The sequence below is a fragment of the Phalangium opilio genome, unplaced genomic scaffold (genome assembly GCF_054372755.1).
Source record: "Phalangium opilio isolate 3A_F unplaced genomic scaffold, DU_Popi_V2 ptg000523l_1, whole genome shotgun sequence".
In the NCBI taxonomy this organism is placed as follows: domain Eukaryota; kingdom Metazoa; phylum Arthropoda; class Arachnida; order Opiliones; family Phalangiidae; genus Phalangium; species Phalangium opilio.
The window spans coordinates 449054-521142 of NW_028324241.1; the positions used below are offsets into that span (position 1 = coordinate 449054).

The window sequence follows — 72089 nt, forward strand, 5'->3', positions numbered from 1 at the left end:
AGTAATTAGCGATGCCCAAAACCCCGGAATATCACCTCGAGAATCGATTAAACGAAATGTCAAACAATCTATAAATTCCCTACTACATAAAGGCGTGGACCGGTTTGTCAACACTCAGAGCGGGACGGGTCGAAAACGAAAGAGGACTGCTAAAACAAGCCGGAGCAAACGTGTTAAGCGACGCACTAAACGCGATTTTCTAGACTAAACATGTCGACCTACGAAAGTGTTCTATCCGATTTTGAAGTATATGAAAAGCCAGTGGTGAATAATAATATTGTTGGGACTAAAACGACTGCTCATTATCCAATTGCTCCACTAACTAATGCTAAATATGTAGAATTTATCATTCCTCTCTCTAACAATTATCATGATTTGACTAAAACTGTTTTGAGATTAAAATTTCGCGTTTTACACGAGGACGGCACGGCCGTTCCAGATGCGGAAAAGAAAGTCTCGGTAACAAATTTAATAATTGCCTCGCTATTTTGTCAAGTAGAATTATTTCTTAATGGCGTCGCCGTCCAGCAACCTAATAATATGTACCCATATATGGCCTACTTTAAAATACTTTTAAATTATGGACAAACGGCGGCCAATTCCTGGTTAAATTCTATGTTATATTATTTGGATACCATTATCGATCCGGCGACGGCTTTAGAAGATGCCAATATTAACAAGGAAGATAATGGTATTGGTCGTCGCGCTAAACGCGTGGCAAAATCAAAGACGTGCGATGTAATTGGCGAATTATTTTTGGATATGTTCAAAACGCCCAAATTCTTACTAGATAATATCGAGGTGCGAATTAGACTTCATCGAAGCTCCACGGATTTCGCTATTATTCACAATGAAGCGGGCAAAAAGTATAAGATTGATTTAACGGAATGCACCTTGTTTACGCGCGAAATTGAGGTCAATCCCGAACTGCAACTAGCTCACGCTCAGATGTTAAATTCGGGAATAAACGCTCGCTACGAAGTAAACTCTATTGTTATGAAAAATTTCTTAATAACCACCGGAACGCAAGATTTTATTAGGGACAGCTTGTTTACAGGGCAATTACCCTCGCGAACTGTCGTGGCTTTCGTTACTAATAAAACATTTGTAGGGGAAGCAACTTCTAACCCCCTGGATCTCCAACACTTCAAACTCGATTTCATGCAATTCTCTTTAAATTCGCAAAATTATCCCGATATCCCCTTTACGCCTAATTTTGACGATGATCAATACGTTAGATGTTACAATTCTTTATTCGAGGGTCTCGAGATATTAGGTCTTGATCGGGGAAATATAATTTCTTACGATTTATAAAAAAAAGGCTTTTTTGTCGTTGTTTTTGAGTTGAGTAGAGAACATCTCGCTTCGTTAGGTCTAAATTCCATGCCCCAGACTGGTAACTTGCGATTATCGTTAAGATTTAGCTCTCCGCTAACCGAAAACGTCACGTGCATTGTCATGGCCGAATTTCCAAACAACCAATTAATAATATCTAAAAACAGAGAAATTATTTATAATCACCCCAACGTATAAAAGACTAAAACTTTATAAATACAATATCAGTCGCGCGCCAATATGCACCAAGTACACACCGTCACGCCAAAGCTCGACATTTGCGTCATTGAATCGATTGAACCTAAAATTTTAATTCAAAGATCGGATACGCGTACAAAAACTATATTAAAACCTAACGCCTGGTACAATTTGTTTCGGTTTCAAAATGAACTCACGTCCATTTTTGACGGAAAAATACCTCGCTATCATATTTGGTTGCCCGTCAAAGAGCGCATCAAGCTGGAATGCTTCGTCAACTCGAAAGATGAACGTCTAATCGATCTTCGGTACTATGAACGAGGCAGCGGCAGTCGTTATTTCCTCAACTTTAGCACCAGCGAAGGATTCAGCCTGAACAAAACAGGATGGCAGACATTGATCGATTTAAAGCCGTTGATTGACGAGGCTCTCAAGGCTAAAGGGATAGCTGTCTGTTGCATGCGCGAATTAATTTTAAACGAGCTCACTACCACCTTGTTTGACGTCACTTCCACTTGGGCCAACGTCGAGTGTCGAAAACAAATATGCCACTCTCAAAGCTGCTTGGATTTTGACACAAATTTCAGTGATCGAGTCGAACGTAATTTGCACGAAGCGCTGCCTCAACTGGATCGTGAGAAAATTTTGCATCAATTTGAGACCGACCATGGTTGGATCGAGGATCAAGAGGATATTTACGCTTATTTTGTCAACAGTTTTGCCGATTTAAAGAATGCCTAGATTTATGGCTATTAAAATAAATGTACTGATATAGCGTATTTGTTTAACTGATATTGTTTTTATAAAATACCTTTGTGTGTATTAAATAAAGTTGTTTATTGGGAAACTATTTAGTCGTTATTTATACTTGTTAAGACATGGACGCTAAAATTAGAAAAATTTATTACGACGTGGCAAATCCAGCCGCTTATGGGTCGCTAGCCAGGTTACAAAAGGCTTTACCGGGTGTGTCAATAGCCCAATTAGTCACCTTTCTCGAGAAACAACCCGCCTACACAAAGCATAGGTTTCGGCGCTTCCGATTCAAGACCAATCAAGTGTACGCTTCGAGCATGGACGACGTTTTTCAAGCTGATCTGATGGATCTACCAAAATTGAAACGCGTTAATAAAAATGTTCGGTACGTCCTGTGCGTCATTGATGTCCTAAGCCGCTACGGCTGGACAATTCCTCTTAAAAACAAAACATCTGGCGAGGTCATTGAAGCTTTTAAAACCATATTTCGAGAGAGGATTCCGTTGAAAATATACGCCGACTTTGGTGGCGAGTTTAGTTCCCGCAACTTTGATTCCTTTTTGAAACGTCACAATGTGCAAATACATTTTGCCCGGAGTCAGCATAAGGCCAGTCTAGCGGAACGCTTTATTAGAACAATTAAGGAACAAATTGCCCGGGTTATTACGGCCACAGGGAATAAAAATTACGTTAAATATTTACCTTTAATTACTCAAGCCTATAATGAACGGGTTCATTCAACTACTGGAATTGCACCGGCTCATGTTAATATAGATAACGAATCAATCATTTGGAATAAATTGTACGGGAAATCAAACGGAATTAATCGATACGCACCGAGGCTTAAAGTTGGCGATCACGTGCGTCTCTCTATAGCTAGTCGAGTCTTTAGAAAAACTAGCTCGGGAGGCACGTTTACTGACGAAATATTCCGCGTTGTTGACGTCATACCCAGGTCACCACCCGTCTATCGCGTAGCGGATTTAAAGGGGGAGCAAATTTTGGGTGTTTTTTCTACGGCGCTGAACTACAAAAAGTCTCGTTACCCGAGACTAAATTATGAACACTTCTTAAATAAACGCTCTTTTAACTTGCGACAAAAGAACGCGACCCTACTATTTAGGATGCTTCCCCGTAGATAGACTCCCAGCACATCCAAAAAGGCCCAAATTTTGCTTTATATTCAATAACGAAGCAGCTGGAGAGGCTGGAGAACATTGGATAGCGTGCTTTTCTAACAATGACACGGTAGAAATGTTTTGCACTTACGGAAAGTCGCCGCGATACTATAAAGTTAATTTAAAACGATACGGGAAACGAGTTGTTTACAATAAACAACAAATTCAACATCCATTCTTTCAACTGTGTGGTCTGCATGCCGCCATGTTTTTAACACTCCGTTGCCAGGGCGTGGCTAGAAAGACGATATTAGACGCCATCTATGACCAGAATCTTAAACTTAACGACTATGTCGCTTTATTATATTTATCTTTACATTTATAAAAACATGTACACAGATATTGTTCACAATAATACAATTTTTTATTTGTCTTAATATTACATTTTTTTTATTAATCAATATCACGCCATTTATTGTGTCGAGGCCTTCGTTCGTTAGATGGAACTACTGGGCCGAGATTTTGAAGTTCGTCTTTCTTTTTTCGAGGATTTTTCTGTTTTTTCTTGTTCTTCTGTTTAGCGGAGGCCGTCTCAAACAGGTTTTCCAAGTCCGATAAATTGTCCGCTTCCGCCTCCTCTAGATTCTCTTGTTCATCGGCGATTTCTTCTTGAAAAGCGTCGTCCGGATTTGTATAACCGACAGCCCCTTCTTCTAGCTCCCTCTTTGGCGTAAAAAATGTTTTTTGCAAACGATTTGCCAAAACTTCGGCTTGCCGTTTCACCAGGTCGCCATCATAGGTCGGTCCAAATTGTTGGTAAAAATCTTCTTGTGTTGGTGTCCCCGCAGCCGTTTCACTTTTAAAAACCTTTTGCCGAGGCTCGGTTCGTTTAGGCGTAGTGAAAGAACTGCCCGACGTGCTTGTTGTCGGTGATGACGTGGCATAGCTCGGCCATGACAATTGTTTTTTTCGCGGGGGCGTTTTAGGGGTGACCGGTAATTGCGGCGTGGGGACATTTGCCATTGTAGGACTGACGACCTCAAATTTAGGTAAAGGAATTTGTTTCTCGATACTTAAATATTTCTTAAAAGCGTCTAAATATTTATATAATTTATCGTAAGCATTCAATGGCGATTTTAAAATATCCTCAATCTCTCGGTCCAAGGCCGAATGTTCTTGGGCAGCTGTTGAAGTTACGGCGGTGGCCGGTACAAGCACCATTTGTTTCATAGTTTAGCAACTATGGCTTGGACAACTGAAGGCAAGATTGCGCCAAGTAGCGTCGTAAGAAAGCCACCTGATTGCTGCAACAACAGCTTTTTTTTGCTTTTCTGCGACAAGGTACTTGATCCGAGTTGTCTAATAATTTTCTTGTACTTTGCTTACCTCTTCTTACGGTCTTTACTCAAATAAATGCCCCCGCCCTTTAAATTTTTACAAATTGTCTGAATGCTCTTTAATTGAGGCGCGCTACTATTGTTTAAGAGGGTTCGCCGTTGTTTACAGCTAGTTTGACGCAAACTCTGTAAATAAGGGACAAATTTGGCAAACTTGGCTGAGGGACGGGCTACGACGAGTCGGGAGCGTTTTCCTGATCGACGTTTAACGCGTGGGGCCATTATTCAAATGACAATTAAATTTAATCGACATAGACATACATAGGCGTCTCGTGAGGTAGAACACGCGACCTTAACCGTAAATTTTCCGGAGTTTCTTGTTTTAAAACAATTAACAAATAGCTATAGGGTTCTTTAGTGGCTAGTCTGTACGCCTCTGTAATACGCTTCGGGTTATCTGGACTTATTTGTTGCGCTAAATAGCTAATAGAGGCAACATCTCGAGGATTTTTCATTATTATAAAATAGGAAGAGTTTTGAGAAATTATCCGCGATTGGTTGCCTTTGGGAAACAGTTGTTGAGTAATAATAATGACGGTATACCCTAAATGATGCGACGTCACGCACACTAAATCGGCAATATGAGCTTGTTTAAATAATTGGCTAGCTAAGTCGTCTAGTATCAAGTAAGAATCGCGATTCATTTCCCAAAAATCCGGATCGGCCGTTGGCAAGCCTTGAATAAATTGAATTCCCGGAATCAATTGTTTCAATTTTTCGTAGTTTGGCTGCCAGGCGGCGTAGCAATAAATAACCTTTTTATGCGGTGGGTCAAACATAAGCTGATGATTTTGCAATAAGTTACTTAAAAGAAAACTCTTCCCCGCTTGCGTTGGCCCCACGATTAGAAACTGGGCGGGTGTTTGGAACTTTAAAGAATGCGAGACTGACTCGGTTGGATTCATCTTGATTAATAAACATTTTTATTTTAATTAACAGTTTATATATATATAATATATATAAACAAAAATACAATTAACCCAAAACCCAAAGACCCTTAATAAACACAAATTAGAAAATATTTAAACAATATAAACGAAACCCTTTTACCCAAAAAAAAATTCCCCTATTAAGTAATTGTTTTTTTTAAAAAGTTTCTCTTCTAATTCCAGACAACGCTGGCGGAAGCGTTGGGCGTTGAGGAGGTTAAAGTTGACGCACGACTCGGAGGGTGGTAGGATGTAAACACGCACTACAGTAGCAAACACGACGGATGGATGCGCACGCGCACTTTTTCGGTTCCCGACCGCTCTTCGTTGGTGGTTGGGCATGTCTGAACCAGATGGTCGCAAACATCCGTGCCCTCGCTGGTCGGGAAGTCAGGAAACCCCTGACGCAGTGGTTTATTGTTGCACGGTTTTTTAGAAACCGAGAGGGATCAACTTTAACTTCATTGCATTGTTATATGTGTCCACACAACTGACTATTGCAATGAAGGAGAAGTTCTGGCGCCAACAACCAGACCTGGACGAGAAGACCAAGTCCCACAGTGGCTCGAATGTAACTTCCTTTGGGAGGTAAAGGGTCAACGAAGAATTTTACGAGACATGGCCCGTAAAAGCTGACAAGTCCAGCCCCACCGCATAAGGTTCTACGTACCCTGCACCAGTTAGAACACGTTCTCTTCAGTGGGGCTCTAATTGCAATCTTGACTTCGATGTCCTTCTTAAACTTAACAATTTCACGACATCAGCGTGGTCCTCCTCAGCGTTGGATACATTTTGGACAAAAGAAGCGTCGAAAACAACCCAACCTTGTCGAGATGCCGAAGATCTTCGAGAACCGATGGAGAGTTTCACCTAAAAGGTCGTTTTCTAACAATCCTAAACCACCCGGCCTGTCTTTCATCAAAATTCATCCGGCATTGCGGCGTGAAAAGAGACCAAATTCGATTGTTCTGACCACACAGCGTGTAAAGCCTACATTTTGAGATCAAGAAGTGCCAAAAACAACCTGTTTTGGATCTAGAAACCTTGTTGTTGTCCGGTAGAAGCGGCGGTAAATAACTTTAGTTTTAATTTAGGATTCAGCGTGTAACGCGTTTTTTTATGGGGATGCCGAACAAAGCATTCCCAACTCAAAGAAAAGAAGTATTGACCTTCTTGATGACGCTGACAAACAATGTTGATATTTTTGTTATATCTATATTCTTGTTAATCTGTATTGTCTGATACTGTTTTCTTGTTATTAAAAATACCTTACAAATACAAAAATGTTCTAAAAATATTGAAACTAGACACAATTAAGGACACCTTTATTAAGTTAGACCTTATATTTATTCAAAAAATCATTTCTAACCAAATTGACTGTAAAGAACTGCTGGAAAAAATTAACTTGATATTCCCTTTGCTAAAACCAGAATAAGAGGAAACCAAACCTTTAAACCGGAATTGAGTTCAATACTACCGATGAGTAGAATTATGGAAAACTTCAACATTTATGGACACTGCCTTGACCCATACAACGCGGCTAAATTAAGCGCCAAGATAATAACCTTAGACAAACGAAACTAGACCCATGACTCCTATATTCCCACCCCAATTCTAATTTAATTTACCCTCATCCCTAACGATGTGTATTTACACTGATACCGAAGCAGTTGTGTAAAAATTTGTAGGTCATCTTTTTGTACTGTTTTTTTACACATTAAACACTATTTTATTTTATTATTATTATCTTTATTTATATATTTGGTTTTGTTTCTCAGACATATTTAAAGGTTTTATGGCGGGAAATTCAAACAGAAATCTGGCAAAATAACACAAGTCTGGGTTGGTTTAGACTTGTTTGGGGGCATAGCATGGTGGAAGGCAGGGTATATCAGGTAACATAATCTTTGCAAGTTTGGTTCGAGTTGGTTGGATGGCGGCCATCTTGGATCCATGTCTATCTGTATAGTCATCACTACTACTTACGACGTCGTTTAAAAGACTTACGACGACGTTTAAAAGACATACGACGACGTTTAAAAGGCTTACGCGAACGTTTAAAAGATTTACTTACAATTGCCCAATTCATTTGAATTAGCTGATCATAAATGGAAAACATTCTTCTCTTAAAACCGGCCGTAATAGTGTGGCCCCGTGCGATAAAGACTATTTGGGACGGAAACTTACAAGATAATAAAAACCGGCCAAAATAGCCCTGAGCTAGGAAAGGTCGCCATTTTCGCCCCACGAAGGAAAACCCGGCCAAAATAGTCTCGGCCGCTTATTTCGTTGCGTATAGCGGATTTTTAATGCTTGTTTTAGGACAGCTTCCCTCGTGACCAATAAAACATCACCTTTGATTTAAAAAAATAGAAAGAAAATCTCGGAATATTTTACACAATCGCGGGTGTTACTATAGTTCATTTCAACAACAGTTTCATGAAACTACTTTTATTTCTGCAGCGTTTAAGATTATATATTAATCCTCTGTAGCTTTCTATGTATTGTCAAGTACCTTTGAACTAAAGTATTAACAGCTCTTAAAAATGCTGCGCTTTGCCACTTTTTAATTACACAAACGCGTCATTTTTTTCCTGTACATTAATTAATCCATTCAATTAGATTTTTCCCTGTTAAAAAAAACCTATTTAATATATAGTTTTTGAGGGGCTTGGTTTGTAACAAATTGCAATTGATAAAACTGATTTTACGTTTCGGAGATAAGGTGTAAAAACTGTTTTTTAGATGTATTTATTGCTCTTTTTACATTGGCATTTTCCATGGAGTATTTGTATTATTTTAGAATGAACGTTTCCTCGAAAGTACCTTTCATTGAGGCTAGATCTCCGGCAATATTTCTCCATGGTGACAGATTGTTAGTAGGCAAAGAAAAAAAACGGAATTTGTTTAAAGTTCTTATCCCACAATAAATATCCCTGACTAAAAGGTTATAAATACGATTGTATGCTCGAATTTCTGCGTTACTGCATGAACAGTTGGCGCTTGGCGGGAAGTTACTCTTGTACTGCGTACAGTGTGCTTTTCTGATCGATTGTGTGATGGTTTTAGTTTATTTCGAATGATTCGGGCGTGTGATGTAGTTTGTAATTGAAAGTTTCATATTAGATGGGTAAAATTTCCCGCTACTTGTTGGTTTTAAATTGCGCCGTTTGAATAGAGTCAGGTTTAGTCCGGTGTGTCTAGGTGTCTTAGGCTCTATAGGGTTGTGTTAGTTACTTTTTATTTTTTAATTGTGCAATATTAAGGACATCATGGCGAGCTCTAGCAGTATCACCTCGGAAATGGGAACCAACTCGATTTACGACTTGCTGTTTATCACTGATAGAACGAATGAGACAAATTTTTACCTGGCCTGTGAAAGAATCAATGAACTGAACTTCAACCCTGACATTTACTTCAGTGAAAGTTTTGAGGCGGCTAAAATTGATCAAATTAAAATATACATACTATCAAGTTTCGAGAACGAACTGTTCCAGCTTTTAGAAAGTAACGGGTGTCATATCTTAGGACCAGTTGCCTTACTCATGGCATTAGCTAGTGAAAACCAACACATGGTTCGAAGACCGCATCCCTGTTATAATTTGATCATGAGGGTCTGTATTGTCACGTTTTCAAACATCAGAAATAGTAACCGTAAAGGCGAACTAACCACTAAAATTCATCGCATGGGAGGACAGGTTCAAAACGTAGTGAATATGAAAAGCACGCATCTAATTACTGGTGAGTGAATTTAATTTTGTTTTTAAGATACTTTAGATCGACATAGGAGCAGGGAGACATTGGGAAACCGTCAGGGAGTTTTTAGAATTTTAAGCAAAGTCGTGGAATTTTCCTTTTGTGTACATAATTTATTGAGGTTTTAAGAATGTTGCAATAAGTACCCTTTTAAAGATCAATTCCAAATTAAGAGTTGACTTGATTATAACAAATAATTTTGGTTAACATTCATAACTAGTTTTGAATTGTGTCAAACATAGAAAGGGAAAATAAAATTAAGGAAATAGGGAACACCTAGGTATAGTGATGTACAATGGCTTAGCTAGGAATAGCGCCCATATTTTTCACTGTCGGGGCTACGGAAAACTCCTCCCCAATCTCTCGGCTTAAACCTCAAAGCAGTGTTGTCAATGTCAGGCCCTCTTTGAGTCAAACTGCTCAAGTTCTGAATCAGACTGAACTACTAGCCTTTCTGCAATCTCTTGATTCATAAACGGTCTGGCAATGCTGACGGAACGGCAATAAAAAACCTTTTGTGTAACCCATGTAAATTAAGCTTACTTCCATCAAATAGACCATAGACAGCTTTCATTTGGGGGAGCTGAGTCTCGTGACATAATTTAGCTCTGCCATATTGGTGGGTTTAAAGCAGGAATGAAGCGGTAGGACTTAGGAGGGTGAAAGCTCTCCATTTCGATGTAATTAAGTGGGAAGGACACGGGGGGTAAAACTCCGCCTTCCATCTCGCATTTTGACGCCTACGCTGTAGTCTTCTTATATCATGAGAGTGCGCAGAGACGTTAATGTCTCAACCCCCTTTTATGTCCCGATACTGATGGTTGGCTACGCTCTTCTTTTACGTCGAAAAGGTCCATAGAGCTCAACTGAGCACGAGTGAAGTGCGTAGCGTTATCTAGACTTTGGCTATGACAATCGGCATTTCCGTTACGTGACACTGGCCAATCACTACTCCAGGAAATAGTGACACTACTACCACTTAAAAATATAGTTCATGACACACCCCTACTTAACGCGTTGTACATCCCTTTAAGTCGGCTAGGAATTTGATGATCCGATCATTTTTAATTGCAAACTGTTCGATGTTTCTAATCCTATAAAATTTTACCCCGTTAAGTCCATAATTTTAACTGTAAATCCATCTTAATGTAGAAACCTCCGGAACCGAGAAATATTACGCTGCGATGAAGAACAATATCAAAATTATGCTGCCATCTTGGGTAGACGAAATGTCGCTTGATAATTCGAATCAGCCTAAACCTCACAATGACCCAATCTACGAAAAACATGAATTTCCATTATTTCACGGGATTAAATTATCGGTTTCGAACATAGACTTTCCAAGTCAAAATCGAATTCGGGCTTTAACGGTACAAAATGGCGGCCAGTACTCGGACCAACTCAAAATGGGTGATGTCACGCATTTACTATCACCTACGGCAACTGGTGAAAAGTTCAAAGCCGCTTACCAATGGAAGATTAAATGCCTTAAACCGGAATGGTTCGAAAAATGCCTCGAATCTAAATACGTCGTTGAAGAAGAAGACTTTTTACTTGTTCCTTTGCCGTCGTCACCTGAAACTATTTCGACGAACGTTACACTTGATAAAACTGCTGTGGCGCGTTTCAAGAAACCGTTGACGTCTTCACCAGCAACTGCGTCTAAAAATGTCCCAATATATGTCTTATCAATGACACGTATCCCTGGTAGATCGATGAATGCTAGTGAAGTTAATTAAACGATTGCAAGTGCCATGGAATTGGACCTGATTGGAGACGTAACTAGTGGTTCCAACGAAAAGAAGTCATCGGGGGTAGAAATTACCGCCAGTAAAACTCTCAAAGGAAATGAGGATCAAAGTATTGACGAAACTCGTTTACCTGATCGTGGCCAAGATGATGACGCAACGCGGTTACCTGATCAAGGCCAAGATGATGAGGCGACGCGGTTACCTGATCGAGACCAAGATGGTGACGAAATAAATTTACCTGTCGCGACACTTGCCGATGATTCTCTTCGTCAGAATCTACCACCACCATCAATTAGCGCTGCCATTTTAAAAAATCAACGCTCCAGCGATGACGAGATTACTTTCGCCACCAGTACTTTTCGGACAAGGAAAGCGAAGATGACATTAAACGTTTCACGTCGCGTAAATTGCTTGTCGAAAGTGAAAAAGGCCAAGATGGTTACTTGCAATGTTTGCAAGAGCAAGAACAACAAAGACTTTGGAGATTGCAAAAAATGCAAGATAAATGAGCTGAAGACCCCGAAAAAAACTGCAGCCAAGTCATCCCAACAACAACAACGTCCCGAAGTTTGCGTAGCGTGTGGCGAAATATTCCCGAACAAAGACACTCTTTCCATTCATCAGCTGACCTGCGATGCAGTCATTCTTAAGGATAAAGAAAACCAGGAGAAAGAAAATCTTGAAAGCGAGGATGGTTACGCTTCCCCCGAAGTATGGACAGTTTAAACCGTTTTTCTTTATATAGGCATAGTGTGTTTGAACAAATTTATGTTTTTTTTCCTTCAGAAACTGAATGAAGGCAACGAAGAATGCGCAAGATGCGGAGACAAATTTAACAGCAAAGCGGAACTCCACGAACATGTTGCTACTCATACAGGACCAGCCATGGAGAAAATCCTGACGTGTGGAATTTGCAAGAAAACATTTTCGCGCAAATATCATTTGGATCGTCATATGATGACTTCGTGTTCGGGACAAGCACCTCCGTCTCACGTGTGCCAAGTTTGTGGCAAAGCTTATACTCGAAAGGTAACAAAATTATCTACAGTTATTCTGCAGAGAAAGTGTGATTTAACGAGTAGATTTCACAAAAATATTATACGTGTAACCAAGAAGGAATTTACTATAAGAAGGCCTAAAAAGGCGTCCTGTGCGCGCGTGATAGTCGACAATCCCACCTCATGGCTGGGGCGAGGCCGGAAACCAAGGCGGGACTTAATATTTTATCTTACTCTATGTTTTCCACCATCTATCTCTTTTACCTTCTCGTTAAGCCTTGGTTTGGTTTTTGAAACTCACGAAATCATAAGTATAGTACTCTTGATTCGATTTAGAAACAATTATAGAACGAACGATTTTCACGTAGAAACACGTATTCAAAATCCATTAAGTTAGGTTTAAAACCTTTAACTAACTTCTTAATGGCAAATAAAAACCATTCGCGTACCGTTTTAGCACCGCTGGCAGCCTCCATTTTTTGTTTACTTTGCTCGAGGTTTTTTGTCTAGTCGGAATACGTCATTGGCGTCTGTATGACCTATCCCCACGGGATCCAATAGGAATGCGCAGAGCAATGACGGACATGAAAGGGGTGGGGCTTACTTGTCCATTAACACCGGCGTAAGAGTAGAAGCGAAAAATCGCGCTACTTAGGTCTTCTTATAGTAAATTCCTTCTTGGTGTAACTCTAACTTAATTAACATTGTACTGTTTTCTGCTGCATATTCTTTAAATGATAAAGGATGCGTTTTGGGTAAATGGAATGGTGAATAACGAAACTTGACTTACAATTATCATTATAATTGTACTTGCTGGTAGCTTGCAGTTTTAATTAGTTCAACCAAAACTGTTTAGATGATAATTTTTCGTGCTTTTACTATGGTTTAGTATATTTATGTTGTATACTATAGTTTATGTTTTTATTCAAGTACAATATTTTTTAGCTTTCTTCATTTTTAAATAAAATTAAATATTGTACTTTCTGTTGAAATTTTAGGACAATCTTGACGAACATCTTCGTGCTCATGCTGGGGAAGTCCTGAGACCTAAAAAATACAAGTGCAATTTTTGTACCAAACATTTTTCTGGAACATCTCTTCTTAAAATTCACGAACGCACTCATACTGGCGAGCGTCCATTCAAATGCGATCTTTGTTATAAGGCCTTCCCTTCCACGAGGGCGCTCACTAAGCATAGGAGAATACATACCGGTGAAAAACCATACGCCTGTATCGATTGCGGCGTCAGCTTCTCCCAAAAGGAGACCCTTAACCGTCACATGAGAACTCACACTGGAGTTCGACCGCATAAATGTGAATATTGTGAAAAAGAATTCATTCAAGCGGGTGGATTGAAAGCCCATTTGTTTTCCCACACTGTGAGTCAATTGGCAGCAAAGGAACTCGCTACTCCATGAGTCCTTGATATATTTGATCGGGTATTTCTATAATTTATCTTTCAGGATGAAAATGGATTCAGTTGCGAAGCTTGCGGAAAGGTGTTCAACAGCGAGGCCCGTCTACGAATGCACATTCGTGAAGTGCACGAAAAGATAAAGCCCTTTGAATGCCAGGAATGTGGCAGGGCTTTTACTCGAAGGGAAAATCTCGATCGTCATTCTGTCTTGCATTCCGGCGAAAAGCCTCATCAATGTCCCACGTGTCAGAAGAGATTCGCCATCAAATCTTCGTTGAAGCGTCACATGTTGACGCATACGAAAGAGAACCCTTCAGATACTGTTGATATAAATTGATTCCCACCTAAATCACCATTTTATTCTATTTTATTATATTTTTTGTATCTTTTTCATCATTTTATCGCTGTTTTTATGGGAATTTTAATTTTAGAAATATAACAGGATCTAGGCCTAAATATTGCTTAATTTGTAGGAAGAATACTTTGTTAAACCAAATAAATTAATAAAATAAATAAATAAATCTCGAACTGGGACTTGCACGAAATTCATTGCTGATTAGCCTTTTGGATTTAGATTTAGAACTAGTACCGGTTTATGGCATAGAGGCTATTTGTAAATTAACTAAGTAAGATTAATTCGTGGCTGGAAAATGTCACGCGTCTTAGAAATATGTAAGTTAATGATACAAGAATAAAATTTTATATTAATCTATTGTCCCCAGCAAAAATGCAAGTTTTTTATACATATGAAAATTATCAATATTTAATTTACACGCTGGTAATTATTGAATATTGTGCAATTTAGCCATTGAAAATTCCAAAATTATGTGTCAAGTTCATTTTTTTCCCTGAGCATATTATTTTCTGAAAACTAAAAGAAAGAAAGATGCATTTCTCATCCATTTTAACTCTGAATAATTATGAAATAAAATTGGTAAAAAGAAAATATACTCTAAGATTAACTTAGGAGTTAATTATTTTACTTAGTCAAAAACAAATTTTACAAGAAATTATTTAATAACAAAATGTTACAGTTGACCTTGCTTATCTCAAGTACAGCAAATGAAATGAACCACGCTAATGTAAGTAAAATTAGGGGGGTTTACACAATTACAGCATGGATTAAAAAAGGCAAATAATTCGAGCATTTACTTTTATAATGTGGTTTTTGAAATCCTTTCTCAGGACTTGGGAGCTGCTGCTCATTTTTGCGCGGCTAAAGATGCCTGTAACTTCACTTCCATCGTTTCAATAACGGCTATAATGAGGATTGCATTAATTTTGGGTTTGTTAATAATAAATAATTTTTTTACCATCTCTAAAGATAACTTTTTGTTGGGCAATTTTCCGTGACATATGTTCACTACCATACGTGACAATGTTGCGTCACTATTTAGATTTACAATGATATACATGTCCGGGTACGACAATATTTTATTTGTTAAAATATTAGAGAGACACCTTGCAAGTTGCAACGATCTATATGATCGAACTCTTGATCTTTTTTTCCAACTTTTGAACATAAACTTACAAAAAGCTGCAGCAACGTTCGAAAATGACCATTTTCCTTTACAACCCCGAAATGCGGAACAAAATCCATTTTCAATTTATTATGATTATTATTATACTACTTGCTCGGGTGTTTTTTATCTTTTTATTGACTAAAAACCGGCAAGAGTTTCCTGTGTATGTACAAACAAAATCCCAAATAGTATTGCGGGCAACGCTTTTGCAATATCTGCATTATTTGGTTAAAAAAAATAATATTTTTAAAAACTTTCGATTCATGCTTTAATCATAAAGCTAAAATGTTAGGGGTCTGTTATAGGACGTTTTTAACAGTCTTAATCTCAAAGGACCCAACCTTGAGTATCTCAACCAAAGCATTCTCTAGAATTACTAATATCAACTAAAGTTAATATGTCCGATAAGTTTGTCACTGGTTACTGAGAGTTTGTCACGAAGTGACGAAGGTGAAACTTCATAGATTCTCGTAAAGTGACACCTGGTGAAGCGCTGTCAAAAGCTCAGTGCAGACGAAATATGAAGATATACTGCAAAACCGAGCGTATAGTCAATTCTCGCTTCCCTCGTTCTAGAGCTAGCTCTCAGTTAGTCTCTAGCATTACGAAGTATAGGCAGTGTCTACCATTTCATGATCCCTTTAGTCAAATTCGTATAATTGTATCTTTTTCTTGGAACCTTTCTGCGCGATTCTATTGCTGGTCAAAGATCGTCGGAAAGGAACCGACAACTTTAAATTAGACTCAAAGGCCACGAGAATTTACAAAGCAATTACCAAGCCTTCCCAATCACGCTAAGCACCCCCCAAGTTTTTATCTGGTATTCCTCGAAACTCCTCGATCTTTATCTCTAAGTGCCCAAACTGAATATTTTTACCGAGAGTTACCAAAAATACAGGTCATTGTGTATGGTATTGTATATGTTATAGTGTGTGTATATATTTATATTGCCTATCGTTAAGTTGTAAAAAGTATCTGCAGGGAGAGAAAGGGAGATGCCGCGTGAATAGCGCGAGGTGTCTCTCTTTTGGGTGGGGGAAGTAAATTTCCCAGCCAACGGGGGTAGTATCGCCCGGGCCACCGCGAGCTCTACTGCGCAAAATCCAAATTTTTTATCTCATGTAGGAACTATTCGTGATGTCACTTCGCGCATGCTCAATGATCCACCGAATGACCCAGGGAGAGAGAGAGAGAACATAGTATTTCATACCCCCGTTTTCAACCCCTTCCCGCTAGATACGAGTTCTGTTAGCATTAGGCGGCTTCTCCCTTTCCTCCCTGGTATCTGTCATCCTTTGTGCGCGAATGAAAAGTATTGGCCCGCCGTAATGGTTTCTAGAACGATAAAGATCGGAAGGCACATGTGCGGGAACGATGATATGGTAACGAAACTTAGGCGCCATGTCCATCAAAGGACTTAAAAGCCGAGAGTAGAGCTCTATTCCCTCGTGGGAAAGCCATACCTCGAAGTTCATGGTTAACGAAAAAGAAATTATTTTTTCTGTTGATTCCCATCTATTGCGCACGATGTTTAATTATTTGTTTTGTATTAGTTGTACTTAGTAAAAAGGCCATGACCAGATTTAATTACTTTGCTATCGTTAATTAATTAGTATTTAGTAGTGATTAAACATTCTTCTGGTAACTCTCAATATCGTTCCTTATTATGAATCTATTCAAAATTCCCTTAGATAAAATAGGTTAGGTCAGGATTAGGGATCGTCTTGCTTTTAAAAGCCACAGAGTAGGCTAACTTAGCCTAACACTAGCCTAACATTTGGCTAGACTTGGAAATTTTTTAGAAACTACCAAATGCTATTGCCTATTGGGAGTTAACACGGGATAAATCAATGATACTACTGTATAGTAACATAACAACAATAAGTATGACTGACCAAATGCTTGCGTTTCACCCGTACGAGACATTTGTCTGCGGCGGTGTGTTTTATTTAATTAGATAAATCGGAGTATAGGAAAGAAGAAAAATATTTTTTTTTGGTGTGATGCGAAATTAAGCAAAATGTTGACGGTCTTTGAACAAATCGCGTACGGTTGGATATAAGAGATGGGGAAAGTTTTGTATACGTACAGGGTGATAGAACAAATATGAGGCATAGATTAGGGATATACCCTATGGAATATTACCATAGGTATATACATGTATATACATATTATGTGGATTATAGTATTATTAAGGTACAGTTTTCAAAGAAGATATACAGTAGAGTATGTCTATATAATGAAGCAAAAGAGGAATATCTTTCGAAGAGAAAGGTACAAGGTTCAACAAAAGTTTCGAGGAAAATTTACTATATAAAGCTGAATTTTTACATTTTAAACATCATTCTGAATTACCTTCTGCGAGTCTCTTACACCTCAGAATTTACATAATAATATGATGTAAGTATGGTAGTCTATACCTTGATATTTTACAGTATTTACAAGATATTTTCGAAACTTATAGGAATCCTCTCAAGACTTTCCCTATTTCTACCACCAAAGGGGTAACGGTTACTCCAGATTGTAACATTTTTATCGGAACTTTGGATGGAAGTGTGGGCATCGCTTTAACAGAAAGTCATTTCAAACAACTTCGGGACAAGAACGATCAAATATCTTCATTTTTGGGAAGCGATTCCATTGAAAACACTTCGTTTTTCTTCGAAGGATCAGAAACATGACGAGTCCAGCTAAGCATTTTCCAAAATCGGAGAGTGGTGGACGTGAGAGAAATCATCCTCGGAACTGGGACGAATTATGGAAAGCAGTACCTAACCAAAAGGGGTTTTACCATATCGCAATACCCTTGGAAGACCTTGATGGACAAATACGACGAAGTCATAGCGTATCACAACGAAGTGAAACGGGTCTTCAAATATATCAAACGAGACGTACTGGACCATATTACTGAATACGTGGATAAGCAATGCAATGGTTGCAAAATTGATCATCCTTCACAAAAACAACACGATTGTCTGATGATTGATTGGAACACCCGTTTAGACACGTATTTTGTAGACGCGATGGATACTATTAGTTATTCCGAAATTACCCATAAAATTGACACCTTTTTAAATGAAAATATTCGCGATGCGATTATGTCTTTCATTGTATGTAACGCTAAAAAGATGTTGTATAAAACTGAAGATTTTTAAATTTAACAATAAATATTTAGTATTAAAGTCTCAATTCTCTATATCGTAGCTCATTTAAAATCATGGACCCAGTTATGAAGCATCCATTCTCTGGGCTTGTCTCAGGTCCCACGCAATGTGGCAAGTCACATTTCATTGCGAAATTAATTAAGCATAATGCGTCCTGCATTTCTCCACCTCCCCAAAGAATAGTTTGGTGTTATACTGAGCACCAAGAGAAATTATTTAATTCCGTGTTGGAAAATAATCCTAACGTTGAGTTTCACGAGGGTTTATTAGACCCGAGCAATTTGAATCCCGAGGTTAGAAATTTTATAATCCTCGACGATCTATTATGCGAAATAGCTAATAACAAAGACGTCACTAACTTATTTATTCGAGGTTCCCATCACCGTAACACTTCGGTACTCATTTTAATGCAAAATTTGTTTTATCACGGGAAAGAAGTTAGGACCCCCAATTTAAATTCCCAATACCTCGTAATTTTTCGTTCGGCTTGAGACGTCTCCAGTGTCTTAAATATCGCTAAACAAATTTCCCCTTCAAATACCAAGTTTGTTGTCGATGCATTTCGTCAAGCCGTGGCGAAACCATACGGTTATTTATTCATCGACCTGAAGCCAAACACTGCAGATGAATATCGACTGCGAACGGGAATAATACCAGGGGAAGAAGCCGCTATTTTTGTACCGAAATGACTATATCAACATCAAAACGGGTGTGTAAAAACTTGAATTTTTTAAAATTTTTGAGCACTTGTAACGCGAAACAGAGGAAGGCTATCATCAAACTATCGAATCGTGACGCTATATTAGCCTTAGTCGAATGTTGTATAAATGTACTACGCGGTAACATTCAACTAACAGACGGGCAAAAGATACAATTGAAGAAACACCGTAATGTGTTGCATAAACTTTGTAGAAAAATTCCTCTCGCTAAGAGAAAACAGATTCTAGTTCAGAAAGGGGGTTTTCTCCCACTTTTATTGGCACCGTTACTCTCAATCGTTAGTTCAGTTGCAGGCTCTGCCATAAATTAATGCCTCGGAAAATGATTTTGGTGTCCGAGGACGCTTTACGTCGAATGAAGAATACTACCACCGAAGATGTCGCTCTCGAATCGGACATACCATCCTTGGATAAAGAAATGAAAACTATTCTCGACAACCCTCGTATTTGCGAATCGGAAAAATTAACTTTATATAATCAAACTTTGCAACGACACATTGCATCTAATAGGAAACCAGTTGAAAAACAACAGACATCGGTTAAGAAAACCTGGTACGAAGAAATTGCAACGTCTATCCCACCGAGCATGCTTCCTGACGCGATATCGTTGTATACTTGGACATTGAGGTATATTTCGTGGAACGAAATTGGTGAAATGGAAATTGGGGGAAGGGTCGTTTCCGGATCAAACGAAGTCGATTTAATTTACGATGCGGTTAGAAAAACCACACCAAATACCGACCCAACTGGTTACAAAAGCTTCTACGAAATATTGCAAAATAACAATGTACCGAAAAAATTAATCAAAAACCCTACTAGAGCGCGTGTATTGAAATCATTATTGTTTAACGCGACACCACCCAAACTTAATCAATGGGTGACGATTTGATTTTAATTACAAATAAAACGTTTATCACGAGTTATGAGTGTTTATTTGCCTTTCATATCTCAAAATGGATGGTTGTACAGAAGTTGTAGCGTAAGGTATCGTGTCCAGATTATTTGAATCCTTTTCAAAAAATCCAAAAATATTAACTGGCGTCTTAATAATATTATGTTTCGTAATAATCGAAGTTTTCGATTTCTTAATATTGTACTATGCAACACGGACATCCGGAAATAGTACCATTTATGGATAAGCTAGAAAATATTTATTACGACGTATCTGACTCTGGTGGGTACGCTGGTATTCGCGGATTGTATCGTTCAGCTCAAAGTGACGACAAAAAACGTCAAGGAATTTTTACAAAAGCAGGATACCTATACTCTACATAAAAATACCAGGTGGCGATATAAACGAAATAAGACGATAGCGTACGGTATAGACGATCAATGGCAAGCCGACCTCATTGACCTCCAGAAACTTTCGAAACAAAACAAAGGGCATCGATATATACTTGCTTGTATAGATATTTTTAGTAAATACGCTTTCGTTGAACCGGTGAAAGATAAGAAAGGAGATACTATAGTAAAGGCGTTGAAAAAGATACTGGATGGTGAAAGAAAACCAAGGCGAATACAGAGTGACCATGGGAATGAGTTTGTGTGTAAAGCCGTTCAAGCCGAATTAAAATCACGAGGAATTGAGTTTTTCGCGACAAACTCGGAAGTGAAAGCCAGCATTGTCGAGCGATTTATCAGATCGTTTAAATCAAGGATGTATCGATACTTTACTGCGAAAAATACTTATACGTACGTTGATGTGCTCCCCAGATTAGTTAGTGCTTATAATAACAGTTACCATCGTTCAATTAAATGCAAACCTATAGAAGTAACACCTCAAAATTCCAAAATCATTTGGAAAAATTTATACGGAGATATTGACTTTAGTCCCCCTGTGAAGTACGATTTTGAAATCGGAGACATTGTCAGAATAAGCAAAAACAAAGGGCTTTTTGAGAAAGGATACGTCCCTAATTTTTCGGAAGAATTATTTCGAGTGATTAAGCAAATACCGAGACAGCCACCGGTATATAAACTAGAGGCGCTAAATTCGGAACCCATTTTGGGAGTTTTTTACAAAGAGGAAGTACAAAAGGTCGGAAAAGATCTCGAGACTTGCGCGTTCAAAATTGAAAAAGTGCTGAAAAAGAGAAAAAAAGCTGACAATACCGTAGAATTGCAGGTACGTTGGAGTGGATACGGACCCCTATTTGACAGTTGGGTGCAGGAAATAGACTTACAATGAGTTTCTATATCACTTTACCATCCGATTCATCGACAAAATACTTTCCCAACAATACTACGAGTAAATTTAGGACGTATCTTCCAGAAGTAGTAAAACTTAATGGCCCTTACGAAGTTGGATTGACGGAAATAAGTTATCCAAGAACCTGGAATAATGTGAGGGGAGAAAGATCTATAAGAATTTGGTCCACTGACGCTAAAACTATGGAAACGGTAGTTGTTATTCCAAAAGGGAGTTTTTTATCAATTCGAGATTTACTCGGAATGTTGTTGTTCGATGATAGCACAATCAAATTCACGTATACTGCTAGTTTAAAACGCGTATCCGTTTTCATGGACTATAATTACACGATAAATATACCTGGTGATATCGCGGTTATGATGGGATTTACGCTTGACTCAAATGAAGATTACGTAATTACGGAATCCATGATGGCGCCTTATATCGTGGATTTGGATGCTGGCTTACATTCTCTGTTTGTTTACTCTGACGTAGTTACAAATACGATCGTAGGGGATAGTAAAGTCCCTCTTTTGAGGATAATCAGTGTGAAAGGAAAAGACGGAGAAACTGTCGATGTGGAATTTGCTCGACCTCATTATCTGCCTGTAGCTTCTTCGGACATACAAACTATAGAAATTAACGTTATGGATGAACTGGGAAACCCTATACAATTCGAACGAGGGAAGGTGAACGTTACTCTACACTTCAGACCGCGGAGGACCTGGCTCACCTTATAATAATACGAGCTGGATGGGGTAACTTTCAGTTCAGTGAATAGCGGCGAATGACAAACATCATGGGACGACCCCATTACATTTCCGCCCTAAGCGATTATGAGAACTACTATTTAAACCAGGCTGGTTTCGGATCCATGCCTGTATATCGGGGTGTTCCTGTGCAAAGAGGCTATGGATTAGGGAACATACTGGCTTCGGCCTTTCGGAGCGCCATGCCCCTTTTTATACGTGGTGCTCAGTTTCTTGGAAGAAAATTTCTCGATACCGGAGCGAAAGTCGTGACGGACGTTGCTAGTGGTATTCCAATTAAAAAGTCTCTAGTGACTAGATCGAAGAGCGCCGGTAAAGAAACCTTATTGTCAGCTGCGAATGTAGTTAGGGAGATGACAGGATCCGGAATTAAAAAGAGGCGGAGGGTGCATCGCAAAGTCACTCGGGTTAAAGCTAAGAAGAGGAAAACATCGTGTCGTTCTTATTCCGATATATTTTCCTAAAGCCCAAGAATATGGCGCTGATGCATCCTAACTCTAGTGGCTGTGTCAATGGCGAATTGGATATTTTCCAAGTCCCGTTAACGCAAACGGGAAATATCAGTGGTGAATGGGTCGAATACTTTCCCATTTCCAGCATCAGCAACAATTCAAACTTAGTTTTCTGCATTAGTGGAAATTCTGAATCCTACACGGTTTTGTCCCAAACTCTGCTTCATGTTCAAGTGGATGTGAAAATGGACGATGGATCTTCCCCGAAAGCAGCCGTGATTGCCGCGGATGGTACAGTTACTACGCCGGCGGATAATGTAGCCCCCGTTAATTTGTTTTTGCATAGTCTCTTACCCGAAGTGCATTTATTTTTAAACGAGAAATCGGTTACCCCTTGCGCTCAAAATTACCCGTACAAAAGTATGATTCAAACTATGTTAACGTTTGGAGACTCTGCTAAAAATAGTCATTTAACAAGCTCATTATTTTATCGCGACACGCCGTGGAAGTTCAACGATTTTGCGAATAACAAGGGTTTCTTGAAGAGAGCTAAATTCGCCCAAAAAGGAACTATAGATATGATTGGTGCTCTTCATTTAGACATTTGCCAACAACTTCGCTACCTTTTGAACTTGGTGGATTTAAAATTTGTTTTTGGAAAGTCCAATACCGAATTTTGCTTGCATTCTGACGTAAAATGTAAACTGAACATTACAGCGGCATAGTTATATTTAAGGAAAGTCAAATTGATACCTGAAATCCCGCTTGCACACGCGAAGGTGTTACAAATGTCGAGAGCGAAATATCCAATTACCCGCACGGAAGTTACTTCGTTTTCGATCCCAAATGGCAACATGAGCGTCGTGCAGGATCATTTATTTAATGGGCAGAAACCGAATAGAGTCGTCATAGGGATGGTCGAACAAAGTGCGTTTTTGGGTGATCTAAAATTGTCACCATATAATTTCCAACCCGTTGATGTGAATCACATTGGTTTGTTCGCCGACGGCAGTAGTGTACCACATAAACCGCTGACGCCAAACTTTGCAGAACATAGCTACATCCAAGCGTACGCTAATTTATTTCTTCAAACGGGTCAGTGGAATATTGACGAAGGAAATCAAATAAGCCGCGACGATTACCCTGGGGGAAACTGTCTTTTTGTCTTTGATTTGAATGCCTCCCATTTTCATCTCGTTAAAAATGGAAATTTGAGACTAGAAATGAAATTCGCTTCCGCGTTAAAAGAAACCATCGCCGTTATTGTATACGCCGAATTCCAGAGTTTGATTGAAATTGATAAAAACCGAACCGTAATCTTCGACTAGAATGGATACAATACAACTAACGAGAATTTTGGGGAAAGATAAGTTCACCAGAAATTTATTTCGGGGTGTGTTAGCCGCTGACCAACTACCAAAATTTGTGACGACTTTTCCGTCTCTTTATATCGTGAACACCGATACGTCAAACGGTGCTGGTCAGCACTGGGTAGCCTTGTATTTCTCCAGAAATGCCAATACCGAAATGTTCTACTCGTGCGGAAATCCACCTGATATGTTTCGTTTTAATGACTTTGTAGAAAGAAATAGTAAAACTGTGACTTTTAACTCGTTACAATTACAAGGAAATCTTAGTAGAACGTGTGGAGGATTTTGTGTGTATTTCGCTCTTAATAGATGTAGGGGTGTTAAAATGTTTAATATCGTATCTAGATTTTCGAAAAATAAAAATCTAAATGATGAGATGATCAAAGAATTTATGTATTCAAGATATTCAATAAATTTTCAATAAATTATAGTGTTTTTCAAAGTTTATTTACAGAAAAATACATTCAATATTCATATATTTAAAAAAATCGTTAAATATAAGTTCATATTAACAATATTATTTTATTTATTTAAAATGCTTATCCAGTGGTGACCGTGTGATAGGGTACGAATGCCGTCTCCCAAAATATATCTTTTATTATCACAAGGATTGAGAGACATTTTATTTTGGGAGACAGTAAACAGCTGATGTTTCTGACTGACTATCCGCTTCATAGAATTACTCGTAACTCGAGTACTAAAGAGAAGGTGCCGATAACTCGAGTGTCGGATAATTTTTTTCACTACTCTTTTACAAACACCTTTCGCGGTTTTTTTCTCCCCCTTTTCGGAGAGGATAGAATACATTTTGGGACGAAGTCCAACGAACTCACGTATAGGAATTCCATCCATCTCATCTTTCATTTTTCCTACAACCTATTTGTTTACGTTATTGTAAAGAGGGTGATTCACGGGATATCCCGAGAAATCGAAAAGATGGGATGAATTATGAAAGTCTAAGTAGACGTCGTCCGTTTGTATATTATACGTGAGGCTGTCCGTGTCCCTGAAAAGTAACTGAGCCCTGTCACCATAGGTCTTTCGTATGTACTCGTAATGAAACTCGTACATAGTTAGTTTCGAAAGATCCAAAACGGTGAATCCAGTGTAAATTGGTCTATTCAAAGTAAGCGACTTCTTCTTCATATGGATACCCACGAGTTCGTTGTGAAAAATCGTAAATTTTTCAAATGCCGGAGAGGACGCTTTCTTGATGGCTCGCTCGGGTGTTTGTACGAGATGAAAGTCTATCCGGTTTCTCAAGTTCTCCATCGTTTTACCTTTTATATATTAAATTAAATTGCAACATTTTCTTCAATTTATGTTGCGGTTTACTTACCAAAACACGAGTTGTTCAAAAGCTTGAAGAAATCTTTTTCAAAACTATTGGTGGCAAGTTTCCGCTTTTCAGTATTAAAGTTTATGAAGGGGCGAAGCCAGGGACTTTGGTCGAAAGATAGTAAACGGTGAACTTTCGTGAGTTTAAGTCCTTTCGATACGTAGTATTTCAAATTGCGATAGTGAACTACGTATCGCTCTTTGTTGTAAAGATTGGGAACTAGTTTAGGTAGGGTGTCTTTCTCCGGAAGGTGTTATCGTTGTAGCATCAGTTTATAATAAGAAGAAAATTGTTCCGTTTTTATTCTTTGAGATTCGGGTGCGAGAGGGTAACAGTTATGATCGTGATGAAGTTCAGCGGGATATTCTAAGTCAACCTCCAAAATGAAACCGTAAGGAGACTCGTCCGATAGAGAAAGCACGTGTTTATGAGCGTAGTCGAGGAGGTCTTCGAATGGTACCCAAGCGAATCTACTCGTGGGTAGATAATCGACCATGGCGAAACCATAAAGGTTGTTAACGTCGAGGTACATGATGTAATTACTCTCTTTCTTGGGGTCGTAGGTTTCGGGGATGTTCGGGTTATTCGCTTCCGCGAAGCGATGGCTAATCATAGACACCCCTCCTCGAATACCACGTTCTATAAACAAGTGCATATCAATATCGAGAAGTAACTCCAACTTCACTTTAGTCATGTGAAGCGCGGACTCCCAGGCGAACCCCGGTCCGGTATATGCATGCGCGCAATCCAGACCGTAGTATTCTACGCACATAGCGCGGAAACTTTCGAATACGTCGGCGAGTTGAAGGGTATCCGCCTGCACGTATAAATCGTGGAGTTCCCCTGTTAATAAACCACCATTAATTTCACTTTTGTTTTAAAAATCTTCCATAGATAATACCTAGATTTTGGATTTTAAAAATGTTCCACACTTGACGAACATTCTCGTAACTCTCATCCGATATGTGTTCGTCAGTTAGAGCGTTGAAAAAGGCTTCCTTGGGTGGAAGTTCGACCTCTTGAAACTTCTCGACGTTGCTCATATAGTCGTAGGGATAGGTTAATTTTTTCAGTAAATACGGGACTTGATGAGCAGGATAGAAAGAGTTCAAGATGGGAAATTTTTCTCTACCTCCCATGGCCAAATTAGAAATTAAAGTTTCGAGACTAGCGGGCATAAAACGAATTGAGTCGATGAAACGTAAGCGACCGAAAGTGAAACTGATATACGATTCACTGTTAGATGGAATACACGAAATGTTCTCATCTTTTTGAAGCCCTATCCTTTGAATTATAAGATGGGCATCATAACTGTATATTTTATATAGTTTATTATAGTTAATATTTAATGTTAAAACAGAACTTACTCTGACAAATTATGCATTATGACAGGAGTAAACTTTCCTACTCGCAACTTTAAATTACAAGAATTGTGCGCAACTCCACGAAAATGCCCTAGTAATTAATATTTGTTAATTTTTATCAATATTTACAGTATATTTATGTTCGTATTACCAGAATAATGGCAATGATCTCTGACTCCCGGATCATCCTCTGTTAGGACGTCCTCACACACGTAACAATGAGTCGCTTTACGACATAACTCTTCCTCGGCTGGACTCAGATCCATAGGAATATTTTCCTTTAATAATTCAGTGATATTGTCTCGCTCCATCAAAAATGTCTATGGCATCGGTTCCCCTATATGTTACAGGCGCATTTGGCTTTCCGTCGGGTCCTATTACGACGTAACTGAAACCGCACGCGACGTGCTCAGAAAGTTTGGTTGTTGATGAGATTGAAGAATCTGGGTAACAAGTCTGGATTTTGTCAATTATAGAATCAAAATCCGCATATATGACGTATGGGACCTAAAAATAAATTTATTAAGACTAAGAACTTATGGAAATTCCAAATGACTTCCTACCTTCTGAAGCCAATCAATTTTTTCAAATTTCAAGATGGGTTTTTTGTATGGAATTTTAACGAGTTGTGGACTGTGCACGTTACAGTTTTTTAAGTGTTCTCTATGATTTCGTTCTGAGTTTTTTCCCGCGAAACGATGTAAACAATAACGGCAGACGTAAATTTTTCCGTCATAGTTTGTGAAATGACTTAATAGTCGGCTAATATCAGTAATTAGACAAAAATGTTGCTTTTCTTTGGATTTTAGATAAAGTAGGTCTATTTGTCGATCCTCGGGAGCTTTATTTTCGCTGACGTGGAGAGGAAAAACTTCTTTTTCGTAACCAAAAACATTGATAGATAGATTGTTTTTATTTTCAAACCTTTTTAGTTTGAGTGGATTTAATTCAATTGGAAAACAAATGTCGGTGCAGTCTAACTCCGTTGCAAAAGCTACGTATTTATTTTGATCATCGCGATGAGATTTTGGAGGTTGAGGATGTAATTTCGCGAGAATACACCATAAGAAACACTTTTGATCATTAGTTTTAATATTTAAGAGTCCTTTTCCGGGATTATTCAGTTCAGGGGGAGCTCTATATAGGTACGACCAACCAGTGGCATGTATCTAATAATATCCACTTGAAAAAACAAGATACGATCTATGGTCCATCCACTGCCCATATCTTGAAATTCCTCCATCGCCTGTACCATTTGTTTCACACACGAGTCTATTTGGTTAGATATTAAATGTGATAGTAAGGAAGTTTGAGTTCGGCTTCGGAAATAGGGTAATGCTTCGACTTCCGATCCGTCGTTCAGTTCGCGAACGTATCTCACACGTAAAAAAATGTTCCACTTTATACCCCGCTTCTTACTTAAATGGTTTTCCAAGTATTTAATTAATGATGATTTTATTTTTTTAATTATTAATTCTGGATCCGTTTCACTCGTTTGCGGGGAATATCGCGAACTCACGATGGCGTCTTCGAGAACCGCGACTTCTTCGAGGTTTTGAAGAAAGCCATCCACCTGGTGGTTGGTGGCTAAGTCGAGGTCTATGGGTTTTTGGTGAGATGGTCCAGGCGTGGGGGAAACTGGACGACTCCGATGAATTCGCGAATGCTGAATTAGTCTGTACCTTCTGGCAAAACTATTATTACATACATGGCAGACATATTTTGTTTTTCCATGTTGTTCACGAACGTGGCGATTTAAAAGGAACTTGAAAGAAAATTTTCTCGAGCATGAAGGGCATGAAAACATATTGCCTAGTTGTTCGTCGCGACTGATAATTGGCTAGGTCTGACTTGATCTTATATACTAATGAAATTTCATACCCATTACTCTCCCTAATCCTCTCTATATATGTGAAAGACTCGACACCCTCTGTAGTCGTGAAATATGATCTACGATAAAGTGACGCTTCTTGCTTCTTGCTACGCAAAACTATTCCAGCTTTTAGACAACCGTCTAATAATTTCATTGTAATAAAGAACTTCTTTCATCATGTACGTCATTGTGAAGAATTTTAAATTGATTTTCGCCATATTGAAATTAAGGAATAAGAATCAGATTTAAATTGTTGAGGTACGTTTGTAATAAAACTCCTACTCCCATTACGACAATAGGATTCCGAATAGAAAGTCCATGTTGTGATATAAGAAAAACATATTTGGTTTAAAAAAAATACTTTTATTCGTAAGATAAATATTACGCATTCCATAGTTTCATTTGGTGCGCTTTGAATAATGCGCAGTTTTTATTATCAGAGTGATATTTACACTCAATTGAACAGGGATTACACAAGTCTTTGTACTTGGGGCACCCTAATTCTTCGACGTTTATTATAGTTTTTCCAAAAAGTTCGGAAAGATATACTTGTTTTTCTAACCCCTTAGTGTAAAGGATTGGTGCTTTCTTCGATATGGACGCGACGATTCCAGATAATTCGTCCAATTCGTATTCACCCTCGTCCCATAGCATCCCGCAAATATGTCTGGAGATCCAGGAGTTTATAGCCTTGTCTTTCACGTTTAACTTGTTGTAGGGGAAAGGTGACCTAAATGTGTAAACATCACTTTCACCCGTTTCAATAACGAGAAACGCCAATTCTTTAAGGACGTATTGGTTGTTGGCTCTCATAAAGTTCGCTTCAACTATGCAGGAGTTTCCTTCCAACCTTTATTTTATAACATACATTTGTAACGACTCACTCAGAGAAACTTTAATATGATAATCGCTTACATTTTTAGTTGTTTTCCGAGATGTGTTCGAAACCAGATACGGATTAGGAATGAAATTAAATGGGTAGCATCACCCATTATATAATAATTCGCTATTAAAAATATAGCTTATAGATATACTGTATAAATTCCTTGAAAACTGTAACTTAATAATACTATAATCCATATAATATGTATATACATGCTAAAGGGTGTATATACCTATGGTAATATTCCATAGGGTATATCCCTCATCCATGCCTCATGTTTCTTCTATCACCCTGTACGTATACAAAACTTATATCCCACCGTACGCAGTTTGTTCAAAGACCGTCAAAATTTAGCTTAATTAAAACCTCGAGTTCTGTCATCGTAACGAAACTAGAGCTCGCTCTCTCCTTGCCTTCCAAGAGAGACGATTCAGACAAATCGAGACGAGATTATACACCCAACGTTATTCTAACGCCCTCCTGGTCTGAGTAATATGAGTCGGATATTTAAAGTATGCAATTATGTATTAGTGTAAATGAGACTAACCAATACATATTGAAATATTATTTTTTTTTATTATTATTATTTCAGGCTTTAAACAAGTCTTTATTTATCATTTTAACCAATGCATATTGAAATATTATTATTTTTTATTATTATTATTTCAAGCTTTAAACATGACTTTTATTCATCATTTAATTTAATAAGGCTTCGTCTACTATATTTTGCAAAGCGATGAGATTCTCCAATTCATCATTGAATTCTTCTCTCTTCGGTCTCTTTTTATTTGATTTTTCCGTCGCTGTGCTTCTCTTCCTTTGCTTCTCCGCAAGTTGAGGTGATGAAGGTGTCGAGATAGATAGTGCAGTGGTAGATGATGAAGGTGTCGTGATAGATAGTGCAGAGGTAGATGATGATGTGGATGGAACTGGTTCTGGCGCTGCAATTGGGATAGTAGACGGGAGCTGGGGAGTTGACGACTGTGGGGCGTTAAGGGCAGAGTGTATCAAGTTAACCCACGAGTCTTCTTCATCGGTGATACTTCGGTCCACTTTCTCAACCTTGAATATTAATAAAAATTGATAATTCAATTTTGAAACCTAAAATTAAAGGCCTATATAGAAACGTACCCGTATCAATTGGTTCAATCCACCAAGCTTTCGTCGAATGTTTGCGATGTTTGGATGATAGCAAAGGTGAACATCAATCGTGTTGTTTAATGGGTTTGGGCGGAAATCCACCCAAAACCCATTATGGGTTTTGCGAACCGTCACCTCAAAAAGCCGAAAGTCGAATAGTGGCAAATCCGGACGCCCGGGAATGGGACCTAAAGTCGCCGTGTACCGAATTACGGCAACGGTAACATTTTTATTTAACTGAGAGCTAGAGCTGCCTGTGGTGGACATTATTCACAATGAAGATTAATGAATATAATTTTAGATACCGTAAGGTCGGTATATATACTATCTTAAATAAGGGGTGGGGGTCGCAATTCCTAGACTGTTGACTAAACACAAAGTTCATAATAAGATTCCAAAATTTTCATCAATTCCCACGAAACAAGGTACAAAATTCAATATTGAATTCCTCTCATTATCTTCGGTGTGAAAAACAATAATGTTATTAGAGCTCCTGGGAAAGGTATAAGGGTTAATATGTACTGGAAATCTGCAAAGATTTTCACCCTATTGTGAGAGGATTTTATTTTTCGGAAGCTGCAAATAAACCTTGAAACCGTGAAGTCATATTTCCTAACCTGGGGGGAATATTTTTTTAAATTTGAGTCGAAATAATAGTGAAACCAGATGAGCTTTTTGATTTTTTTCATTTACCAATAAAGAATTTACATAATCTTGATGTTTATAAATCCACGTGGATAATAGGATACATTTTTGAAGACCACAAAAGTATTTCTTATTTTTTAAACAGTTTCTATGCTCGGCTAAACAAGAAATTATTTGAAAACTGTACCTTAAAAATACTATAATCCATATAATATGTATGTACATGTATACACCTATGGTAATATTCCATAGGGTATATCCCTCATCCATGGCTCATGTTTCTTCTATCACCCTGTACGTATACCCAACTTTCCCCATCTCTTATATCCAACCGTACGCGATTTGTTCAAAGACCGTCAAAATTTAGCTTAATTTTCTTCTCTTCTATACTCCGATTTATCTAATTAAAAAAAAACACCACCGCCGCAGACAACTGTCTCGTACGGGTGAAAGGCACGCATAAACAATTTATGAAATTCCAAACCTCGCGTTCTCTCATCGTAACGAAACTAGAGCTATCTCTCTCTCGGATGGGAAATTTGAGAACACTTCGTTCTCTTTCGACCCCAGACTCCCGTAATATACCAGGGAAAGCACCGATGATTAGGCAAATAATTTTCGTACAATTAATTCGGTGTTCCCCGTACTCTGAAACGGTATGAATCCAATCCCCCTCGTCGATTTATGTACGGTCCCTCCGTACTACCTTTGTCAGCCTCTACCGTACTATGAGGCGGCAAAACTTATACCCCCAATGTTACTTCTATGGTCCATACCCGTCCCGCTCTGTTCTCATTTTACCGTAAAACTTACGTACTCTCCATGCCGTCCAAGGTGCACAAAAAAGCCGCTTCGGAAAAATTCGAGACCGTCGAATTTTCATACCCAATGTTAATTTCCCCATAGGGTATCATACCCCATGTTATCTCTATAGCAAATTCATACCCATCCCGTTCTCTTATTTATATACTACTGGTGTTAATTTTCATTTAATTGAAACAATTAAGTTTGTTCATTGATTTTTTATTGTGTGGATTGGCTTTAATACTAAATCAATTAATATTATAAAAATGGTAGACCTCATTCTAGAAACAAGTTATTGAATTTGTAACCCGCAGTATTGTAATTGTCCATGTTTAATTTCAAACGGTGTTTTAAGGGTTAAACACATTTTTAACACTTCTATTTCTTTGGGTGTACGCAGAAAGGTTTGTCCCTAATTTTAACCCGGTGCCCCAAAAGTCCGGAATTGAACCCGGGACCCTCTTTCTGCGAGGCAATGGCGATAATCGCTACGCCACCCCACACAAGGGATAAGGGACGTCCAGTCACGCCCTTACAGTCCCTTGTTTAAAGGTACTGTAAAAGGGTTGGCGTAAAATTGAATTTTTTTTTTGAAAATGTAATCCGACGTCAGCAGCTGATGTAAAATGCGTTAAAGAGGAATTATTTGAATCGGTTCCTCACCTCCGGCTAATATTTTTTGTGATTGGTTGTGAGCCTCCCCTCTCCGGTGTTTCTCCAAACCCCACCCCGAGAGTTCGAGACCCGTTAGCTGCGTTTGCTAGAACCGTCGACCGTAAACTAATAGAAAAGGCGCTGTGATTGGCCCAAGTGTATCACCTGCCGGATAAGACTGAATAATCCTGAAATACAAAAATACCTCAACACTATTTTCGCGGAAAGAAGGAAAGCCTTTCGTTTTGCTTACCCCCAGGGGCTGTGACGTTAATATCGACTTTTTCAAAAAAATAAAAACCAACACCTTATATTCGCCGCAAAGTAATGGGTGTTTTTACGGTGTAAAAAAACTTTCTTGGAATATATATTCTATGCCTGTTCACGAGTCGAGCTGAGCGAGCCTTTAAAAAAAAAATGATCGAGCCGCGAGCCGAGCTGGTTCGGTTAACATATATATGTATAACAAAAATTGCTACTACCAATGTAAGACTTGAGAACGACTAGAAATGCTATTCCATGTTTAGGAATGTGTGGTTCAGAAAAACCCGCTCGATGAAAAGTGAAGAAATCGTTTTATGCCCACGGTTTTTTTAGAGGCGAGAGAAAGCAAATTTTCCAACGCTTTATTTCATGTAAAAATACAACGGAACGCTATTGGTGGAGAGAACCAGAACAAAAAGGAAAGCACTATTTCAGTGACTAAGCTCGCGAGTCGTAGTAGCTCGATGCCTATCGACTCGGCTCGACCTTGAAAAAGCTCGCCCGTTAATTATTCGAGCCGCCAAAGTGTCGGCTCGGCTCGAACTCGGCTCACTCGTCACGAGCTCGTGAACAGTGCTAGATATTCTCACCTTAAGGAAACGGATAATTCTTGAATTACACATTATATTCTGGTACATTCTGACACTGCAAACAATGACTGACATTTCGGGAGCCCCTCAGTTTATTGATTTTTTTTGTGATATTTAATTTTCATCATGGATTGCATTTAGTCAGTCGTCACAACCGATAATTTAGTTATAGATTTAAAGCAGTTCAGGAACACTCATTTTAAGTGTCCAGTGGGCATGTCACTAGCGTTCGCTAATTTAATCTGACGATGACTTAATAAAATTAAATGATCCTTAACTTCAAACTTGTACATCATAACACGTACAGGCATTAAAAACTGTCTCTAAGAAGAAATGTGACGCGTGCCACGGCTAGCGCCACAACTGCTTTATTGTGCCCTGTGAAATGTTAAATTTAAAAACAAATTTAAGACTCAGACAAGTTTAGTTCAAATATAGTTAGGATTAACCATCTGAGTTTCGCCACAATTATATTTATTCCTAAATAAAATGAGCAATGTTTTAGGCATATGATAACAGTACTCACCAATAATACATTTTCTCACTATCCATAATTATAAAATATTAATAAATGTTTCACCAAGAAGAGATATACCTATAAGAAGCTTTAAATTCAGCTCCGGTGCTAGCGTGATAGTCGACAATGCCCCTTCATGGGTGGGGGAGGAGGGTGGAAACGGAGGCGGGACTTATCTATGTTTTCCACCATCTATCTCTTTCACCTCTTCGTTAAGCCTTGATTTGGTTTTTGGAACTCACGATTCACAAAATCATTAGTACACTTGAATAGATTTAGAAATAATTATAGCGCGCTTTGCACGTAGGGACACGAATTTTGAAGTTGGGTTCAAAATTTTTAATAAACTAGTTAATGCCAATAAAAGCAATTCGAGTACCGTTTCAACATCGCGGGCAGCCGCCATTTTCTGTTTACGTTGTTCAAGATTTTTTATCTTGTCGTAATACGTCATTCGCGTCTGTATGCCCTACCTCCACGGAATCAAATGTGAAAGCCCAGAGCAATGACGGACATAAAAGGGGTGGGTCTTACTTGTCCACTGACACCGGCGTGAGAGTAGAAACCTAAAATCTGTCCGTTTTATGTCTTCTTATAGGTATATCTCTTCTTGGTTTAGCCCAAATAAAATTTTTGAAACACCTATAAATTCACCTATAAATATTGACTTAGACACCCGAATTAAGAAATTTTGATATATATTTGTAAATAAAAAGGACATTTGGCTAGCGTTCGTAGTGTTTCACACATATGTTAACAATTAAACTATTAAATGACTATATAGCATTTTTAAACCAATTTGATAAATAATTTTTAAAACGTCTTTAATAAATCTTAAAATTAAAAAAAAAGGTATGCATTAAACAATATTGTTGTATATGAAACTGAATATGTTAAGAAAGGTTAAGATTTTTCTTTAAAGAGGATTGTAGATTATAGATAAAGTTAGTATTCCTCCTGTATATGCTGTAGTATCGATATTTTGAAGTTACGGCAACTTTTGCTGGTGATGTTAAAATGACCTCAAAATTTGTCAGAGAATCAAATACTTGTCATCCTAATAATCTTAACATAGGAGAATTGTTGTATAAGTTTTGCATGAAGTTGAGAGTTAAAGAGTTTATTATGACGATAAGAGTCGACAGTTACTAAAGAGTTTGTTTTGACCATAAGGGAATTGCCAAATGAAAGTTTCTAAACAAAATGTTGTCATAAGCACCTTCCTAAAAGCCCATTTCAAATTTGTTTCTCATTTCCAAAAATTAAAATATTTTATCTAAAAAAGTAAAAATTCTATAAACATTGGAATGGGGTTTAAGTTCATTCATTCGTCTAAACATTTCTGAATTGCTTCATTCAGATTAGTTTACAGAATTTCTAAAATATAAAATCAGATCGAAATATGCTGAAAATAAGTGTGAGGTTTAAATTAATGTGCATTATTGCATGAATGTTTTTTAAGATTAAAGCCTAATTCACGCGTGCAAAATATTCATGTTTTTTCTGTTTGTATTCATTTGTTTTATATTTTTTGTAAAGTTTGTATTATTAATGTTCCTTGGAAAAACAGCATAGATAGCTTTTGTCGGGTATTGTGTATGAGAAAAATAAGTTTAACTGCTTTAAATAGAATCTTTGACGGATGGGATCGGTTCGCTTGAAAAACAAAGTAATAAAACTAGTTTGTTTGGATAGGACAGTTCAAAGATTCAGGGTATCATATGACTGGCCCGTGCACTGGTAAAACGTTAAAGTTAAGAAAAATGAAAGAGAAAATGAGGGGACTGAATAATAAGGGTAAAGGCCGATGCTCTGGCCATAAATGCAATTTGGTAAAAACAAAACTGAACATTGAACATGGGAGTGGAAAATATAAATGGATCTTTGAGATCTTGCAAAAAGCTAGGAGTCCTCACTTGGACATAAGAGAAAAATCAGTTGGTTATGGGCTATCAAAGAAGCTAGAAGTCCTTAGATGAACATAAGAAAATAAAAAGTTGGTTATGGGCTAGCGAAGAAGCTAGAAGTCCTTAGATGGACTTAAGAAAATAAAAAGTTGGTTATGGGCTAGCGAAGAAGCTAGAAGTCCTTAGATGGACATAAGAAAATAAAAAGTTGGTTATGGGCTTGCAAAGAAGCTAGAAGCCCTTATTAGATGGATATAAGAAAATTGAATGTTGTTAGCTAGCAACGAAGCAAGAATCTTCGGACATAATAATTAAAGAGTAGTCTTCGGACATAATTTGAAACGGTAGTCTTCGGACATAATTTGAAACGGTAGTCTTCGGACATAATAAGGAAAGAATAAAAAATAAGAATAAATATGGAGGTTTAGAGACCACGGAAAGAATAATGCAAAAGGAAAGTTGAAGTAAAGGAACAGTTTGAAAAAAAAGATATTGAGTTGAATGAAATAAATAAAGCGTTGATTCTTCTAAAGCAAAACTGAGTGACTTTATTATTGATTGGAGTGATTTTTATAAGTTACGCGACGAACGGGGACTTATGGTTTCGATTTTTCAGTCGGTCGGAACACTCACAAAAATTTTAGCCTTTTCATTGAAAAATCCAAAATAAAAAGAAGAAAGTGTTTGATAAAAAAGTATCGATAAGACTGAGGTTATCACTTGACTGAAGGTTCAGGTATTAATTTTTCTTTTTAATTGAAACTTAAAGGCATGCTTAAGAAAAAAACCACGTTCCATTACCGTTTTCCGTTGAAATAACTTATTTTTCTGGCAATAAATTTCAAAAATTTATTTATCTCGGCGTTTCGACCACAATTCCATTCCCCGAAAACATTTTATCATTAGATTAATTACTTTTGAAAGAGTACGTGTATGACATTTCATTTTAAAAGGTGCCTAAAAACGTTACATGCTCAATCGTGCCCCGCACGGTTCTCAGTGGAACATTTTGATTATTCTAAAACCAATGGCAGCAAATTCAATAGACACAGTAAGATTTTTACTCGTGGTTATGCAATATGATGTAATATCAAGTGTACTTAGTCAACAGTTATACTGTTCTTTCTCATAGTTCAGGGCATGAACAGTGTTACTCCCCTTAGTCTTAAAAATAGAAGGTAGTTCTCATAGATTCGGACTACGTAGCAGCATTTACCAATAGCCTTCGGTAGAGGCGTTACAAGGTACACTGGGAGAGTTCAGTGCCGCAGGTCGCACATGATGATATTGCAACTCCAGCATACATCAATTATCCCTGGACGTACTAGTACTGGGTTAAGCTCTAGTTGGTTCAGAACTTGTTAGTCTCGAAAGGATTATATATGATGAATGGTGCTTGTAACTGGTTTTGGCCATGGCTAAACAAACCGCTATAGGAAGCTAACAACTGGCTACGCAGCAAGAGATAGAAGGGTTTGACGTTTCAGGGTCAGAACTGTTAGCTCCCTATTAGAGTTTTTATTGTTTTAAAGCTTAATTTGACACGTTATCTCTCGAAAGTAATTAATGTGATCATGAAAGGTTTTCGAGGAATGGAATGGTGGTCGAAAAGCCGAGATAAGTTATTTCAAAGGAAAACGGTAATGGAACGTTGTTTCTTCTTAAGTATGCCATTAAGTTTCAATGAAAAAGAAAAATTAATATCTGAACCTTCATTCAAGTGATAAACTCAGTCTTATCGATACTTTTTTAAGACTTGGTTCTAGTCAAGACATTTTTTATTAAATAAATCTGCTACTTCAATCTTAATTGTTTATTAATTTATTTTTATGTTAACTAGGCGCTGAATTTTACCCATTATTTCATCGCGTATTCCCCTATAAAATATAATCAGCGATATTATTTAATTTCAGATGGAGGCTCACCAGAAATTAATAAAAACTGTCTTTGTAGACAAAGACGGAAAAAGTAAGAGATAAGTGTAGAAAATTAATTGCCTGAAGTAACAGATACTGAATTTTCACTTTGAACACATGATTATAAAACATCGATTATTTGAAAAAATTCTTATCTTAGTTTTTTTCACCAAAATTACTTTAGTAAAAATATTTTAACATGACACATATATCATTTTAAAATAATACGCGTTTTCCATTTATTTTCTCTCAAATATTTACAATTTGGTTGAGCCCTATAAAGAGAATAAAATGGACAGAAAAACGTTAATAGCTGAAAAATAAAAAACCCTATCAAAACAAAAAGTGTTCGTTAATTTGAAAGTTTTTAAAAATTCACGTAATGTATTGCTCTCAAAAGATCACGATCAATCTACAGATCTTTTCGACAATAGTATCAACATCACAATTAAACTGCCTATGTTACTTTCCGCTTCGCAATATTTCTCATTTAAAAATATAAAAATTAAACTCCTAAATCTCAGATTTTTCAGATATGCAAGTATATGAACCTTCTTAAAGACCATGTCAGTCTCTCCTCCCTGGTAAAACGTAGTATAAAGCTAGTATCCTTTAAAAAATTCTTGAAGAAGCCTTTTCTAGAGCTAATATTTGGAGCAAAATACTAGTAGTACAGTCAATCTGGGGTTTGACCCGGAACAAATTGCGATAGTTTTGAAATTGGGGACTTTTATAGAACTTGAAGCGCTCTTTCACATGGTGCAATCTCCCCCAATCAGCAGCTTGAGAAAAATCCGCCATCTTGAAAAATGGCCGCCAAAATTACTAAAGTTCTACGTAACTTTGGCTGTAATTATCGGATTGAATCACAAAAATCTTATAGTGTAGCTTAAGACATTCCACACGACTTACCTTATATTCATTTTTAGCGTTAAACCAACCGGAAGCTGGCAAACATGCTTTAAAACCGGCTAAATTGATAAATTTCGTGAAATGCAAAGTTTCTACCTAAAGAAATTAAAGATTTCTTTAAAATTTCGCTGTTCAAATAGTAGAAAGCGCTCTTCTAAGACTTTTTGTCTATCCTACGATTAAAGAGGGCTAAAAGTGTCCACCATCTTGAAAAATTGCCGCCCAATTTCGCTAAAATGATCATAACTCGTGATCTAATCATCTAATTCACAATTATACTTTTTTCTATTACTTGATAAGATTAATTTATTTTGTGATGAAAACCATTTACAGAAATTGAAAATAGTAATAAAGTGATCAATATACAAGAATTTAAGAAAGTTCCTCATCATGTTCATCCTCTACCGAAATATCGCGATTTTCGTTTGTGCAAGAAATTCCCTTGCAACGTCGACACATGGAGGAACACATTGATCCGGTTACACGGCAATTACAAGTGTTATCGCATGTGTCCTTGCATTTGCAGTAAACCATTTTCAGAAGATCTTCTGGTGCCGGTTTTAAACTTGAGATAATTGGTTTAAGAGAATTTCCGACGATTTTCCATCCCCAATTAGTCGGGTCCATATCATTGCCGTGCCAAGTTTGTACTTGATGATATACTCTGTTCATATGTTGTTTCGCTGCTGCGCTTGTTGGTGGAAGTGACGCTAATTCGAAGTCGGAGCTTAAAGCTGACTGTGCTGTGGCTTTAACGTACGATTTGTATCTTAGCAAATCCAATGTATCATTTGGTGAGCCACCATAAAGGGTTGGTATGAAATAATCTCCCGCTTTGTCTATTTCTTCGTGGGTTGTATTTGACGAATTGAACACTTCCAATTTTTCTCGGAGAATCACATTTTTCAACAAATTGTTAAATGCTTTCTTCTTACCTCGGCGATACAGTGCCGATGTTGTATCAGATCCAGTTGTGGCGTGGAGAACAAACAGTGACTTCTTAGCAGAACCCAGTTTCTCTTGAATGACTTTAATACTCAACGTTTTATCTGGCATATTTCCATGGCCGGGTTTCACAAAAAATAATGAGCTTCCTTTAGCAGGATTCCCAAGAACTACTAGAAGGACTAAAAGATCTGTATCTTCGTCAACTAGGGCAATGTCTACATTTTCTCTGTTGGCGAGATCAATGGCTGTTCTTGCAATAAGGGTATCTGCATCGTTCTCAGCTTGTTTTACAGTTATTCCGGCTACTTCCAGTTGAGCTTTTAGTAAAGATATTAACGATTCTTTATTTTTCGAGTTTCTAAGAAAAGTATCTTGGCTAGTTGAAGCTGGTATCTGTTCCTCTACGGTAACAGCAGCGGCCGTGGTTTTGCAGCTACGTCTGTGTTGCTCTTCTCCCTTGGTTGTCATCCTATTTGAGTAGCCGTCAAAAACATCTGTTGCTTTAGGGCCATAATGTCTTATTACGTACTGAACATACAGGACCGAAATTTGACCGAACAACGCTGGACGAGGCCACACAACTCGATGAAGCAATAAGCCTCCGTCCACAACTATTTGATCAAAATTTACCGCAGAGGAGTGGCAAACCAATGGATCGAGAGTCTCTAAGATATGAGCCAGAGCAGCTTTATTGGTTTTGCGAAAAGATAGTTCATCAAATAGCGCTGGGGCAGTTGGAGATAATTCATACGCCATGTATAGTTTCAAATTTGCTCCTCTTTGTAATGCACAAGCTATTCTGTTGAACAGTTGTTGGGGGTTAACAACTATTTCTTCGTCTTCTAAAAGTACAACATTCTTCATTGCTGCTAACGGTCGAACTTTATCGTTTCTTCGGAGTCGAATATCTGAGAAAGGTTTTCCAATAATGTTTTCCATTGAAGTACAGCCTACTTGATACGCAGCGTCACAATTAATTGTTGAATCAGCTATAGCTCCTGTTCCCAAAGCTATCAATTCCTCAGCATTCTTGAAAGGAGAATGGTCTCTTAACCAACCGAAAAATTTTAAATAATCCTTTAAATCGCGAGACTTCCTGGATTTTCTTAATTCTATGTGCTTTTCGGAAGTTGCTGTTGACACTCCACAGTATTCCTCTAAGGCTTCACTAACGCTAACACACTGGAAGGGTTAAAACCCATCTTGAAATTGTGCTCTCTGTGAGGCCACGACCGCGTGTTAGACCACCAGTTGCCTTCAAAGACCTCATTAAAACTTGCTCAATGGTCATATCAGACCATATTCCAGACCAGAATTTAGCAGTACGTCTTACTGTGAAAAATCCCCGTCTGACGAAGCCATCATACTCCTCATTGATCATTTTACTTCTAAGCGTTGTCATTTCTTGCACATAAAGATGCGCGGATTTAGCGTATGCGAGGTGAGCGGATGCGTGCAAATATGGTAACATATTTTTTACACAGTACAAGTGTAGTTCCCAGTCTCCAGAACGTTCGGCTCTAACGAACAGACGCATAATTGTAACTAATTCAAAAACAGTAGCCATCGTTTCGATGTTCGCGAAGACTCCCGTAACTCCTTGATTTTTCCATCGAAACTTTCCTGCAATTTAACAACATCTTGAGAGTTACAGACGTCTTCATTGGTAAGAAGATTTGTAGCTAAGTCACCGTGAATTATGGTCATTCGTTTCTTGAGTGTTTCATCAACATCCGTTAAGTTGAGAATGAGTTCGGCCAAGGCGGTTTGGAGTAGAAAGTGGGCGCGTTGGGCACGTGAAGAATAATGACCATTGAGCATATGCGGTACTGACGCTTTCGCATAAACCGTTTCAAAAATTTCTGATATTCTGCTTCCAGGCATAAGTATCCCACAGCGCCCATAAATGACATCAGAGTATGAAAACCACCTAGCCTCACTACGACTGAGGATAACTCTTCCTGTGATTCTAAAACAATTTCTATCGCTTTGATGAAAAGGGGCTGATCACACGTTACTGGGCAAATGTTCCGGTTTTTTCGTCGACTTTGTTCGACAGGAAACAAAAGAGCTGTATAGATCGTGGATAGGTTTGTTGGATTCATGTTGACGAAAGGAAGTACAACGACTTTGCTGACGTCAAACTGTTTATCACAACTCGAGACCAGTTCCATAAACCCACTCCACTGCGGAGGTGGACTCGGTTGCTTCCAAATAGCGCCGCATAGCCACACTAGGTCCAGCTTCTCAGACATTTGAAGCGAAATGACCAGCTCCTTGGCATTTAATTGCACATCTCGGGCATGCAGCTTTTTGAGCCCGCTTTATTTAGGTTTTTTGTAAACTTTTACGTCAATTTTTCCATATGAACCAGCAATTTCCGCTGTAACTTGAGTTGTGTTCCGCAGTATTCGTGAATTAGTTTTATGAGCAGAAGCGGGAGTAACGCACATCACTCCACCCATGCTATGAAATGTGCCGTGCCCGTCGATTGTGCATATGTTGATGTCTGCGTTATCAAACACGAATTGTTTGAAAGAAGGTTCCAGTTCTCGAACGACTGTACTTCGTTATAGGAAGAACACAATCCCAAATGATACAGCATGTTTATTAGGTACCTTGATCCTATTTGCTTATGCAAGTGAATTGCTAATCCCAACTGAATTGGTGAAATGAATGACCTGGGTCTAGTTACGGTTATGATGGCTTGTGCGATGGCGTTAACTTTGACGTCTATTTTACTAGAATCATTAGCCCTTTTCGATACAACTTTGAGAAACGTAAGTAAGGATTTTGGGACTAGTTCTGAACCTCCATTTCTAAATTCGTTCTCTGTTGGGTACACGGCGTTTTCATACACTTCCAATTGAATATCTTCCCTTATTATTTTGGCTGCAGCTTCTATAATTCGCGTACGCTCATCAACTTCATTACTTTTTTTCGAACTATACCAGCTGTCAGTTAGTATTTTTTCTGCAGTATCTCGAAATGTTACAATGTTTTCTCTTCCGTTCTTTGCGCATACAGTAATGCGCCCACCATAATAATTTACGAGCTTTTTCTTCAAGTATTTGATGTTGTAAGTCTCTGTTACTTCTTTACAGAAGGACTACATTTTTGCTTCTAACTGATGCAAGGTGTACTGGGATTCGTCTTGGTTCTCGTCTAGAAAGCTGCATAGTTTAGCAAATGCTTCTTCCTTATCAACGTCAGCTTTACGCCCAACAGTATTTGCCCCTAGCCTTTCATTAAAATACTTAACATAGCACGTTTTATGATATCTTATCTCTGCGGCAATTAGGTCAATTACACTGTCCAATCGAGCTTGCACTAACCTTGACCACTCATCATTGCGAACCTTTGACCGTTCCAAGAGAGTTCTTTTATTTGATTCGTCCTGACTTCATAAACTATGTCTCTACCCTGATTTTTGGAATCAGTTTCAGCATTTTTCCCACAAATTAAACATTCTTGTTTAAATTCAAACGTTGGAGTTTTTGATCTTAAACATACAATTTCATCCGATAAACACGTAGCATTTGCTTGGGTAGCACGCACAATGTTTTTCTCCCGTGTATAATTTCGGCGGCATTATTCATGAACACGAACATTTTCAGCAGTTTTCATCTTATTTTCTAGCCCATCACCTCTTCTTATACTCGCACTTATAAGCGCACCTAGTCCTCATTTCACTAGAACAGTATTTTGGCACGGGTTTGTTTGACCACTCAACAAACAATCCTCATCCATCACAAAAAACAACAAAAGATCTAATTACGAATTAAAAAGGATGATAACATTCGATTATGAGTGGTGTACTCTGTACTGGGACGTCAATGGCTATTAGATCCAGTTCCAGTTATAGTGAATGTTAGGAGGGAAAGATGGCGCTAAAGTGTAATTATGAATTTTAAAGCTCATGAATGAGAACTGAAAATTCATTTCAAAGTAAATTATTTATTTAAAACAATTTGTTATTATGAAAATTAGTTATATTATTTAAAATATCAATTATAATTAAACAACGGTGCAAAAAATGACCAAAACTCTTAGAAGTAAAACTTTAGGAAATATTATAACAAACAATTTGTGGTATGAGTCTTGTGAATTGGATGATTAGATCACGAGTTGTGATCATTTTAGCGTAATTTGGTGGCCATTTTTCAAGATGGTGGACACTTTTAGCCCTCTTTAATCGTAGGATAGACAAAAAGTCTTAGAAGAGCGCTTCCTACTATTTGAACAGCGAAATTTTAAAGAAATCTTTAATTTCTTTCGGTAGAAACTTTGCATTTGACGAAATTTATCAATTTAGCAGGTTTTAATGCATGTTTGCCAGCTTCCGGTTGGTTTAACGCTAAAATTGAATATAAGGTAAATCGTGTGGAATGTCTTAAGCTAAACTATAAGATTTTTTGTGATTCAATCCGATAATTACAGCCAAAGTTACGTAGCACTTTAGTAATTTTGGCGGCCATTTTTCAAGATGGCGGATTTTCCTCAAGTTGCTGATTGGGGGAGATTGCACCATGTGAAAGAGCGCTTCAAGTTCTATAAAAGTCCCCAATTTCAAAACTATCGCAATTTGTTCCGGGTAAGGCCCTTTTTTGAGCTAGATTGACTGTACTATAGGGTAAATAATGTTAAAAAGATTTTCCGCAAATGAAATTTTGGTGAAAAAAACTAAGATAAGAATTTTTTCAAATAATTGATGTTTTATAATCATGTGTTCAAAAGTGAAAATTTAATATCTGTTACTTCAGGCATTTAATTTTCTACACTTATCTCTTACTTTTTCCCGCCTTTGTCTACAAAGACAGTTTTTATTAATATCTGTTACTTCAGTCTTAATATTAATAAATATAGTTTATAAACCTTAGGAGAGAAAACGTTTTAGGGCCTTGCACTTTTATTAGTTAAAGCTTTTGAACTGACCAAGCATCTATTACATAACTTCAAACCTCACTGCTTGACTTGACAATCAACGTCCAGTCAAACTAAAATTGCTTTCCCGTCATTTTCACATGCAAATCACAGAGCAAGCGGTAGTTATACCACAAAAAGATTAAGTAGACCTGAGCATTCCATAGATCTGAGCACCAACCAACTAGCTTAATTACCCGCCAACGGTATCCTAGCTTAATTTCCCGCCACCGGTAAGCTTAATTACCCGCCATCGGTAATCTAGCTTAATTACCCGCCATCGGTAATCTAGACTAATTACCCGCCATCGGTAATCTAGCTTAATTACCCGCCATCGGTAATCTAGCTTAATTACCCGCCATCGGTAATCTAGCTTAATTACCCGCCATCGGTAATCTAGCTTAATTAGCCGCCATCGGTAATCTAGCTTAATTAGCCGCCATCGGTAATCTAGCTTAATTACCTGTAAGCGTTAATCTAGCTTAATTACCTGTAAGCGTTAATCTAGCTTAATTACCTGTAATCCTTAATCTAGCTTAATTACCTGTAATCCTTAATCTAGCTTAATTACCCGCCATCGGTAATCTAGCTTAATTACCCGCCATCGGTAATCTAGCTTAATTACCCGCCATCGGTAATCTAGCTTAGTTACCCGCCATCGGTAATCTAGCTTAAATACCCGCCATCGGTAATCTAGCTTAATTACCCGCCTTCGGTAATCTAGCTTAATTACCCGCCATCGGTAGTCTAGCTTAATTACCCGCCATCGGTAATCTAGCTTAATAACCCGCCATCGGTAATCTAGCTTAATTACCCGCCATCGGTAATCTAGCTTAATTACCCGCCATCGGTAATCTAGCTTAATTACCCGCCTTCGGTAATCTAGCTTAATTACACGCCATCGGTAATCTAGCTTAATTACCCGCCATCGGTAATCTAGCTTAATTACCCGCCATCGGTAATCTAGCTTAATTACCCGCCATCGGTAATCTAGCTTAATTACCCGCCATCGGTAATCTAGCTTAATTACCCGCCATCGGTAATCTAGCTTAATTACCCGCCATCGGTAATCTAGCTTAATTACCCGCCATCGGTAATCTAGCTTAATTACCCGCCATCGGTAATCTATCTTAATTACCTGTAAGCGTTAATCTAGCTTAATTACCTGTAAGCGTTAATCTAGCTTAATTACCTGTAAGCGTTAATCTAGCTTAATTACCTGTAAGCGTTAATCTAGCTTAATTACCTGTAAGCGTTAATCTAGCTTAATTACCTGTAATCCTTAATCTAGCTTAATTACCTGTAATCCTTAATCTAGCTTAATTACCTGTAATCTTTAATCCAGCTTAATTACCTGTAATCGTTAATTTAGCTTAATTACTTTTAATCGTTAATCTAGCTTAATTACCTGTAATCGTTAGTCTAGCTTAATTACCTGTAATCGTTAGTCTAGCTTAATTACCTCTAATTGTTAGTCTAGCTTAATTTCCTGTAATCGTTAATCTAGCTTAATTACCTGTAATCGTTAATCTAGCTTAATTACCTGTAATCGTTAATCTAGCTTAATAACCTGTAATCGTTAATCTAGCTTAATTACCTGTAATCGTTAATCTAGCTTAATTACCTGTAATCGTTAGTCTAGCTTAATTACCTGTAATCTTTAATCCAGCTTAATTACCTGTAATCGTTAATTTAGCTTAATTACCTGTAATCGTTAATCTAGCTTAATTACCTGTAATCGTTAGTCTAGCTTAATTACCTCTAATTGTTAGTCTAGCTTAATTTCCTGTAATCGTTAATCTAGCTTAATTACCTGTAATCGTTAGTCTAGCTTAATTACCTAAAATCATTTGGTTTTTGCAACGAAAGGGAGTAAAATCAGATAAAAGTCCGCGGTAAAACAGCGTATGTGCAAGAGTGGCTTTCTCCTGGGCTTTATCCACGGTAAAACGGCGTAAGTTCAACAGTATGACATATAGGATGCAACAACGTAAGTCAAAGCATGATTAAAAAACACGAAATTTAGCACTTAAACTTAATTTTTCTCAAAAACCTTAAAAATTGTCCTAGAAAAAGGTTTATTTTTTGATATAAAACCGTTCCCAAACGTAAGAAACGAATATTTCATTTCAAAAGGGTGGTCACAAAATGGTTAAATTGGAGAAAAACTCCATGTTATTTCTATGGGAAATTTTTTCTTTTTCACCAAAAACACTGACTAATTTTATTGAAATCAAAACCACCCTTAGCAACTTTATTTTTTATAAAATTAACTAATGGGTGGATCTTTTTGAAATTTTAGCCACATATTGAGAGCCCAAATTGTAGTTCTAAGGGTTATTTTCAAAACAGTTGAAACAATACAGAAAAGTTACATCCAAACAAAAAAACCCTCCTTATACATTAAGAGCAGTATGAAGTCTTATCTAAGAGAGCTATCGCTCTCCTAGAACTAGGAATAGATAACATAAAGAGGAATCTATTACAGACATCATTATCTCAGCAGAAGTAATTAAGTTTTTGCATTTCAAATTTTAGATAAACGATTCTTCGTATTCAGCTTTGTCGAAAAAAGGAGTGGAAACATTTCAATCCCTTAATGATCCCAATGTTATAAAACGATTGGCGTATGGCAGAGCTGCTATTATTGGACAAACACAAATGTTTTGGGACTCGGGTCGAGGACATTTGTTTCAACTAAAGAAACAACTGGATGATCAACAAAGATAGATTTATGTGGGAAAGAAAACCTACGAGCCTTCATTCGGCCATATGTTTTTCAACAAAATCTTAGAAAATATCGACTACACATAAGTATATCTCTATACCTTTTGAAATAATGAGATTTCGATGAGATTTTATTTCATAGTAGTGCATTTAAGTTCGTAGTTATTTAACATGGATAAGCGCCTTTTAGCTCTTTACATTTCGGAACCTTGTTTAACTTACTGAGGCTTGTATTTAATGTAGCCACAACCGTAATATTAAAGGGTATAAGAAGCTTCGTTTGAAAAACCTCTGATTTATATAGCAAAAGATATAATTAATTACTTTGAATTCAAAAATATCAAGCTTTTAATTCTCCGATTTCTGTTTATTTGGCAATATGCATTTGAAAATGCTTCATATGAAATATTTCAAATCCACTTTTTAAGAAAGGCTAAAACGTTTTCCTGTTTTTGACGTCACACACGCGAGATGGTGCCACTCTCTCCGCTATTAGAGTTTAGACAGGGGAGAAGCAAGGACAGAGCTCGAGACGCTTATACCTTGCGCGTATAGGATTCCTGCGCTTTTTTTCTCAACGTCATAAAACAGACGAACAAGCTCGACAAGACAAAATGATTTGTATATCGAAACAGAGTTTTCGGTTTTCGTGATTTTCCAATGGATTTTAAAAATAGAAACTTTGGTTCAATTATATTAAAAACATGATATTTTGAAAGTAGAGACTTGAAAGTGTAATATAATACCACTTTCGTGGTAAAATATGATATGAAATTGTAAATTCCCATATCCTTTAAAATAGTTCAATTCACGGTATATATGCTCATTATTGGCTTGAGTATTCCAATCGTGAGTTAATCAATCTATGATGTAACTTTCACGACTCAATTGTGAGCTTAAGTAGCACAGAACTATAGTGCAACGAGAATTTTAGATTTTAACTGTTAGAAGTTAATAATTAGAGGTGAATACTTTTAAAATTTGGAGTATCCAAAAATTACACTTTACACATTAAAGCAGCGAAGATCAGCTTAGCTAGTATTCTTCGTGAGGTAAATTGGCGTAGCCAATTTCTTTTATCAAGCGTCGGTATTTTCACTATTTAATCTTTGTTTTTCCCACAGTGTGTTTAAACTCCCCATTTAAACTATAGTTATTTTTTAATATGTAAGCTACGGCAATTCATGGTTTTTTAGTTTAATCTAGTTTTTTGTAAACCCAATATAAATCGACACATTTGCAATCATATTTCAATAGTCTGTTATCATCGATCTTACTCAGTTATGGACATTAATTAAGTTACTCTCGCTAATAAATATATTTCGTTAATTTTAAACCCGTTTGTTTAATTCTACGTTCGGCTCTATATACGAATTAGTCGCGAAACATTTTGGTCCGTCGAGCCGGATCTTACAACCCGGTTCGGTCTTCAAATTTACAACTCAACGGAGGAATTTGAACAACATAATTCGCGTGGAACTGTTTCGTGTTGGAGTAAGCAAATCAATATCAGTCACAAATCATGGACGCCCTGTTAAACAAACGACGAGCCATCAAGGGTCAATTAACAAGATATGAGCACATTATTATCGGACATTCCACACAACCGCTGCAGAGCACCGCCATAAGGAAGTATCTTGAGAAAACAGACAAGTTACTATTGGAATTAGAGACCATACAAGAAGCGATCGTAGTAGGAAGTCCCGCTGCCGATTTTGATGCGCATGAAGCGACATACAATGATCTTATTGCACGAGCCGAAGCCATCAATATATTCTTCTACGATCTAGCTAGCCAATGTCCTGCAACAGTTCAACAAAATATGACGTCTCAAGCATCAGCCGACATCAAATTGCCAAAACTGGAACTGCCTGTGTTCAGCGGAAACTACATCGAGTGGTTTACTTTTAATGACTTATTTACGGCAACAGTCCAAAACTCTTCACTCTCCGGAGCTCAAAAGCTACAATATCTTAAATCCTCACTACGAGTTAGTTCAGTCATTCATGGTCACAGATGGGAACTATCCGGAAGCCTGGAACACCTTGCAAAAACGCTATAACAACCCAAGAGAAGTTATAGATGCGCACCTGGAAAGACTCTTCAGTCAGCCAAGTATCAAAGAAGAATCCGCATCGGCGATTCGCAATCTAAACGATACAACAACTGAATGTATCCGATCATTGAAGGTACTGAAGGAACCCGTTGACCATTGGGACGCAGTCTTACTATACACGGTCAAGAAGAAGATTGATCCCGCCTCTAGACGACAGTGGGAACTTTCATTAACTGGCACAAACAGACCGACATTCTCAGAGTTAACTACATTCTTGGAACAATGGTCTCGTGCTCTACTTGCTGCACAACCATGGCATGGCTCTCAAAGGATACGACCTGCATTGCCACCACGAAAAACGACATTAGCTCACCATGGGGCTAGAACCGACGCTTGTTCCGTCTGCAAGGAATCACATGCTACATACAAAAGCGAAACCTTACTCAAGGCCAAGATTGACGATCGCTGGAAAATAGTAAGGGAACACTCGTTATGCTACAATTGCCTTAAAACCGACCATCCGGCCTCGAAATGCAAATCTGGAAGTTGCCGCAAGTGTTCTTCACGACATAATACGCTATTACATCAGGAATCGAGAACACGAGAAGAGCCGGTTACAACCCCCTGTGTCTCCGGTCAATTGTCTCTTGGCAAAGGAAGTCTCTCAAGCATTTCAAGTTCTATTAGCGACAGCCATTGTCCACATCGAACTACCAAATGGCGACACCCATCCAGTACGAGCATCGCTAGATTCAGGTTCCCAAGCCAGCTTTATCAGTGAAAATTGCGTCCGGAAGCTGCAGCTAAAGAGAACTCGCCTCATTGTCGCCGTTGGTGGAATTGGCGCCATTGGCGTTGAGACTTCTCGAGGGAGTGTTCAACTGACCATCAGATCTAACGATGGAAGTCCATCCCTTTCCGTCAGCGCCTTGGTCTTAAAAAAGGTGACGGAAGATTTACCAAATAATCCTATCAACTCTGCGTCATGGACTCATCTCAAGGATTTAAGACTGGCCGACAAGACGTTCCATCGCCCGGGTCCGGTTCACATACTACTCGGAGCTGATGTTAACCTACGTTTAATCCGAGATGACATTCGCAAAGGAAAACCTGGTACTGCTGGCTGCTTCAACACGATTTTCGGTTGGGTTGTTTGTGGCCCAACAGGATCCCCGGAGACGGCGCAACCTGACCATGCAATAAGCGTCCACACTTCAACAATCGACGATCAGCTTCTAAAGTTTTGGGAGTTGGAAGAATTGTCCCCTCGGAGAGCGTTAACCTCCAGCGAGCTACAATGCGAAGCAACCTTTCTGAACACGTACAGCCGCAACAAAGATGGCCGCTACGTCGTACGCCTACCGTTCAAGAGTGCCATAGAACTCGGCGACTCTCGAAATATAGCCATCCGAAGACTCGCATATATCGAGAAACGTTTACGAACTAACGCCAGTTTATCTGAACAATACCACGCGTTTATGGAAGAATACTTGATCTTGGGACACATGAGACCGGTGACTACAGAAGAACACTCAATACGTAACGTGTTTTACCTCCCGCACCATGCAGTAATTAAAGACACTAGCAGCACCACGAAGGTGAGAGTCGTGTTCGACGCGTCGGCCAAATCAACAAACGGAAAATCTCTCAACGATCTACTACTCGTCGGTCCGAAGATCCAGGTCGATTTAATTGATCTACTTCTTCGCTTCAGACTATACTCCATAGCAATTACTGCTGATATTGCAAAGATGTATCGTCAGATCCTGGTCCATCCTCAAGACGCACCCTTGCAAAGAATTGTCTGGCGACGCAACCCAGCGGGACCTATTCAAGAGTTTCAATTGTTGACTGTCACTTACGGAACAAGCGCCGCACCTTTTTTGGCGACCCGAGTTCTGAAACAACTAGCCGTAGACATTCAAGCCAAATATGGAATGGCCGCCAATGCATTAAGAAACGACTTTTATATGGATGATCTAATGACCAGCGTCGAAGATATCCAAGAAGCACTTCAACTGCGAGACGAACTGTTGAAGGCAACGCAAGAAGCAGGGTTTCAGCTTCGAAAGTGGGTATCGAATAGTCCTGCTCTACTACAATCATTACCAACCGACCTACGCGGAATCCAACAACCACTCAGTTTTGACAATGATGAGTCGGTTAAAGCCCTTGGTTTGAAATGGACACCGGCAGCCGATCACTTCATGTATTCAGTCACGTTACCTGCGGACCCAGACCGAATAACAAAACGGACGATTCTCTCCGAGACAGTCAAGGTTTTCGACCCCCTGGGATTTCTTGCACCTGTCACGATCCAGGCAAAGCTTCTACTTCAAGATCTCTGGAAGCTAAAATCGGACTGGGACGATAGACCTCCAGAAGGGCTCGTATATAAGTGGAAAGCCTTTCAGTCAGTTTTGCCAGAAATCGAAGCCATCAACATTCCACGATGTATGTCTCAACCAAAAGCCGAAGATATTAGTCTCCAAGGTTTCTGCGACGCTTCAGAAAAGGCGTATGCAGCGGTAGTATACCTGCGAACCAAGAATCAGTATGGAAGAATTCAGACGCACCTGGTCGCAGCCAAAACAAAGGTGGCACCGTTCAAGCAGATATCATTACCGAAGCTCGAACTGTGCGGGGCTGTTCTGTTAACTCGACTTATCATGCTGATCCAAACCGCAATCAAAATCAACATAACAGACACTCATTGCTGGACAGAATCCATAACTGTAATGGGATGGCTGGCTTCTCCACCTCAACGATGGAAAACTTTCATCGCTAATAGAGTAGCTGAAGTTCAGGATAGCGTACTCAAGGCTCAATGGCACCATGTGAACGGCTCAGAGAATCCCGCTGATTGCGCATCTCGAGGAATTTCGCCTTCGGAGTTACGAAACCATGGGATATGGTGGCATGGTCCACGCTGGCTGTCTCGAGGTCTCGAGGAAAGGATTCCTCCACCGGTCGAAACCAGGGAATGCCTTCTGGAAGTCCGTCCTACAACTATTATATCAAATCATGTTCAGATCGACTTCACCCTTATCGACGCCTATTCGTTGTTAAGGAAACTACTCCACGTCACAGTCTACGTAAAACGATTCGTTAAAAACACCCGAACTACCAAGCCAGAGCGAACCCTAGGACCATTGTCAGCAATCGAAGTTGAATCAGCCTTGCACCATTGGATTTTAATCGGTTCAGCAACGACACTTTGAAGAAGAGATACATCTCTTGATCTCACTCAAGCCACTACCAGTGAAAGGCAAGCTGTTGTCTCTCAAACCTTTCATCGATCCAGTTGGACTCCTTAGAGTTGGCGGCCGTATAAGTCACGCCAAGGCAACTACTGATCTCATACATCCCATAATCTTGCCACGACGAAGTAAACTAACGGATCTACTCATTACGTACGAGCATCTCAAACATCTCCATGCCGGACCTCAATTACTCACGACTGTCCTGCAACGTCGGTATTGGATATTTGGTATCAGAGACGCCGTCAGGTTTCACGTCCGAAAATGCGTACAATGCACAAGGCAGAAGTCTACTACCCTAAAGCCACAGATGGCAGATCTACCAGGAGCTCGCGTTAACCCAGCCCGAGCCTTTTTAAAGGGTGGAGTCGACTATGCGGGGCCGTTCTCTCTTCGCGCTATTAAGGGGCGCGGCCAGAAGACCTTTAAGGCTTATATTGCCTTATTCCTTTGCTTCACTACGAGGGCAGTTCACTTGGAGCTAGTAAGCGACATGACGACGGACGCCGTTTTAGCGGCACTGAAGCGATTTACAGCTAGACGTGGGAAAAGTTCCGACATATACAGCGATTGCGGCTCGAATTTCATTGGCGCCAACAGGGAAATGAAGGATTTCCTGAAATTCTTGGCTACATCAACTAATAACCATACGATCACGCGCTGGACGGCGGACGAAGGTATACGCTGGTACTTTAACCCGCCAGCGGCCCCTCACTTTGGAGGGCTCTGGGAGGCAGGCATTAAATCAGTAAAGTACCACCTTAAACGAGTCGTTGGATTAACAATACTATCCTACGAAGAGATGACCACGTTACTCTGTCAGATCGAAGCCTGCCTAAATTCACGACCACTCTCTGCTCTTTCTACGGATCCTGACAGTCTAATGGCATTAACCCCAGGTCACTTTTTGATTGGTGACACACTGACTGCGATTCCAGAGCCGGACCTAACCGATGTAAAAACCAACCGGCTATCACGATGGCAGATGGGCCAGAAGCTACTCCAACATTTCTGGCAGAGATGGCGCAACGAGTATTTGACCAGGCTTCAACAGCGTCCAAAATGGGCTGCTGCGCAACGTAACCTTCAAATTGGTGATCTCGTTATCCTCAAAGACGAAGACCTTCCCGCTACAAAATGGAAGCTTGGCTACGTACAAGATACTCACGCCGGCGCCGATGGCTACGTCCGGGTAGTGACTGTTAAAACTGCTGACCGAACTCTCAAACGACCTGTGACCAAGCTTTGTCTTTTGCCGCTGGACTAATTTTAATTGAGATTTCATTTGTTAACTTGTACTTTCTTTTAAAACTGTATATTTTAAGGACACCGGAATGTTTAAACTCCCCATTTAAACTATAGTTATTTTTTAATATGTAAGCTACGGCAATTCATGGTTTTTTAGTTTAATCTAGTTTTTTGTAAACCCAATATAAATCGACACATTTGCAATCAAATTTCAATAGTCTGTTATCATCGATCTTACTCAGTTATGGACATTAATTAAGTTACTCTCGCTAATAAATATATTTCGTTAATTTTAAACCCGTTTGTTTAATTCTACGTTCGGCTCTATATACGAATTAGTCGCGAAACACAATGTCGCAAGAATATTTGAAACTAGTCTACTCTCCACACATTTCATTAATGCAAAATTTCAAGCTCAGAATTACCTGCTCGAGTCTGACAGTTTGATATTGGACGAACCCATGGACTTGATCTTTCTCTGTTCCGTGTTTCGAGTCTTTGTTGTTGGAAATACTTTGGCTGCGTTGGTTTTCATCTTTGAAGTGGTACTGTATGTAGTGAAATTTTGCACGACCGTTCTAAAATAGGTACATAGCTATTTATAAGTTTTATTTAAATTTATTGATGTAAACTGACTAAATACAGCAATTTCTTTTTCTACTACAGGCTGGATTGCAAATTTTAGGTAAAAATCATCCATTTAAAACTTTAAAAGTGTTTCAGCATAGGCTCAATTTTTTTTAATTGTGTTCAAGTATCGAAAATTAGGTTCCTGCATTTATTGTTACGTTAGCCTAATTATTATATATAATGCCTAATTTTCGGGCTGCAACTAGCGCAACAAAGGGAATATTTTTACAATTAAGTAAACCGTGAAACATAAATCTATTTGTTCATTTTAAACCACTATAAGATATAATTTGAACCAATATGCAATACTGTATTGCTCTTACAATCTCCGTGATAGCACCTTATTGGCGCCACCGCGAAAAGGAATTTTATACTCGTTAATGACAAATGAATACGTCAGCCTGATGTAACACAGTTTTTTAATTACCGTGAATAACACACGGGGTCTTTTCTAGTAAGAAGGTAAATTCTAAAACCATTTACTTTACAACGGAAATTTGCTTAAGAAACCATGATTCTCAATTTAATGGTACAATATACAAACAAACCGATGGTCTCCCTATGGGATCAAATATATCCCCAGTATTAGCTAACCTTTTTATGATCTATTTTGAAAATTATTTCCTAGCTAATGACCCAAAATTTCCTAAGATCTGGTGGCGCTACGTAGATGACATTTTTTCCAAATGGATTAGCAATATATCGGAATTAACTAATTTCCTTAACCGTATTAACTCTAAACATCAAAAAATTAAATTCACACTAGAAATAGAAAATGATATCCTAATCAATAGATCAAAAATTCCGAAAAAACCAAATCATTTCTTATATCAAAAACCAAAATTGGCAGGTCTAATAAGGGAGTATTTGTATCTTCTGCGTGGTGCTGTTTTTGAGATTTTGTTCTAAAACTATTGTCAGTTCTAAGACGAGACTTCAGTTCGTTAAATATTACTTTATCCTGGTAACCTCCTTTCTGCTCGCAGTAGTCACATCCATAATAACCATTATGGTTTTTTACGCATTTTAAATAAGCTTTAGCTGGAGCATCGCACACAAAGGGGCCTAGCTTGATATGGTACAAAAGGTTATTCCATGTTAAACCATCATTTGAAAGATTTAAAGATTCAGTTATAAATTTATCTAGGTATATTTTTAAAGGTTTCGGCTTCCCAGTGCCATAAAACAATCCCACTACGAATGGTTTTGTGTCTACAGTTTCCAAGCAACGTGCAAGAATGGGCCAAAGCTGACTATTAGAACTTTAAAATATTGGAACCCCATCTATATTAAATGACAAAGTTAGAGAGACAGTTTGGTTTTGCATCCCAGACTTAAGTTTCCCCAGTAACCCATCCGCTATTCCGATATGAAAATATTCTCCATTTTCTAGAGTATCAAGCTTAATAGCTATCTGGCTTTTCAAATTTAGTACAGTTCTGCAATCCATAGGCAGAGAAGTGTGAAACGGTTTCAAGATTTTCAGTAACCCATTGAATGCTGCATGGCTAATACCAAACTCTAAACTCCAACCTTTCAACGCGTCTCTTAAACTATCATCATTTTCACTCGAGCTAGAACTCCATAAATATTCGTCGCCGTCCGACTCATAACTAGAAAAGTATTCGTGTCCCGAGACTGTTTTGAAGATTTATTCAGAATCGTTTGAGGTGTCGTCAGAGCAATAGTCATTTTCAGTTTCATAATAATTGTGTTCAGAAAGTGGATTTTGACGGTGTTCTTCATAGTTGTTAATTCCATCCAAATTCACATTGTTCTGAACATCAGCCATGTGATATCGTACGGCGGCCGTCACTTTTCGGAGTTTTTGTCGCTTTGATACGTCATACATAACGGATCTTTAGTTCTTCAAGATACCTCGAATATGGTAGAGGACTACTTTAGTATATCTTAATTTGAGCCATATAGTATTAAAACTTATTTTAATTTAAGTCGAAAGTTTTTTTAATGTAAATAGAAATTTTTTTTAATATAAATAGAATTTTTTTTAATATAAATAGAATTTTTTTTTTAATTTAAGTCGAAAGTTTATTTTAACTCAAATGAACGTAAATATATCTTCTTAAATTAAAAGCACGTAAAAATTTCTCCTTAAATGTATGTAAATACTTTCTGTTAAAACAGGGATAGAGAAAACTCCTCTCACAACTCTCAGCAACTTCTGTGCAGTGTTGCCAGGCCTTCGGTGAGGAAAGTTGGTCTCTCTCTCTCTCTCTCTCTCTGAAGTCCGCTCCCTCATCAAAGGTCTGGCAACACTGCTACACTGTGGGAGCGATGAAAGACCCCCTTTTGTAAAAACACAAACATTTCGGTTTTGGGCCTTGGCCAATAGGTAAAAATTAGCGGCTAAATGTGCACCTGTTTTCTTTATTATCAAGTTTTATGAACTGAATAAATTTCGCCCTTTTCCAAAATATTATTAAATTGGATATGTTTAACCCCAAAATATTGCTACCTTATTCATTGCCCGTAATTTTTCTCAAAAACCCTAGCTCGACATCCCCCCACAGTTGGAAAAAAACCCAAAAAAAGTTTTTTTTCAACAATATTGCTAATTTGCTTTTTTTACCCTAAAAAAGACGCGTACTTGGCTATTAATCATAGACCTGTTTCAAAATATGATAAACTAGGTTTATTACTATAATATAAAAATAAAATCGACTTACCTGAAGTTTTAAAATTCCCAAATTGATTAATTACACCATGCCTACGTTTTAAAAGCGAGGAGAAGAGACTAAGAGAGCCAACTTCGGTTGGGGAATTAGGAGGAATTGAACTGCCTCTCCGCGAGCCACGCTTAGCGCTTTGATATCTCTCGCTGGGGCCGGTAAACCACGAGGGTTAACACGTTGCCTTTTTTTCAGAAAAAGAATGCGTTCCGTGCACTGTACGGAATGAACCGGTTCCATAGGTAAGGTACCCGTTGGTTCTATTTATAGAACGCTTCATATAATTCACGTAAATGGTAATTTTTCACGGTGGAGCTTCAGGCTATGTCGCGTTTACTCCCCCTTGGTTATACGAGGGAGGGGGGAAGAAGGCTATTTTGTGGATTTTTCTAAAAAAAAATTTATTTTTTGATAAATATTATATATATATTTAATGTACTATTTTGATATGGAATGGTACGGAAATTAAACCCGTATAGGCCTAAATTACTATGAACTAAGGGCAGAAAATTAAGTATTTTTTAATTTCGATTAGACCTTTAACACCATTATTAAAAAGTATAACTTATAGTTTAAAAGTATGTTTATCGTTTACGATATATACATCCACACTGTACGGCAGGGCCAAAATAAGAAGGGACTTGATTATTTTAACCAATTTTAACTTCAGTTGATATACAGTGTTCAAAACACGTGTTTAATTGGAAAAGAGACACGGGAAAAGAGTTACTGTTACCAACACCTATTCTACACGTATATTTTACGGGTTTATGCACCGAGAAATCTTTTCGTGTTTTAAAGACCGCAAATACACGTGTTTAAACACGTGTAGAATTGATGTTACACGTGTCCCACACCAAAAACACGACAAATCTACCATATTTACACGTGTGATTGCTACCTGGGTAGATATAATCACAAAATAATAGGGTAAAAACTCACTCGTGAGGAATAAAAGTACAGTTGTTGTCCTGTACCTGCCGAACTTGGTTCAGCAGGTCGTGCATGAACTCATTATCCTCGACGACCTCGGCGAGTACCGCCAGGTACACCGTGGTTTGGTATATGAGACTACGAGTAAACAGAGATTATAATTTCATGTTATATTGAATAAGTTAAATGAATCACTTTCAAGTCCCCATTGATGTTAAGATCTTCCTCTCCAGGCCGTGGCATTACTTGCCATGGATAGTATATGGCCGGGAGAGGAATGTAAGGCGCTGGCGAGGGAGTTCTCGGTGGGTTTGGTGGTGGGGACGGACTGAGCGGCGGGCTGGATGGAGCTGAGCTGGGCTGTGGTGACGAGGTAAGCGATGGGCTGAGCCTTCGCTGCGGCCCAACAACGCAGCGAGGGCGTTGTGGGACTCTGGCCCCGGACTCAGGGGTCCCCGATCGGGATGTCCCCTGCGAGTCCGAAAACTCCCAGGGGGAATACGGCGTGTCGATACCGTGGAGAAAGATTTTTTTTAGGTCTTCTCTTAAAAAACTAAGTTTTTAAAAAAGTTTTTTCTTACCATGCTGAAGAAAGGTCCGTAGCGTCTTGTTGGGTGTGGTGGTGGCTCATGGTTCAGAGAAAATGGTGCCTTTGGGGGGTCAACCCAGTCGTTTTATACTTTTTACTAGGGTCAAGGCGTGTTCGAAATCAAACACGTAACCCCGAGGTATTTAGCACGTACAAGGCTAGAAAATTTTCGCGGGCAAATTGGTCCGACGCCTTGCTATTGGACTATTTTTCAGATGTCTTTCTTTTTGGATACATTTGGAAAAACAGCATTTCTTTGATCTACCGTACAAGGGTCTTTGGTTTAACCGTATTTACCATCTCGAATAGTAAAAGTCCTTGTTAAAAGCTTAAAGAGGCTACTATAGTGAAAGGCAGGATTATATCCTAAGCTTTGAAAATGATTTCAACGCGTTCATGGCGTCTTACGGCCCTTTTCAACTAGTGTTTGTTCTATTGTGATGTATTTTTTCTCGAAGGGGTTTGGGAGGGGTCGACTATGTTTAGCCTTTGGTATTCTTTTTAAGGCTCTTTTAGTACAATGCCAGTAAAAACATCTTAGCTTCCGATCCCGTGCTTACCTAACATGTATATACCATAAAATGATAAAATTCTTGTAGAAGTCTAAAAAAAAGCGTTCCTTTCGGACATAACTACTTCGCTGTAGGCTAAAATAGGGAATAAATTCGATAACAAGCTAACGCTATAAGGCAAGGACATATAAACATTTAAAAAATATAAGATATATACGGAATCAGTTGAGGGTACAACTCCTATTTGTGTCTTACTACAACCGCTACAGGACAATACGAATCTCGAAGAAGCTATAACACGCAGGCAATGGATGCTTTGTCAACGCAAGGCTCCACTCTTAAATTAGAATGAGTTCAACGCGTTCATAGCGTCTTACGGCCCTTTTCAAATTGTTTTAATTCTATTGTGATATATTTTTTTTCTTGAAGAGGCTTGTTCGGGGAGAGGGGAGAGGCTATGTTCATTGTTTGGTATTCTATTTTAGGATCTTTTAGCACAGTTCATGTAAAAACATCTTCGCTCACAATCCCGAGATTACCTAACAGGCGGATATCATAAAATTCCTCTACCTATTGTAGAAGTCTAAAAAAGCGTTCCTTTCGGACATAACTACTTCACTGTAGGCAAAAATAGGGAATAAATTCGATAACAAGCTAACGCCATTAGGGAAGGCTATATAAACAATTTAAAAAATGTAAGATATATACGGAATCAGTTGTATCTTACTACAAGCGCTACAGGGCCATACAAATCTCGAGGCAGCAGGCCTGGGAGTGGATGTTTTGTCAACGCAAGATCCCACTCTTAAATTCGGTTCACCTTTGATGTTTGGTCGATAGTTAGCTTCTTCAACTCTTGCAACCCCTCCCCTTTTTCCATTCGGAACTTATAGAAGATAACACCTAGTTCTGTACACCATCTGTATATCATAAACAACATTTTTTTGAATCATTTATGTGCCCCTGACCATAGCGAAAATAATATTTTACGTCTTCTGTAATTCCATACATATGCATGGGAAACAAGATGCCCGGCCACTTTTAAGGTGTGGACCGGGTTTTCCCGATCTCCTCTCTTTACCTGTCAATATTTGATTGATTGTGTATGCTTATAGTTTTGTAAGCTTATATCAAAGGATGCTTCTGTAGGAATAAATTTATAAAGACTATGATATAAAGTAAAAAGTTACTTTCTTTCAAAATATATATATAATAAGGATATTTTTTCAATTTTCATTTTAAATTGAATTTGATTTAACCTATAGTAATTTCTTCTATCTTCGTAAGGAAGATGATAAATTTTAATATTATTTTTAAATCTTACGTAAGTCATTAAGTTTTTATATGCAAAGCGTTTAGTTGTTTTCTAACGTAAAGTTCCAAGACTAATCTTTCGAGATGTGTAGTTTTGACTTTAAAATTACGATAAGTTTCTTCCGTGTTTTCTAAGGGTTCTTTCCTAGATCGTGATTTTGTTATTTTTGGTGTACGTCTCTGTTTCATCTATGCTAAAGGGGATGTTTTTAGTAGACCCACCTCTGATAAAATTACATTTAGGGAAATGTTTTAAATGTTCTTCGTAAGGAATATCGGTGGGTTTCCAGGCTAATAAAATGCAGTTTACATTCGAAGTACTGTACTAGATCATCGGTATGTAACGAATGAAACCCAGCTCTGCTGTCTCTTCTTTAAAAGTTTTGAAATTTGGCCTCTTAAGGAATTAAATATGTTATATTTAAGTGTCTAGTTGCTACCGGGCTGATTAGAAGTTACCTATTCCGTAAACATGTTCAGGCAAGGTCTTTGGTGGGTGGTCGAACCATTTGTTATCATTGGAATTTATTTTGGGTTTTATTGCTTTACGTAGGCCTACTTCTCGCCTACACATTCATAGTGTTATTCAGGACCGTGGGAAACTATAGGGTCAGAGGTCAGCTTAAGGTAGAGTTGAAAGTAACATTTTGAAAAATGTACAATTGTTTTATGACCTGTTAGAGAAATTCGGAATGTTGTTATTTAACAGACTTGAAGATAACAAAGGATATTTTGACAATTGAGAATCTCTAGAAACGCTTTACACATCATGTTTTTTATTTATTACCCCCATAAAGTATTGTCCCTTATTTGCGGTGTTTATACCAAAATTCTATTTACAGGCCACTCTTTTCTTGACAATTTATTTGACATAAAAAATCCATCGTTCTTTTGTTATAAAAATGGTAAACTGTTGACAAGCGTGTGTCAAAAATGCACAGTGAGAAAACATCTGGTGACTGATAAGCAATAAATCAGGCTATTGTTAAACAATTGAGGAATGTGGGCGTATCTATTAAGAAATTTCGTTAGCTGAATGTAGCATATTTTGGAAAATATACAATGGTTTTTATGACCTGTTAGAGAAATTCGGAACGTTATTATTTATCATACGTGAAGATAACAAAGGATATTTTCACAATTGAGAATCACTAGAAACGTTTTACGTACTATGTTTTTAATTTATTACTCCAATAAAATTCTCTTATTTGCAGTGTTTGTAACAAAATTCTAATTATAGGCCGCTCTTTTGTTGACAATTTATTTAAGCATATCCAGCGTTTTTTTTTTTGTTAAAAAATCGGTAAAATATTGACTAGCGTGTGTCAGAAATGCATTGTGAGAAAACATCTGGTGACTACTAAGCAATAAATCAGGCTATTGTTAAATGATTGAGGAATGTGGGCGTGTCTATTAAGAAATTTAATATAAAAGCGGCTGAGGAAATGATCAAAATACACAGTCGATCGAAAGTTAAACATGGATCCTGAAGCTCTTCGTAGAACGTTGAACGAACTGACTATAAATAGACCCTGACCGTTACATTTAATATACGAGTTTTATTTCTACCTATGCGCCTATCTGCGACTAGATCCGTTGTACGGACCTCAGACTCCACCACATTTCGTAGTACAGGGTGATTTAAATGCTATCCGAGCTTGCCTCGACTTACTCGAGTATATGAAAACAGTTGCTCGAGTACCAGAGGATTGTAATACTATAGATGAATTAGAAAACTTAAGGAATCTAATTCCTAGTCCCTTAAGAACTGAATACACAGATCGTCTAGCGAAACGACAAGCAGAAATTGAACGGGATGTACATGAAGAAGAAACACTAATCGCCGACTTCAACAACTCGCAATATGACAAAGAGATAGCCGCGTTTTTAGACGAAAAGGACCAAGAACCACCCGTAGAGGAGATACCATTGAATGATACCTTACCTTGGGAGAACGGTTCTGCAGAGGCGCTTTCTGACGAAGAAATTGACGTACAATGGGGAGCAGGAGCCCAGGACCCGCCCACATCTATTGACACCGTACCCTCTTGCGAGATAATAGGACAAAGTGAGTGATTTTACGAACATTTTAACATGTATGGTAGAGAGGTAGTTCTTAGAATTACTGAAGATCCCATAGTTAGTGTATGTACCGTAACCAAATGCACTCTTAGTAAGTACAGGCCTACAGATTACGTCCAAATTACTTTAAAGAGTGCGGCAAATATTTGTAGGTCCGAACTAGAATTATCTTTTAGAAGAGCAGATCAAGTCGACCCTAATATTCTTTTTGACCAGCTTAGTGTTATGCTCTATGATGACGAAATGGAATCATTTTTCCTTGGTCCCGTTAAAATGTTTTTTAGCATTGTAAGATTGCCTGAGGGCCAAGGGCGCTCTGTAGCCCGAGGGATTAAACCTTTCAATCTATTTTGCAAAGATAGACGTGGTATTGTACGCATAGTCAGTTCTGATAACCTGTGTTTAGCCAAATCCCTTTGTGTGGCTATAGCGCATAGAGCTTACGCCGACGATACATCGGGTGACAAGACGCTAAAAACGCGATATGCAACTATATCTAAAATAGACCCAAAAGGCACACTACAAAGAAATGAGGCTTTAGATTTATGTTATAAGGCCGACTTAAGGGTTAGTGAGTGTGGGACTGTCGAATCGTTTGAAAGGTTCAAATCTTATTTAAATCAATATTCCATTTTCGTATACAAATTCGAAAATAGTGTCCCTGTTTTGATTTTAGGCGAAAATGATCCCTATGATACTAGGCCCCGCCTCTTTTTACTAAATGAAAATAACCATTACAAATTTAAAACCCCTTTTCAACCACGACCGATTCTGCGAAAAATGCCGTATCCCTTTTTGGCGAATACAATCGCATAAATGTAATGACTTTTGTTTTAGTTGCATGAGACCCACTATATGCCAGGGGCCCAAGAAAGCTTGTGGGTCTTGCTTGCGAAAGTTCTTAGGCGATGATTGCTATCAAAGAGACTTAGCATCTTCAAGCAATAAAAAGTCCCTATGTGAACCTCTTTTTCATTGTAAAGACTGCTTAAATATTATTGATTTTTCCCGAAGAACTGAGGTGCATACGTGTGGGGAGATATTTTGTCAGGTGTGCAAGAAATATCAGCCGAGCAATCACTTGTGTTATATTCAGGTTATCCAAGATAAACCTCGGAAAGTGCTATCCGTTAAAAAGCCTAGACCTAATCTGCCCAACCTTATGTATATTTTCTTTGACGTAGAATGCGTACAAACGAAGGTGTGTCAGGAAAAGTTAGGAGCCTACGAACACCAGGCTATCCTGTTATTCAGTATAACCGTGTGTGAGTTTTGTATAGATGAAACATCCCTAAATTTCAATTGTATTATGTGTAGTCAGTTTGGTAAGCGTAAACAACAATTTTCAGGCGGTAATCCTATAGCTTTATTTTTAGATTATTTAATGCAATTGCATGCCGTTAAGAACGTCGTCATACTGTCACATTTTGGCAGTAATTATGATAATCAGTTACTAATTCGAGAAATCATTAACCGAGATGAAAAATTCGTTCCGTCTTTGAAAATTAACGGAACTCGAATTTTAGAAATGAAATTGTTTAACTTGCTATTTCTGGATTCTTATAATTTCATCCCTGTAGCTTTAGCAAAGTTTCCCGCTACTTTTGGTATAACAGACGTAGTCAAAGGGTATTTTCCACATTTTTTATTCAATGTCGTAGAACACAATTTCGATGTAAATAGACAGGATGAAACCAACTATGTTATAGAAACTAATCTGCCCCCTACCGAAGCATATGGTTGTCAATATTTTACAAGGAAAAATTTAGATACCTTCTTAAAATGGCATAGCACCGAAGATAGTAAAGGTACAGGTTTCGACTTCTTGAAGGAACTCAATTATTATTGTGAGAAGGATACGGTTTTACTATTCCTTGGATGTATAACTTTTCGTACCCTACTCTTTAAAGTTACGGGTGTAGATCCATTTAATTGCGGCGCAATTACTCTTCCTGGCGTTTGCTCTTACGTATTTCGCAGGAATTATCTTAAACCTGATACTATAGGCATCATACCCGCTAATTATTATAGACTTAGCGAAAATCAGTCAATAGGGGCTATAGAATGGCTGGAGTGGACCGCGCACAAACGAAATATATCTATCCAATCCTTCTTTAAAGGTAAAGAAACCAGAATACAAAAACTCAAAGTAGACGGATTTTGTGAAATCAACAAGGAAATATTCGAATACTGGGGGTGTTTCTATCATGGGTGTAAAATACACTTTCCCTTAAACAGAAACAAGGCTTTGCACGGAGATCCTGCACAGACTTTGAATTCCAGATATTTTAGAAGCATGAACGTGCTAGCCACATTAGAATCCCTTAGTTATACAGTAAATGTCAAATGGGAGTGTGACTGGCAGAAGGAAGATGTAAATAAACCAGAAATAATAGAGTTTTTAAAATGTCATGACATTAAGCCTAAAATAGTAAAAAGATTAGACCCCCGTGATGCATTCTTCGGTGGAAGATGTTGCGCAACAAAACTATATCATAAAACAACAGGATCGGAGCGTATTCATTACGTCGATTTCACAAGTTTATTCATTAATAAAACCACCAAGATACCTATAGGGCATCCTGAAATCATATTAGACAACTTTCCAGACATATTTTCATTTGATAGTCTTCGTAAATGCGACGTATTACCGGCCCAAAACCTAATTCATCCCGTTCTGCCCGCTCGTATTAATGGAAAATTAACATTTCCATTATGCTACACCTGTTGTAAAACCCAGTTTCAAGGTGATTGCGGACATACTCCTGAAAAAAGAGAATTGAGAGGTACATGGGTAGTCGACGAGTTACGTCATGCAGTAGAGAATGGTTACACAATCACACGAATGTATGAGGCTTGGTACTACAAAGTGACACAGTACGACCCCAAAACAGAACAGGGAGGACTGTTTAAAGATTATGTTAATACCTTTTTAGAATACAAAGCCCTAGCTAGCGGCTTCCCGGCAGATTGCCAGACTCAAGAAGATAAGGAGAACTATGTCAAAAGTTTCAAAGACGAAGAGGGTGTAGAACTGGATATCACTAAAGTAGAGAAAAAAAAGGTCTCAGATGTCTTAGCAAACTAATGCTCAACTCTTTTTGGGGTAAATTTGGCCAGAAAACAAGACACACCTCTACCGAACTAATCAAAGATGCCAACAAATTGTACGGATTAATATTAAATCCAGACTTGGAGGTTAAAAGTTCACTAACAATCAACGAAAACACCGTACTAGTAAAGTACGAACACATCCTAGAAAACGAGTTCGTACACAAACATACAAACGTAGTTATCGCTTGCTACACAACATCTATGGCTCGATTACATTTACTAAAACATCTTGAAAAGGTCGGAGACCTTTGTTTTTATTATGACACGGATAGTTTAGTGTACCTCTCGCCAGACGGCGCACATTTGCTACCCACAGGCGATTATTTAGGGGAACTAAAAAATGAACTAGAACCCTATGGCCCAGATGCGTATATTTGCGAATGGGGGAGTGCTGGACCAAAGAACTATTCCATGGACATTCTCGACCCTAAAACCGGCACTAAAACTAACATTATCAAAGTTTAAGGATTTTATTTAAACGCCTCTACTGAAAATTATATAAATTTTGAAACAATGAAGAATCTACTAGGCGTAAACAATGAAGGTGAACCTCTAATGAACTCGGTTCAAGTCCCTATTGGCCCTCAAATCAGACGTCTACAAGATCACACTCTGATCACGATCAACCAGACCAAAACATATCAGGTCTCAGTGGATAAAGTTAGAATTCTACCTGACTATAAAACTGCCCCCTATGGTTATATTAACTAGAATCCTTGACATTTTCCACATAAGTTACTTGTATATATTTTAGATACCCAGTAACAGTATTTTAATTAGTATCTCAAGTATTATTTTTAGTATTATTAACGTATTTCAATTAATAATATGTAACAATATTTTATCGAATACGCAGCGTTTTTGGTAATATTTTTGCATTTAGTAAGCTTTTTTAATTAGTATATATTAGCACTTTAGTATAAAAATAAGTATTGAATTGTTTTGTATAAGTGTAATTTTTATTTTTTGATGATAATTATAACGTTTTTTTAGTAATATTTCCATATTTTTATCAGTAATCGTATATCAGTATTTTAGCGCGTCAGAAAAAATATATTTTTTCGTCAATCCCGTGCACATTTTAGTTTAATAACTAGCCTGATATTTGTACTAAAATCGTATAATAACCATTATTGCTTTTAATTCATATTAAAAGTAGTATTGTTATATTTTCTATGAAGGTACATGGGTATATATGTACTTAATAATCTCGCATGCAGTAATATTGTTCTATTTTCTATGATGGTAAATGTTTATGTGATTAATCATCTTGTACTACTATTTTTTTGAAGTAGCATTAGTTTTGCATTTTAGTGAATTTGTTTGTTATCAAAATCGGTGTAATTCTTGCTTTTTGATGATGTTTTTTAGTACCGATTGCGCCTTTTAACTGTATATCAGTATTTTAGCGCGTATATATTTTTCAGTCAATCCTATATGTTTGTTTAATTTAATAACTAGTATTGTGCTTGTTTGCCATGTATTCTACGTAACCCGTATTTTCTAATGTTTTTTAGTAATATTTCGCATTTTAACTCAAGTAATTGTACTTATTCTCCAAGTTCGTATTAAAACTAATGTAATCCTTATGTTCTGAGTTTTCTTAGCTGTACTGCTTCATTTTAACTTCTAATCAAATGCCAAACTGTGCAAAACTGCCGTAATTCCACGTTTGTGGTATTAAAATGTACTATTGTTCTAACCTTGTATTTCGTTTACAAGCTATAACACCCTACTGTAGTACCGCATCATAGGGTTAGTTGAACCTTTTTTCAATGTAAACCTTATCTCACTTAAAACTAGTTCTTTAGTATAACATAAACGTACATGGATACCTTAAAATCATACAGGACGGTGTAGAAAGGGTTTACTTGAACTTATAGAATTACCAACACATTATACCCTAAATGTACGCAATATCCTAAAGATACACCTAATAATAACAATACAAAGCATACATCCTTACTGTAGAACTTAGCCTTTGCTTAATTTTCAATAAACTACGTAAACCTAATCTAGTTCTTTAGTATGGCATAAGCATACATGGAGAGACCTTAAAATCATTCAAAATAAAACAACATTACGGGACGGGTGCGTGTAGAAAGGGTCTACTGAACCTATAGAATTACCATTAAATCATCCACTAAATGTATACAGTAGCCTAAAGATACACCAAATAATAACATTATGGACACTGAATGTCGTCACCCAGTCACATGACGTCGTACCAATACACTAAAAACAAATTCAAATTTCCAGCCAACAATATCACGTGATACGTGCCGTCCCCCCAACCATATTTTCCCCCCCTTCAGGCACGGCACCATCTAGAGGAACGAGATAGATAGAAAAGGGGGGGGCAACAAATGGGGCTACGTAAAGGCCGCCTGTATACCGAATTAATTCGGTATACAGGCGGCTATACTCTCTCATAACCGGAGCGAGCGGAAGCGAGGTCAAGACTAAGACCCCTGAGGTATAAGAGGCTGGTTTCTGTTTAGATCTTAAAGCGAGTTTCGGTTTTAATTGGGTTTTACAACTATTAAGACGGATGTCCAAATTTGACGGCTATCCACGCAACAATTCAATTTGACCACACTATCCTGCCGCACGATATTTACTCGCTGCCACGATTCGCTAACAGCCTCCATCCGCCGAATTTTGGATTCGGAATATTTCTTTTTCGAAGGGATGATGACGACGATAATACGATTCTGATTTTTAGCCTTGCTTAAAAATTACTTCTGATTTGGTCTGTTTTGATATTTTAACCTTTCAAAGTGCCTATGCACAAGCGAAGCACATTTTGTCAAGAAAATTTAATTTGACCATTAAATGTAAAAGTCTGATTTTATAGGTTAAAGATGGTAAGCGACCAGCTTTTAAATTAAACTTCCTTGGCTCTTCTGGCCACAAGCTCTAGTTTAAAAAAATTACTTATTACTCAGCCTGATATTTCTGCTTTTTACACATTGAGGATTCATACCATTCACACAAGGAAGAAAAGCTGCCTGGAGGACAAAAAGCAGATTTCTTTGTGCCCTCCTCTCTCCAGGTAAATAGTTCATTCTCCTAGTGAAAATGGTATTTTGGTAAGAATCTTCTAAGCATCTATATGAGAATTGCAATTACTTTTAAAAATTCCAGTCACATCACATTTAACATTTTATCGCAGAAATTAGATATTCTGTCTTATACCAAAAGTATATTTAGGGCCAGCTATTCCATATTTTTCGACCATGAATTTCATAGGGAGGGCCAAACCAAGTGCAGAGTGGGCCGGGCCCACCTGGACCCCCTCTGGTGACGGCCCTGTCCTTTCAGCTCCATTAACCAAGTTGCCAAGCTCAGTGAATTATTAGTGCATAGTCAGCTTATTGCCCACCTCAATAGCCTAAACCTTTTTACCACGATCCAGCATGGATTTTTATCTAAACGCTCCTGCACAACTAATCTCTTACTAGCTACTAACCAATGGACAACTTGGCTAGACGAGGGCTCTTCGGTGGACGTTCTATATCTCGACCTAGCCAAAGCATTTGACTCTATTCCCCGTGAACGATTACTTGCTTCCCTAATTGATACTCGCCTATCAGGAAAGGCATTTCATTGTCTTCGAGACTATCTCTCAAATCGTACCCAACGTGTCGTCCTTAATGGAGTGCATTCTCCTTGGGCCAAAATTGAACAAGGCGTCCCACAAGGTTCCGCTATAGGCACACTTCTATTTAATATTTTGATAAATTCACTCCCTAATGTCGTGAAGTCCGTCAAAGTTTCGCTATTTGCTTATTAAACGAAGCTATCGCATGTTATGCGTGGTATTTCGGACTCCTTACTACTACATGAAGATCTACATTCAGTTGAACAATACGCCACAACTAATGGTCCCAAATTTAATGTAGCAAAGTGTGCTGTTCTCCATTTGGGTCGTTCCAATCCTCGTTACACATAATACCTCTATGATCAGCCTCTACACCAAAGTAATACAGAGCGAGACCTCGGAATAATGATGGAGCCTGATCTCAAGTTTAATGCTCAGACTAACAAAATTTGCATAAAAATTAATTCTATCACTGGCTTAGTACGCCGACATTTTTTGAAACGCTCGCCTAAACTCATCCGTACCCTATATAATGCTCTTGTTCTACCAAATTTGGACTATGCTTCTACAATATGGACCCCTAGCTCTTTCAATTGCTCAAAATAAATTTACTAAACTTTCGCACCAACTGGATAAAATTCCGGCACCTAAACGTCACCATACCTTAAGAATAGACAGTGTTGAAATTCGGCATCCTATGAACGATCAGTGCCTCGTACACGATTTTTTCAACAACAACCTCGATTTAAATGTTGAGGCCTTCTTTCAATCAGTCTCCACCAAATAATCGTGGTCACTCTAAGAAGTTGGCAAAACCTCACATAAAGACTACTTTGCGTCAAAACCATTTTACACAGTCGATCATTGACCATTGGAATCGCCTCCCTTTGGAGATTATTACCCTAACCAAGAGAAATCTCTTCCGTAAACTAATTAACTTGCTCGCCACTGCATCTAATCCCGATTAAGCAACAACATTAACCTTCATTTTTTAATGTTATATACCTAAATATATATGTAAATATGATCGGTCTATTGTACAATATTTCATATATTTATATTCTTCTCATTGACGGTGGTCGCCGTAAGTCGTTTCTGACTTTCTGTACCTTAACCGATTTAAATAAATTAATAAATAAAGCCTCCATACTCAGCAGAACGCGCAACAGGAAGACTAGCAGAACGCGCAACAGGAAGACTAGCAGAACGCGCAACAGGAAGACTAACTTAAAAACTTTAATTTAAATTTTATAGCAATGCATATTTTTTTTTCTTTTAGGGGAGAATGAAACGTTTAGGCATATCGTTGCAGACGACAGTGTGCCGAAGCTTCAATTTTCAGGCCTTTGGTTAATGCTCATTCAGCTGCCGTCACCTCGACTCCAAAACATCTAGTTCTTTCCAGTTACAACCCTTTCCCCCTTTTGCAAAAGAGAGTTAGCATCTCGAAGGGAGTGAACAAAAGGGAAATTTTCCTTTCAAACTCAGTGAGAATGTAGTCATCATCATTTTTGTTGAACTTCGAGGTTCAGGTTCACTTCTGTTAAAAGTTTTTTCATATAATTCTTCTCATTTAAAATAAACTTAGAAGCTTAACTCAAACAAAGCACAAAAGATAGAGCCATAACAAACCAGAGCCTCTGTAATATGCTAGTTTTTAACACTTAGCGTTGTGACTACGGTTATCCTTCATAAGGATTGACTGAACGCCTTTGCAATCAGAATAAAGTTCCCATGTGGACGACTCCAAAATCTAATACGGTTACAAAATGGTGCCGTGACCAGGATGTCGAACCCACCTCTCGCGTATAATTTCTGTTACTGAGTTTCGGGCCGAGACTCGAGTTTCGTTTCGAGCTTCGAGCCTTAAGCTGCATGTTCAAAATCTGGTTTCAAGCTTTTATCGTGCGTCAAATTTCTATGGCGAGCCTTAATGATTTTCAATGTTACCTCTTAATTTGGAATGCTACTTCTTTATACTTTCAATTACTGTCTTTAGGAAAGGAAAACTTTACTTATTCGTAAATATAACTGAAAGTTTCATTTGACTATAGTTACACTTGAATCCTATCATCACTAATCAGAAGTACTTACGTGCACTGACAATCGCATTGTTAAAACGAACCTTGCGTATTTTTCTATGCCCAATAGTAAAACAAAACTTTAAGAATTTTTTCTGTGACCAAAAGTAGAAGTAAAACTTACACCAATAAATATGCGCTTTCAAAAAGGATTCGAACCTTGCCAATAAAAAAACGAGAATAATTTTCTATTTCGCACGTATCTGCAGCGTCTCAACATTCAGAAGATTGTGTTATATGCTAATTTCTGACATTTAGCCTAATCTAGAATCTCACCGCCCACTGATTGAACTTCGATGCCCTTAGTTCTTGGTCTCGAACTTTTTCAGAGGCTCGACAAGTTCAAAAGTTGAAAATCGAGCCTACATAACCAACATGAGAAGTTTTTTTTGGATGAAAGGGAACCCTACACACTCAATAATTTGCACGAAAAAACGTGGGGCCCGTCGTTTAAGTTACAAAGTATAAATAAAACGCTATCCAGACTAATATTTGTGCAAAGTTCAAATATAATGCCACAATATGTTTTTAGGAAACGGAACATCATTTTCGGTTTTAATGTTTTTTTTTCTATATAATGGGCTTTCTACAACATGTTGGATTTTAATTTGCGCAATTAGTGAAATGTTTTCTTAAAAATCCATAAGATGATGAATTTTGATCGATGTCCCCCATGTTGGTTATGTTTTAAGGTATTCGACTATATAAACGTCCCCTCTCGGATAAATG

General features: G+C 38.0%; 4 protein-coding genes and 1 long non-coding RNA gene across 5 annotated transcripts; 4 read left to right on the forward strand and 1 right to left on the reverse strand.

Moving 5' to 3' along the window:
* The first annotated feature begins 9005 nt into the window (after nucleotides 1-9005).
* Nucleotides 9006-11228, forward strand: LOC149588966 (DNA topoisomerase 2-binding protein 1-A-like). The gene is made up of 2 exons (XM_089861879.1): nucleotides 9006-9474; nucleotides 10642-11228. Exons 1-2 carry the CDS (start codon nucleotides 9006-9008, stop codon nucleotides 11226-11228), a joined length of 1056 nt encoding a protein of 351 aa, XP_089718005.1.
* Nucleotides 11229-11235: 7 nt separating this feature from the next.
* LOC149588967 (uncharacterized) lies at nucleotides 11236-14078 on the forward strand. The gene is made up of 4 exons (XM_089861859.1): nucleotides 11236-11951; nucleotides 12027-12269; nucleotides 13237-13617; nucleotides 13702-14078. Exons 1-4 carry the CDS (start codon nucleotides 11244-11246, stop codon nucleotides 13990-13992), a joined length of 1623 nt encoding a protein of 540 aa, XP_089717985.1. The 5' UTR covers nucleotides 11236-11243; the 3' UTR covers nucleotides 13993-14078.
* A 525-nt stretch (nucleotides 14079-14603) lies between these two features.
* LOC149588968 (uncharacterized) lies at nucleotides 14604-16549 on the reverse strand. Its single transcript, XR_016379737.1, has 2 exons — nucleotides 14969-16549; nucleotides 14604-14913 (listed from the first exon to the last, which is right to left on the reverse strand). It is a non-coding gene; the product is annotated as an uncharacterized LOC149588968 (long non-coding RNA).
* Nucleotides 16550-22494: 5945 nt separating this feature from the next.
* On the forward strand, nucleotides 22495-23196 carry LOC149588969 (uncharacterized protein F54H12.2-like). The gene has a single exon (XM_089861880.1). It carries the CDS (start codon nucleotides 22495-22497, stop codon nucleotides 23194-23196), a length of 702 nt encoding a protein of 233 aa, XP_089718006.1.
* Nucleotides 23197-48769: 25573 nt separating this feature from the next.
* Nucleotides 48770-53830, forward strand: LOC149588970 (uncharacterized). The gene is made up of 4 exons (XM_089861881.1): nucleotides 48770-49120; nucleotides 49179-49916; nucleotides 49960-52398; nucleotides 52511-53830. The coding sequence occupies exons 1-4, from the start codon at nucleotides 48770-48772 to the stop codon at nucleotides 53828-53830; spliced, it is 4848 nt and encodes a 1615-aa protein (XP_089718007.1).
* The last annotated feature ends 18259 nt before the right edge of the window (nucleotides 53831-72089 follow it).

What these genes read in the sequence shown, in the direction of transcription:
- LOC149588966 (XM_089861879.1), top strand. Translation starts at nt 9,006, where the DNA reads ATGGCGAGCTCTAGCAGTATCACCTCGGAAATGGGAACCAACTCGATT. An exon ending in AAGCACGCATCTAATTACTG is followed by an intron (nt 9,475 to 10,641) that starts GTGAGTGAATTT and finishes ATCTTAATGTAG; the next exon opens with AAACCTCCGGAACCGAGAAA.
- LOC149588967 (XM_089861859.1), top strand. Translation starts at nt 11,244, where the DNA reads ATGGAATTGGACCTGATTGGAGACGTAACTAGTGGTTCCAACGAAAAG. An exon ending in ATGGTTACGCTTCCCCCGAA is followed by an intron (nt 11,952 to 12,026) that starts GTATGGACAGTT and finishes TTTTTCCTTCAG; the next exon opens with AAACTGAATGAAGGCAACGA. An exon ending in GCAAAGCTTATACTCGAAAG is followed by an intron (nt 12,270 to 13,236) that starts GTAACAAAATTA and finishes TTGAAATTTTAG; the next exon opens with GACAATCTTGACGAACATCT.
- LOC149588969 (XM_089861880.1), top strand. Translation starts at nt 22,495, where the DNA reads ATGGCGCTGATGCATCCTAACTCTAGTGGCTGTGTCAATGGCGAATTG.
- LOC149588970 (XM_089861881.1), top strand. Translation starts at nt 48,770, where the DNA reads ATGGACGCCCTGTTAAACAAACGACGAGCCATCAAGGGTCAATTAACA. An exon ending in TGCCAAAACTGGAACTGCCT is followed by an intron (nt 49,121 to 49,178) that starts GTGTTCAGCGGA and finishes TTACGGCAACAG; the next exon opens with TCCAAAACTCTTCACTCTCC. An exon ending in CGAGAACACGAGAAGAGCCG is followed by an intron (nt 49,917 to 49,959) that starts GTTACAACCCCC and finishes CTCTTGGCAAAG; the next exon opens with GAAGTCTCTCAAGCATTTCA.